Source organism: Centruroides sculpturatus, unplaced genomic scaffold (assembly GCF_000671375.1).
Source record: "Centruroides sculpturatus isolate CEXI.00-Female unplaced genomic scaffold, Cexi_2.0 scaffold270, whole genome shotgun sequence".
NCBI lineage: Eukaryota > Metazoa > Arthropoda > Arachnida > Scorpiones > Buthidae > Centruroides > Centruroides sculpturatus.
Genome location: NW_019384480.1, coordinates 382,646 through 454,734, shown reverse-complemented (window position 1 = coordinate 454,734; position 72,089 = coordinate 382,646). Strand labels below are relative to the sequence as shown.

At 26.7% G+C, this 72,089-nt stretch overlaps 3 protein-coding genes and 2 long non-coding RNA genes across 8 annotated transcripts; 4 read left to right on the top strand and 1 right to left on the bottom strand.

Annotated features, from left to right (window-relative positions):
• The first annotated feature begins 12,137 nt into the window (after positions 1–12,137).
• Positions 12,138–13,168, top strand: LOC111621416. Its single transcript, XR_002756072.1, has 3 exons — positions 12,138–12,236; positions 12,518–12,625; positions 12,809–13,168. It is a non-coding gene; the product is annotated as an uncharacterized LOC111621416 (long non-coding RNA).
• Positions 13,169–13,439: 271 nt separating this feature from the next.
• LOC111621414 (transcription factor Sp5-like) lies at positions 13,440–15,600 on the top strand. The gene is made up of 2 exons (XM_023363535.1): positions 13,440–13,782; positions 14,906–15,600. The coding sequence occupies exon 2, from the start codon at positions 14,907–14,909 to the stop codon at positions 15,549–15,551; it is 645 nt and encodes a 214-aa protein (XP_023219303.1). The 5' UTR covers positions 13,440–13,782; position 14,906; the 3' UTR covers positions 15,552–15,600.
• A 583-nt stretch (positions 15,601–16,183) lies between these two features.
• LOC111621423 (inactive dipeptidyl peptidase 10-like) lies at positions 16,184–54,148 on the top strand. 4 transcript variants are annotated; one of them, XM_023363557.1, is made up of 22 exons: positions 16,184–16,218; positions 30,746–30,847; positions 47,458–47,572; positions 49,330–49,428; positions 49,495–49,589; positions 49,863–49,937; positions 50,011–50,063; positions 50,334–50,427; positions 50,504–50,627; positions 50,704–50,873; positions 50,942–51,042; positions 51,625–51,751; positions 51,830–51,979; positions 52,074–52,153; positions 52,219–52,445; positions 52,514–52,612; positions 52,690–52,765; positions 53,035–53,229; positions 53,290–53,447; positions 53,528–53,665; positions 53,864–53,937; positions 54,008–54,148. In XM_023363557.1, exons 2-22 carry the CDS (start codon positions 30,773–30,775, stop codon positions 54,128–54,130), a joined length of 2,448 nt encoding a protein of 815 aa, XP_023219325.1. In that variant the 5' UTR covers positions 16,184–16,218; positions 30,746–30,772; the 3' UTR covers positions 54,131–54,148. The 4 variants fall into 4 exon arrangements, with proteins under 4 accessions (XP_023219325.1, XP_023219324.1, XP_023219327.1 ...); XM_023363556.1 differs by lacking the exons at positions 16,184–16,218; positions 30,746–30,847 and adding an exon at positions 31,665–31,822; XM_023363559.1 differs by lacking the exons at positions 16,184–16,218; positions 30,746–30,847 and adding an exon at positions 37,513–37,697.
• LOC111621425 lies at positions 49,182–57,762 on the bottom strand. The gene is made up of 3 exons (XR_002756073.1): positions 57,435–57,762; positions 49,367–49,545; positions 49,182–49,270 (listed from the first exon to the last, which is right to left on the bottom strand). It is a non-coding gene; the product is annotated as an uncharacterized LOC111621425 (long non-coding RNA).
• A 570-nt stretch (positions 57,763–58,332) lies between these two features.
• On the top strand, positions 58,333–62,786 carry LOC111621433 (prolyl endopeptidase FAP-like). The gene is made up of 12 exons (XM_023363577.1): positions 58,333–58,466; positions 60,263–60,389; positions 60,468–60,617; positions 60,711–60,790; positions 60,856–61,082; positions 61,151–61,249; positions 61,327–61,402; positions 61,672–61,866; positions 61,927–62,084; positions 62,165–62,302; positions 62,502–62,575; positions 62,646–62,786. The coding sequence occupies exons 1-12, from the start codon at positions 58,333–58,335 to the stop codon at positions 62,766–62,768; spliced, it is 1,581 nt and encodes a 526-aa protein (XP_023219345.1). The 3' UTR covers positions 62,769–62,786.
• Positions 62,787–72,089: the final 9,303 nt, after the last annotated feature.

The following is a 72,089-nucleotide window of genomic DNA, read 5'->3' as shown; positions in this document are numbered from 1 at the left end:
AAAACTATGAATAATAATAAATTTTATGAGATATCAAGACATGTTTGGAAAAATATTATACAGCTGTTGATTATTAAGGAATCTTTAAATATGTGAAGTGCAAATTATACTGTATTTCTGTAAAAGTAAATATAAGGTACAATTAATATTCATAATATTTAACGAATATTTTTAGATGTTTAACAGTATATTTCGATTTTCGTCCGTATTCCATCGAATTATTGGATCATCCGTTCATCACTCAGCTTCCAAAAAATGATTCACACGTAAGTATTGCTAATAAAAACTATTGTTTAAAAATATATTACACTTATAGCTTTACAGTGGAATTTTATTTTTTATATTGTCACTTTTTCTTTTTAAAAATAGAATTCATCTTAGTTTTAAAGTATTTCAATAATACACTATTCTTTATTTTGTCAACTTTTACTTTTCTGGCTATTATGTATACATAACAAGAGAAAGTACTGTAATCGTATTAAATTTGATCCTCAGAGATTTTTGCAAATCTCCATGTTTTGAGACCTCCTTAACCAAAAAATGTCAAAAAACGAAAACAAAAAATTCCATGGATATGTATGTACTGCACAGTACGTTTGTATGTATGTATGTATGTATGTGTGTGTGTGCGTGTGTGTGTGTGTGTGTGTGTTAATGTCTATTTTGTGTAATATCTCAGGATGGTGTAATGATTAAAAATCGAAATTCGGCATGGTAGCTTGTGTGTAAGGGTCGTTGACGCTATTAAATTTTAGTTAAAGGTCAAGGGGCGGAAAGATAGAAAGGAGTTATGTATCATATCTTAAGAGTGATCGGACTTATAGAGATTTTACTCATTATTAGCATTTACAATTTGTTTTTATAAAACTCATCTCTACCCTAAAAATTAAGCGTTTTGCCATTTTATAATAATTGATAGTACAGTATTAAAAGTTTTTTTAATAATAAAATCTCATAATAGATGGTGCCACAAACAATTTTACATATCTTCACGTTAGGGATCTCATCTCATTATTTATTACTAATATTTTTGTTCTATATCTGTATCTATAAAGTGTTTCTAAAGTAATTGGGCCGAGAACCTCAAAATTGCTTAAAACTACGAGAACCTCAAAATTGTATAAACTGTTGGATGCATAATAATTGGTTCCCACTGTGATCCACTGTGTGAAATCAGATGATGAGATGTCTACTGCTGAGGGAGATATGGTCTAGATTTGGTCTACATCTGGTCTAGATTTTCACAAATTTAAATGGAGATGACATCTGGTTTATATTTTCACAAATTCAAATGGATATTTGGGGAGACTGAAGAAATCCCGGACACTTGGTAAAGCCGGATATGAAATATTTTAAAAATATAAGGTTGACAACACTGTTATGTCGCGTCATGATTCTAATCAGCCACATAGTATTGACATGTATTGTTACGCTCGCGAGTTTTCGTCCATGTTTTGTGCAGTTGAAAACTTGTAAAATCAGCCAAAAAATCAACTTGTTTTTGGAAGATTTTTTATTTCAGGAAATGTTTATAATAAGTATCAGAGGAATACCGGACAATGCATAGTTGTGTACTTTTTTTTATATTTTTGGGGGAAAAACAAGTTAGATTTTTCGTCCTATGTCGTATGTAGCCAAAGATTGGATAGCAATTAATATAAAAAGTTCTAAGTTTAAGTGACGGGACTCATAATACAGATTTAAAAAATCCAGCAACGAGTTGTGTAACTTTTCCTACAACATTTACGTGTGGTGCCATCTATTAGGATATTTTCTTTTAAAAACTTTTTATATTTTTAATTATTATAAAATGGCAAAAAGTTTAATTTTGAGGTAGAGTTTTATAAAGAATTGCAAATGCTAATAACGAGTAAAATCTTCATTAAGTCTGACTCTACTCGAGATATGACACGCGACATCCCTACATCGCCCCGTCCCCTCTACCTTTAATTACCAAAATTTAATAGCATCAATCTACCTAATATACAAACATTCCTGCAAAGTTTCAAAAATTTTCAACAAAAATCACAGGAGTTATTAACCTTCAAATTGGATAAACAAAATCGTGCTAGTAGTAACTTAGAATGTGTAGTATTCAGGAAAAAAGTTGACTTTTAAGCAAATTTAATATATTTTTAAATATAGGCTCTATATTTGTATTTTAAAAGATCATTTCAATGAAAAATATTAAAGAAGCACTTTTTACTCATAGTATTTTATATACTCAGTCGATGTTCCTGCTACAATTAAATCATTAAACTTATAAAAAAAAAATAATATTTCAAAGAGTGGTAAAAGGTTTATCATGTCTTAAAAGAATTAATATGAACAGAAGAAATAAACAGGTTTGAAAACGAACCGTTCTAAATGTACGTGAAAAGTTTTAGCAAAATTAAATTTAAAAAAAAAACATATATTTCGAGTAATATGAAAAATTTACTTTGTCGGCATGAGATCAATAATGAAGAACAGCTTTAAAAAATGACTGGAGTTTTTAATTCAATACAAATAGTATGGAAAGTTTTCAAAAGATGCGAAGTAATGAGAGAATCGTGTATTAGAATAAGCAAAAAAAAAAAAAAAAAAAAAAAAAAAAAAAAAAAAAAAAAAAAAAAAAAAAAAAAAAAAAAAAAAAAAAAAAAAAAAAAAAAAAAAAAAAAAAAAAAAAAAAAAAAAAAAAAAAAAAAAAAAAAAAAAAAAAAAAAAAAAAAAAAAAAAAAAAAAAAAAAAAAAAAAAAAAAAAAAAAAAAAAAAAAAAAAAAAAAAAAAAAAAAAAAAAAAAAAAAAAAAAAAAAAAAAAAAAAAAAAAAAAAAAAAAAAAAAAAAAAAAAAAAAAAAAAAAAAAAAAAAAAAAAAAAAAAAAAAAAAAAAAAAAAAAAAAAAAAAAAAAAAAAAAAAAAAAAAAAAAAAAAAAAAAAAAAAAAAAAAAAAAAAAAAAAAAAAAAAAAAAAAAAAAAAAAAAAAAAAAAAAAAAAAAAAAAAAAAAAAAAAAAAAAAAAAAAAAAAAAAAAAAAAAAAAAAAAAAAAAAAAAAAAAAAAAAAAAAAAAAAAAAAAAAAAAAAAAAAAAAAAAAAAAAAAAAAAAAAAAAAAAAAAAAAAAAAAAAAAAAAAAAAAAAAAAAAAAAAAAAAAAAAAAAAAAAAAAAAAAAAAAAAAAAAAAAAAAAAAAAAAAAAAAAAAAAAAAAAAAAAAAAAAAAAAAAAAAAAAAAAAAAAAAAAAAAAAAAAAAAAAAAAAAAAAAAAAAAAAAAAAAAAAAAAAAAAAAAAAAAAAAAAAAAAAAAAAAAAAAAAAAAAAAAAAAAAAAAAAAAAAAAAAAAAAAAAAAAAAAAAAAAAAAAAAAAAAAAAAAAAAAAAAAAAAAAAAAAAAAAAAAAAAAAAAAAAAAAAAAAAAAAAAAAAAAAAAAAAAAAAAAAAAAAAAAAAAAAAAAAAAAAAAAAAAAAAAAAAAAAAAAAAAAAAAAAAAAAAAAAAAAAAAAAAAAAAAAAAAAAAAAAAAAAAAAAAAAAAAAAAAAAAAAAAAAAAAAAAAAAAAAAAAAAAAAAAAAAAAAAAAAAAAAAAAAAAAAAAAAAAAAAAAAAAAAAAAAAAAAAAAAAAAAAAAAAAAAAAAAAAAAAAAAAAAAAAAAAAAAAAAAAAAAAAAAAAAAAAAAAAAAAAAAAAAAAAAAAAAAAAAAAAAAAAAAAAAAAAAAAAAAAAAAAAAAAAAAAAAAAAAAAAAAAAAAAAAAAAAAAAAAAAAAAAAAAAAAAAAAAAAAAAAAAAAAAAAAAAAAAAAAAAAAAAAAAAAAAAAAAAAAAAAAAAAAAAAAAAAAAAAAAAAAAAAAAAAAAAAAAAAAAAAAAAAAAAAAAAAAAAAAAAAAAAAAAAAAAAAAAAAAAAAAAAAAAAAAAAAAAAAAAAAAAAAAAAAAAAAAAAAAAAAAAAAAAAAAAAAAAAAAAAAAAAAAAAAAAAAAAAAAAAAAAAAAAAAAAAAAAAAAAAAAAAAAAAAAAAAAAAAAAAAAAAAAAAAAAAAAAAAAAAAAAAAAAAAAAAAAAAAAAAAAAAAAAAAAAAAAAAAAAAAAAAAAAAAAAAAAAAAAAAAAAAAAAAAAAAAAAAAAAAAAAAAAAAAAAAAAAAAAAAAAAAAAAAAAAAAAAAAAAAAAAAAAAAAAAAAAAAAAAAAAAAAAAAAAAAAAAAAAAAAAAAAAAAAAAAAAAAAAAAAAAAAAAAAAAAAAAAAAAAAAAAAAAAAAAAAAAAAAAAAAAAAAAAAAAAAAAAAAAAAAAAAAAAAAAAAAAAAAAAAAAAAAAAAAAAAAAAAAAAAAAAAAAAAAAAAAAAAAAAAAAAAAAAAAAAAAAAAAAAAAAAAAAAAAAAAAAAAAAAAAAAAAAAAAAAAAAAAAAAAAAAAAAAAAAAAAAAAAAAAAAAAAAAAAAAAAAAAAAAAAAAAAAAAAAAAAAAAAAAAAAAAAAAAAAAAAAAAAAAAAAAAAAAAAAAAAAAAAAAAAAAAAAAAAAAAAAAAAAAAAAAAAAAAAAAAAAAAAAAAAAAAAAAAAAAAAAAAAAAAAAAAAAAAAAAAAAAAAAAAAAAAAAAAAAAAAAAAAAAAAAAAAAAAAAAAAAAAAAAAAAAAAAAAAAAAAAAAAAAAAAAAAAAAAAAAAAAAAAAAAAAAAAAAAAAAAAAAAAAAAAAAAAAAAAAAAAAAAAAAAAAAAAAAAAAAAAAAAAAAAAAAAAAAAAAAAAAAAAAAAAAAAAAAAAAAAAAAAAAAAAAAAAAAAAAAAAAAAAAAAAAAAAAAAAAAAAAAAAAAAAAAAAAAAAAAAAAAAAAAAAAAAAAAAAAAAAAAAAAAAAAAAAAAAAAAAAAAAAAAAAAAAAAAAAAAAAAAAAAAAAAAAAAAAAAAAAAAAAAAAAAAAAAAAAAAAAAAAAAAAAAAAAAAAAAAAAAAAAAAAAAAAAAAAAAAAAAAAAAAAAAAAAAAAAAAAAAAAAAAAAAAAAAAAAAAAAAAAAAAAAAAAAAAAAAAAAAAAAAAAAAAAAAAAAAAAAAAAAAAAAAAAAAAAAAAAAAAAAAAAAAAAAAAAAAAAAAAAAAAAAAAAAAAAAAAAAAAAAAAAAAAAAAAAAAAAAAAAAAAAAAAAAAAAAAAAAAAAAAAAAAAAAAAAAAAAAAAAAAAAAAAAAAAAAAAAAAAAAAAAAAAAAAAAAAAAAAAAAAAAAAAAAAAAAAAAAAAAAAAAAAAAAAAAAAAAAAAAAAAAAAAAAAAAAAAAAAAAAAAAAAAAAAAAAAAAAAAAAAAAAAAAAAAAAAAAAAAAAAAAAAAAAAAAAAAAAAAAAAAAAAAAAAAAAAAAAAAAAAAAAAAAAAAAAAAAAAAAAAAAAAAAAAAAAAAAAAAAAAAAAAAAAAAAAAAAAAAAAAAAAAAAAAAAAAAAAAAAAAAAAAAAAAAAAAAAAAAAAAAAAAAAAAAAAAAAAAAAAAAAAAAAAAAAAAAAAAAAAAAAAAAAAAAAAAAAAAAAAAAAAAAAAAAAAAAAAAAAAAAAAAAAAAAAAAAAAAAAAAAAAAAAAAAAAAAAAAAAAAAAAAAAAAAAAAAAAAAAAAAAAAAAAAAAAAAAAAAAAAAAAAAAAAAAAAAAAAAAAAAAAAAAAAAAAAAAAAAAAAAAAAAAAAAAAAAAAAAAAAAAAAAAAAAAAAAAAAAAAAAAAAAAAAAAAAAAAAAAAAAAAAAAAAAAAAAAAAAAAAAAAAAAAAAAAAAAAAAAAAAAAAAAAAAAAAAAAAAAAAAAAAAAAAAAAAAAAAAAAAAAAAAAAAAAAAAAAAAAAAAAAAAAAAAAAAAAAAAAAAAAAAAAAAAAAAAAAAAAAAAAAAAAAAAAAAAAAAAAAAAAAAAAAAAAAAAAAAAAAAAAAAAAAAAAAAAAAAAAAAAAAAAAAAAAAAAAAAAAAAAAAAAAAAAAAAAAAAAAAAAAAAAAAAAAAAAAAAAAAAAAAAAAAAAAAAAAAAAAAAAAAAAAAAAAAAAAAAAAAAAAAAAAAAAAAAAAAAAAAAAAAAAAAAAAAAAAAAAAAAAAAAAAAAAAAAAAAAAAAAAAAAAAAAAAAAAAAAAAAAAAAAAAAAAAAAAAAAAAAAAAAAAAAAAAAAAAAAAAAAAAAAAAAAAAAAAAAAAAAAAAAAAAAAAAAAAAAAAAAAAAAAAAAAAAAAAAAAAAAAAAAAAAAAAAAAAAAAAAAAAAAAAAAAAAAAAAAAAAAAAAAAAAAAAAAAAAAAAAAAAAAAAAAAAAAAAAAAAAAAAAAAAAAAAAAAAAAAAAAAAAAAAAAAAAAAAAAAAAAAAAAAAAAAAAAAAAAAAAAAAAAAAAAAAAAAAAAAAAAAAAAAAAAAAAAAAAAAAAAAAAAAAAAAAAAAAAAAAAAAAAAAAAAAAAAAAAAAAAAAAAAAAAAAAAAAAAAAAAAAAAAAAAAAAAAAAAAAAAAAAAAAAAAAAAAAAAAAAAAAAAAAAAAAAAAAAAAAAAAAAAAAAAAAAAAAAAAAAAAAAAAAAAAAAAAAAAAAAAAAAAAAAAAAAAAAAAAAAAAAAAAAAAAAAAAAAAAAAAAAAAAAAAAAAAAAAAAAAAAAAAAAAAAAAAAAAAAAAAAAAAAAAAAAAAAAAAAAAAAAAAAAAAAAAAAAAAAAAAAAAAAAAAAAAAAAAAAAAAAAAAAAAAAAAAAAAAAAAAAAAAAAAAAAAAAAAAAAAAAAAAAAAAAAAAAAAAAAAAAAAAAAAAAAAAAAAAAAAAAAAAAAAAAAAAAAAAAAAAAAAAAAAAAAAAAAAAAAAAAAAAAAAAAAAAAAAAAAAAAAAAAAAAAAAAAAAAAAAAAAAAAAAAAAAAAAAAAAAAAAAAAAAAAAAAAAAAAAAAAAAAAAAAAAAAAAAAAAAAAAAAAAAAAAAAAAAAAAAAAAAAAAAAAAAAAAAAAAAAAAAAAAAAAAAAAAAAAAAAAAAAAAAAAAAAAAAAAAAAAAAAAAAAAAAAAAAAAAAAAAAAAAAAAAAAAAAAAAAAAAAAAAAAAAAAAAAAAAAAAAAAAAAAAAAAAAAAAAAAAAAAAAAAAAAAAAAAAAAAAAAAAAAAAAAAAAAAAAAAAAAAAAAAAAAAAAAAAAAAAAAAAAAAAAAAAAAAAAAAAAAAAAAAAAAAAAAAAAAAAAAAAAAAAAAAAAAAAAAAAAAAAAAAAAAAAAAAAAAAAAAAAAAAAAAAAAAAAAAAAAAAAAAAAAAAAAAAAAAAAAAAAAAAAAAAAAAAAAAAAAAAAAAAAAAAAAAAAAAAAAAAAAAAAAAAAAAAAAAAAAAAAAAAAAAAAAAAAAAAAAAAAAAAAAAAAAAAAAAAAAAAAAAAAAAAAAAAAAAAAAAAAAAAAAAAAAAAAAAAAAAAAAAAAAAAAAAAAAAAAAAAAAAAAAAAAAAAAAAAAAAAAAAAAAAAAAAAAAAAAAAAAAAAAAAAAAAAAAAAAAAAAAAAAAAAAAAAAAAAAAAAAAAAAAAAAAAAAAAAAAAAAAAAAAAAAAAAAAAAAAAAAAAAAAAAAAAAAAAAAAAAAAAAAAAAAAAAAAAAAAAAAAAAAAAAAAAAAAAAAAAAAAAAAAAAAAAAAAAAAAAAAAAAAAAAAAAAAAAAAAAAAAAAAAAAAAAAAAAAAAAAAAAAAAAAAAAAAAAAAAAAAAAAAAAAAAAAAAAAAAAAAAAAAAAAAAAAAAAAAAAAAAAAAAAAAAAAAAAAAAAAAAAAAAAAAAAAAAAAAAAAAAAAAAAAAAAAAAAAAAAAAAAAAAAAAAAAAAAAAAAAAAAAAAAAAAAAAAAAAAAAAAAAAAAAAAAAAAAAAAAAAAAAAAAAAAAAAAAAAAAAAAAAAAAAAAAAAAAAAAAAAAAAAAAAAAAAAAAAAAAAAAAAAAAAAAAAAAAAAAAAAAAAAAAAAAAAAAAAAAAAAAAAAAAAAAAAAAAAAAAAAAAAAAAAAAAAAAAAAAAAAAAAAAAAAAAAAAAAAAAAAAAAAAAAAAAAAAAAAAAAAAAAAAAAAAAAAAAAAAAAAAAAAAAAAAAAAAAAAAAAAAAAAAAAAAAAAAAAAAAAAAAAAAAAAAAAAAAAAAAAAAAAAAAAAAAAAAAAAAAAAAAAAAAAAAAAAAAAAAAAAAAAAAAAAAAAAAAAAAAAAAAAAAAAAAAAAAAAAAAAAAAAAAAAAAAAAAAAAAAAAAAAAAAAAAAAAAAAAAAAAAAAAAAAAAAAAAAAAAAAAAAAAAAAAAAAAAAAAAAAAAAAAAAAAAAAAAAAAAAAAAAAAAAAAAAAAAAAAAAAAAAAAAAAAAAAAAAAAAAAAAAAAAAAAAAAAAAAAAAAAAAAAAAAAAAAAAAAAAAAAAAAAAAAAAAAAAAAAAAAAAAAAAAAAAAAAAAAAAAAAAAAAAAAAAAAAAAAAAAAAAAAAAAAAAAAAAAAAAAAAAAAAAAAAAAAAAAAAAAAAAAAAAAAAAAAAAAAAAAAAAAAAAAAAAAAAAAAAAAAAAAAAAAAAAAAAAAAAAAAAAAAAAAAAAAAAAAAAAAAAAAAAAAAAAAAAAAAAAAAAAAAAAAAAAAAAAAAAAAAAAAAAAAAAAAAAAAAAAAAAAAAAAAAAAAAAAAAAAAAAAAAAAAAAAAAAAAAAAAAAAAAAAAAAAAAAAAAAAAAAAAAAAAAAAAAAAAAAAAAAAAAAAAAAAAAAAAAAAAAAAAAAAAAAAAAAAAAAAAAAAAAAAAAAAAAAAAAAAAAAAAAAAAAAAAAAAAAAAAAAAAAAAAAAAAAAAAAAAAAAAAAAAAAAAAAAAAAAAAAAAAAAAAAAAAAAAAAAAAAAAAAAAAAAAAAAAAAAAAAAAAAAAAAAAAAAAAAAAAAAAAAAAAAAAAAAAAAAAAAAAAAAAAAAAAAAAAAAAAAAAAAAAAAAAAAAAAAAAAAAAAAAAAAAAAAAAAAAAAAAAAAAAAAAAAAAAAAAAAAAAAAAAAAAAAAAAAAAAAAAAAAAAAAAAAAAAAAAAAAAAAAAAAAAAAAAAAAAAAAAAAAAAAAAAAAAAAAAAAAAAAAAAAAAAAAAAAAAAAAAAAAAAAAAAAAAAAAAAAAAAAAAAAAAAAAAAAAAAAAAAAAAAAAAAAAAAAAAAAAAAAAAAAAAAAAAAAAAAAAAAAAAAAAAAAAAAAAAAAAAAAAAAAAAAAAAAAAAAAAAAAAAAAAAAAAAAAAAAAAAAAAAAAAAAAAAAAAAAAAAAAAAAAAAAAAAAAAAAAAAAAAAAAAAAAAAAAAAAAAAAAAAAAAAAAAAAAAAAAAAAAAAAAAAAAAAAAAAAAAAAAAAAAAAAAAAAAAAAAAAAAAAAAAAAAAAAAAAAAAAAAAAAAAAAAAAAAAAAAAAAAAAAAAAAAAAAAAAAAAAAAAAAAAAAAAAAAAAAAAAAAAAAAAAAAAAAAAAAAAAAAAAAAAAAAAAAAAAAAAAAAAAAAAAAAAAAAAAAAAAAAAAAAAAAAAAAAAAAAAAAAAAAAAAAAAAAAAAAAAAAAAAAAAAAAAAAAAAAAAAAAAAAAAAAAAAAAAAAAAAAAAAAAAAAAAAAAAAAAAAAAAAAAAAAAAAAAAAAAAAAAAAAAAAAAAAAAAAAAAAAAAAAAAAAAAAAAAAAAAAAAAAAAAAAAAAAAAAAAAAAAAAAAAAAAAAAAAAAAAAAAAAAAAAAAAAAAAAAAAAAAAAAAAAAAAAAAAAAAAAAAAAAAAAAAAAAAAAAAAAAAAAAAAAAAAAAAAAAAAAAAAAAAAAAAAAAAAAAAAAAAAAAAAAAAAAAAAAAAAAAAAAAAAAAAAAAAAAAAAAAAAAAAAAAAAAAAAAAAAAAAAAAAAAAAAAAAAAAAAAAAAAAAAAAAAAAAAAAAAAAAAAAAAAAAAAAAAAAAAAAAAAAAAAAAAAAAAAAAAAAAAAAAAAAAAAAAAAAAAAAAAAAAAAAAAAAAAAAAAAAAAAAAAAAAAAAAAAAAAAAAAAAAAAAAAAAAAAAAAAAAAAAAAAAAAAAAAAAAAAAAAAAAAAAAAAAAAAAAAAAAAAAAAAAAAAAAAAAAAAAAAAAAAAAAAAAAAAAAAAAAAAAAAAAAAAAAAAAAAAAAAAAAAAAAAAAAAAAAAAAAAAAAAAAAAAAAAAAAAAAAAAAAAAAAAAAAAAAAAAAAAAAAAAAAAAAAAAAAAAAAAAAAAAAAAAAAAAAAAAAAAAAAAAAAAAAAAAAAAAAAAAAAAAAAAAAAAAAAAAAAAAAAAAAAAAAAAAAAAAAAAAAAAAAAAAAAAAAAAAAAAAAAAAAAAAAAAAAAAAAAAAAAAAAAAAAAAAAAAAAAAAAAAAAAAAAAAAAAAAAAAAAAAAAAAAAAAAAAAAAAAAAAAAAAAAAAAAAAAAAAAAAAAAAAAAAAAAAAAAAAAAAAAAAAAAAAAAAAAAAAAAAAAAAAAAAAAAAAAAAAAAAAAAAAAAAAAAAAAAAAAAAAAAAAAAAAAAAAAAAAAAAAAAAAAAAAAAAAAAAAAAAAAAAAAAAAAAAAAAAAAAAAAAAAAAAAAAAAAAAAAAAAAAAAAAAAAAAAAAAAAAAAAAAAAAAAAAAAAAAAAAAAAAAAAAAAAAAAAAAAAAAAAAAAAAAAAAAAAAAAAAAAAAAAAAAAAAAAAAAAAAAAAAAAAAAAAAAAAAAAAAAAAAAAAAAAAAAAAAAAAAAAAAAAAAAAAAAAAAAAAAAAAAAAAAAAAAAAAAAAAAAAAAAAAAAAAAAAAAAAAAAAAAAAAAAAAAAAAAAAAAAAAAAAAAAAAAAAAAAAAAAAAAAAAAAAAAAAAAAAAAAAAAAAAAAAAAAAAAAAAAAAAAAAAAAAAAAAAAAAAAAAAAAAAAAAAAAAAAAAAAAAAAAAAAAAAAAAAAAAAAAAAAAAAAAAAAAAAAAAAAAAAAAAAAAAAAAAAAAAAAAAAAAAAAAAAAAAAAAAAAAAAAAAAAAAAAAAAAAAAAAAAAAAAAAAAAAAAAAAAAAAAAAAAAAAAAAAAAAAAAAAAAAAAAAAAAAAAAAAAAAAAAAAAAAAAAAAAAAAAAAAAAAAAAAAAAAAAAAAAAAAAAAAAAAAAAAAAAAAAAAAAAAAAAAAAAAAAAAAAAAAAAAAAAAAAAAAAAAAAAAAAAAAAAAAAAAAAAAAAAAAAAAAAAAAAAAAAAAAAAAAAAAAAAAAAAAAAAAAAAAAAAAAAAAAAAAAAAAAAAAAAAAAAAAAAAAAAAAAAAAAAAAAAAAAAAAAAAAAAAAAAAAAAAAAAAAAAAAAAAAAAAAAAAAAAAAAAAAAAAAAAAAAAAAAAAAAAAAAAAAAAAAAAAAAAAAAAAAAAAAAAAAAAAAAAAAAAAAAAAAAAAAAAAAAAAAAAAAAAAAAAAAAAAAAAAAAAAAAAAAAAAAAAAAAAAAAAAAAAAAAAAAAAAAAAAAAAAAAAAAAAAAAAAAAAAAAAAAAAAAAAAAAAAAAAAAAAAAAAAAAAAAAAAAAAAAAAAAAAAAAAAAAAAAAAAAAAAAAAAAAAAAAAAAAAAAAAAAAAAAAAAAAAAAAAAAAAAAAAAAAAAAAAAAAAAAAAAAAAAAAAAAAAAAAAAAAAAAAAAAAAAAAAAAAAAAAAAAAAAAAAAAAAAAAAAAAAAAAAAAAAAAAAAAAAAAAAAAAAAAAAAAAAAAAAAAAAAAAAAAAAAAAAAAAAAAAAAAAAAAAAAAAAAAAAAAAAAAAAAAAAAAAAAAAAAAAAAAAAAAAAAAAAAAAAAAAAAAAAAAAAAAAAAAAAAAAAAAAAAAAAAAAAAAAAAAAAAAAAAAAAAAAAAAAAAAAAAAAAAAAAAAAAAAAAAAAAAAAAAAAAAAAAAAAAAAAAAAAAAAAAAAAAAAAAAAAAAAAAAAAAAAAAAAAAAAAAAAAAAAAAAAAAAAAAAAAAAAAAAAAAAAAAAAAAAAAAAAAAAAAAAAAAAAAAAAAAAAAAAAAAAAAAAAAAAAAAAAAAAAAAAAAAAAAAAAAAAAAAAAAAAAAAAAAAAAAAAAAAAAAAAAAAAAAAAAAAAAAAAAAAAAAAAAAAAAAAAAAAAAAAAAAAAAAAAAAAAAAAAAAAAAAAAAAAAAAAAAAAAAAAAAAAAAAAAAAAAAAAAAAAAAAAAAAAAAAAAAAAAAAAAAAAAAAAAAAAAAAANTAGTTTTCTAAACTAATCTATTATAAAGAAAATATACATTAGAGCACTTGGATATAGTTGCTTAATTTTTTCAGATGAACAAAATTTCTAGATTCCATTACAGACCAACTATTACAGAAGAATTATTAGAAATACCAGAAGATTGGGATGCAGCTATTCACAAAATAATTAAGAGGTAAATACTATGAAGTTGTTGTTTTTTTAATGTAAAGATTCTTTGCACTCAGTTTTATTTAACAAACTTTTCTAAAGTAAATTTTATTAATTGATTTATAAATTATACAGTATATTATATTTTTGTTCTGAATTATTATTATTATTTAATCGAAATTATAAACTTCATCCTTTTTAAAATATAAAGTTATTTGTAAATGTTTAATTACATTTGGCGATTAAGAAAGTCTAGTTAAAGTTAATTAAATAAATAATTTATAAGTGTATATATAATTGTTTTAGAGAACCGGAATTAGATTCGAAATTTATAAATAAATCATATGATAAAGGAAGTGATGAAAAAAGCCAAATTACTAGAAATGATAGTAATTCATCTGTTAATAAATGCAGGTAAATATAGTTCTGTAAATATAATCTTATTCTTCGAGGATTTCGAACACCCTTAAGCATAACAGGTCATCAAATTAAGTATCGAGTAATTACTTTCTCGTTTAATTTCTGTTAGATTCAAATAATTAACTTTATAAATACTGATAGGAATTAAAAAGAAAAAATATTTTATCTTATTTATAGTGATGATGAAAGTAGAAAAATAGAAGGATTCGTGAATGTTGACAAGCCCATTAAAAAAGTTTCCATTTTGGAGGAGTTTGAACTTGTGCCAGGCTTATTTGTTTCTGCTGAAAGCGTAGAGCTGTAATATAAAATGTTTTAAATGTAACTCTAACATTTAAGTAGTCTATTATATGCAGTATATAAATTTTAATTACTGTTAAAACTTCTGTAAAGTATCATTTTCGAGAACAATAAATCTTCTTAAGTTGAAAGCAGCGTTTTAAATAAAATCATTCACAAAACCAATCCTTTATTTAAGCATGTTCTTTCTTTTAACAAGTGAAAAGACACGAAAATCCGTTAAGAATTGAACAAAGAATCGAAAAACACCCCGAAGGATTCGTTGATCGAGTTCGATAGGGGAAAAGAAACTTGCAACTTTGAAGTGGTCCGCAGTAGGCACACCTGCAGTTAATTCGAACTGGATACTATCCAGTCAATAATTATAGTTCGAGGGTGTGACTGTAGCCTTCGGAAAATCCACATGGTTGACCTTTGTCACCGAGGTCATATTTCTGTCTCGGGGTATATCCTTCTACGTTGACAACCGCTCCCTGCTTCGTGTTAAGTTTGGTAGGAGAAAAACAAATAAAACTCGCGAATATATTAATTTTATTACCGCAACTAAATATTTTAAACTACTCAAAAAACAGCTTAGTGTTATTTAGTCGGTTGTATAAATCTGTCAACGACACCTCGGGCCGTGATTATTTCTCCTTGCTGCTTGTTCTCGGCAGGACACCCCCCATAATATAAGTCATTATGTTTGTCAATACATAAGCCTCCAGTAACATGTTAGTGAAACTCGCTCAGAAATGGGGTGCGGCGACCTCAAAAGACTTCTCTAGCGTAGCCTTATTGGTCAGCGGGTACCACAAACGATGAAGCACAAAACATCTGTAAGCTTTCCTATTTGGATTTCGAACAAGAAGGTATGTTTTCACGTTCGAATTTTACTTGTTTTTCATTTTTACTAGACTTTTAGAACACAGATTCGAGCATTTTATAGTTATATTTAATATTATTATTATTCTGTCAACCTTGATCTTCTTGCTAATTAAATGGCAATTATATTAATTTTAAATCTTAATTAATTTAATTATTTTAATGAAGTATTTCATTAAAATAAGTTTCATATTTTATCTCATCATAATATAATTATTATACTTATTTAAACAGTGTTGAATATAAAGCTATATTAATGACCCTTTAGTAAAGAAGATTTTTATTACGTTTTTATAAGTTTAAATAGTAATTTTCTTAGTGTTTTTATTTTATTTTTCTGCTTTCAAATCGAAAACTATGACAAATCGATTAAACGTCCAAAAATAAATTTTCGTGCTTCCTTTTTGTCGTCTAAAAACTTATAGATTAGAGTCGAAGATGAGATTATATTGAATTAGTAGAAGTTTAAGCTGAAACAATAATAAATTTCTATAAATATATTTATGCTCGACATACATTTATTCGTATTGTAGAGAATTTTTTAATTCTTAACATAAAATTCTTATATATCATATCTTTAAAAATTCCTAATTTCCATATTTTTGTTTTCTCATTATTTTTCTTCTAGAATCCTTTAATTACTCTTAAATTCAAATGTAAAAATCATTGAGATTAAGCTATATTTATATATTTTTATTTTATAATTCTGAAATCATTTATTCAAATTCGGCTTAAATAGAATAGGCACGCATAGAAAACATAAAGAAGACGTGTTTGAATTGTGTTCATTGTTAACTTGCAAATTCAATCCATATTCAAGTATATATAACATCAAACAAATAGAAATATATTGATTAAGACTTATCTATTAAGGAAAAAAAATTACAAAAATAATAATTTTGTAACCTTATAAACAGTAATAATTATTAAGTAAATATAATCATTAATTTGTAATTTTTAATTATAACATTGGTCTATATATAAGTATTTAGTTTTACTTGCATTCTATAAATTATTAGTAAAAATAAATCTATGGTGTTTAATTAATATTTTGTATATTTTAACGCTTCATTAAAGTGTTAATTATTATTTTAATTTAATTTTTTCTAGAATGACACCGAGTTTGAGAAATTATTATATGGATACGATTCCATCTCTGAATCCAGAAAAATCGGTTCTGTCGACAATACCCTGGAGACCTCCGATGCTTACTTTACCTTATATTCATTCTAATATGAATACGGATCTGACTACGACCCACACTGATCTGACTCCAATAATTCCGGTAACTTACAATTCTAGTTTGCCAACCGATTGCTGGAGCCAAAGATTTCTTCCTCAGACTCCTTTTAGCTGTAACATTCCGATGCAAAAGCCTGAAATAACCTCATCCGTTATATCCACTCGACGTTGCAGAAAGTGCGTGTGTCCTAACTGTCAGAATCCCGAAGGCAACAATAACGGAAATGGCAAAAAGCAACATCGTTGTCACTTTCCGAATTGTGAAAAAGTATACGGAAAGACCTCTCATCTAAAGGCCCATCTTCGATGGCATTTAGGTGAAAGACCTTTCGCGTGTAGTTGGTTGCATTGTCAGAAGAATTTCACCCGTTCTGATGAGTTGCAACGTCACATGAGGACGCACACCGGTGATAAACGTTACGCGTGCAATCAATGCACCAAGCGATTTACCAGATCTGATCATTTAAATAAACATATGAAGACCCATTCTACAGCATCTAAGAACATATTGTAAATTGTACTTGCTCTTAGTCTGTATATAATGAATTTTTCAATTAAATATTGAAACTTTAAGTAAAAAAGTGTCTTTTTTTCTCTTTCTCTTTTAAATTATCTCGATTTAATTAAAAACCCTTTCTCGTCATCGATTATTTAAGTAAATTTTTTAAAGTTTTGCTTCCAAACTCCTAAGGGCATAGGAATAGTATAATAGAGAGATTTATAATCTCGAATTGTAAGAGGATTAACTTTCTGTTATAGATCTTTTACAAAGCATAAACTAGTTTCTATATTTAAATTTTTGTTACAACGTCATAGGAAATTTAGTTAATGCATAAACTAGATTTAATTATTATCGTAAGACATCTTCAAATGAATGGAATAAGTAGAGTAGTAATTGCGCTATCTTCTAACGTTTTCACATTGCTCTTTTGTTGTTAATTAGATAGATGAATCTAATTTATTCCAAACACCTCGATAATCTTAGTTGGCGAATTAATTAAGACATCTTGTCACCCGGACAGTTTTATTTTATCCGTAACACGTGGCCTGCACATGCGTCAGGTATTACTGACAACTGTTGCTATGGTGATGGAGAATGAAGGGTATGAACGTGAGCTGCTGTCTTTTGACAGAAAGACAGTAAAACGACAACAAACTGACTCCTGTGCAAAGTCGGTAAGGTAAGTGGTCATCATTTTCAAATGTCTGTCTGTATTGTTCATTTCCATAATCGGTCTGTTAGCATGAAGAGAAAGTAGTAATGGATTGCGGGTTAGTGGCTCCACAAAGGTGAACTCTTTCTTTATCCTGTTTTTTTTATACCATTTTAAACGTGCTTATTGTCCAAAATACGAACGAGATATGATAAATGCGACATTATTCGAAGGTCGAAGGTTGTTTAACTTCTCTTTCCGAGTGCCTTTGATCTGTCTTATTAGCTACTACAACCGATTAGTGAAATGACGTGCAATTTTGTTTACGTCTGTTAAAACCTGTCTTAGATTTATATTAATTAATTTCGAATCTATACGTTATATTTATTGATAAATATACAGAAATTTGCAACTTCTCTCAATAAATTTAATCTGCAATCTTTTATTTTTAGAAAATTTCTATCGAGTTTAATTACACGGTTCATTGGTATATAAATAAAATTATTTGTATTATTTTCTTAGCAAATACCGAATCTATTAATTTTGAAAATAAGAGATAAAAGAACTGAACTGTTTTGTATTAAATTCAAAATGATGATTAGATTTTGTTTAAAAAGTTTTTGAATAAATGTGAAAAAAAAAATCCAATTTATAAATGAAAAATTTGTTATTTTATTTTTTAAAAAAATGCATTTAAATCTAAATATTATAAATAAATTGGGAAAAAATTATTTGTAATTAATATATTAATACAAGTCATGAATATTTAAAATTGCAATTTTGGGATGAAAATATTTCAAACTTTGAATCAAATCAACATTATTCATTATTAAAGATTAAATTAAATTTAAAAAAAATGTTATCTTTTACAGCTCTTAATGAATTAAATATAAGGAAAAAAATATATATTTGCATTTTGATGATTTAAATATTCTGTAAAAACACTTATTTAAATGATGTGCCTCGTTGTTAATTTATATTTATTTTTAAATTAGATTTATAAAGTATTGCGAGTTACTAAAACAATTACTTTCTGACTAAGTTGTTGTAATAAAACAAAGATATAAGAAAATCTTTTTTCTAAGTGACCTGTCGATGTCGATAATGTCTAATATATATCAAAAGGATATATAATACAACTCTATACGGTTGATGTTGCCTCACGTAAGAATGTCAGAATTTTGAGATCGTTTAATATTACTAATATATAAAGTTATAAATTATTTATATAATTCTTTTAATTATGAATATAAATAATACAATTTAAAATATTTTAGTTAATGAAAGTGATCTTCAATAAGTTATTTTAACAATATACAGAATTTGTTTTACTTTTGCTTTACCTAATTTACTAATGAAACTCAATTATTGGATAAACAATATTAATTAATTTTCTTGTAAGATGTTTCTTAATTATCCATTATAAAACTTAAGGGTGATAGATTGTTAAAACTAACGACCCACAAGTAGAAAAGAGTGATATTTGGATGCCATGTTTGATTCTAATTGATATTAGTAGTCATGACACTTGTAGTAGACTGGCAATATCGTCACAATGTATATTAATCACGTGTGTGCGGTTCTTTATGCATGCTTTACTTAGTAACTTATATATTTTCAGGTATTGCTAAGGGTTAAGTAATTATTTCCTAAGAAATGTTATAAAGTTAGTATTATTGCTAATAATTATAATAATATTCTTAATGGGAACAAAACAAAATAATTTATAAATTTATTAATTTCTATTTTATAATTAAAGAACAAGTTTTTAAAATTCAAAAGTAGAAAAAAACAACCGAATTTTTATGATTGAATATAAAAGTAAAACATATATGTTTACAAATAAATTATATATGAAAATGTAATTTAAGTATACTGTATTTTAAATTTTAATTTTTACAAATAAATATAAAGAACAAAATCTAAATTAATCAATTATAGTAAAAGGAGCGAATTCGGACATTTCACATAAAATAATGTATAATAACCACATTTATTGCTATAAACATGCTAGTTTGTTTCCGTAAACAGTTTAGACTTTATACTTTCATTGTCTGGTAGTACAGAGTTCAGTGACATTAACGTACAGAAAAAAAATTAAATCTTCAACGCATTAAATTGTCCGGAATAGCCTCATCACAGGGGGTGAAGTAGGACATGGTAGAAATTAGCTTTTGTCCTATTATTCAACTACAGTCCATATTCGTCAGCATTAAAGATTCATTCAGGATGTCACCATTAGCTTTGTTTTATCCAGCATTGTCCTGGAAGGTTTTCGGGACAATGAAGAATGTGTTTATTGTTCTTTGATCAGGCTTTTAGCACCAAACTTTAGCAAATCCTGTGTTTTTCTAAGAGAAAAACCTTGGTTTGTTTCATTTAGAAAACGAAACAAACCAAGAAGACCTTTTAAGCTTGATTGTATTATTAAATGGATATGGGGTGTTCATGGTGACGAACTGGTAAACTAAATTGCATATATCATGTCTAGTCAAAATTGTTTGCCTACTCACACGTCTGATTGGGGAATTTGCAGTTACTTATTACGGACATTGAATGGCCGAGCAACATCACTAATAGGATGCGTTTACTTTTTGCTAGCTTCCAACTCGCCGAGCTGACACCTAGCTCAGCCTGACGTCATACTAGCACGCTCGTAAAAGTATACAGTAATGGACGCCGCCATCTTTGAACAAACTCCAAGCTCGTTGTAAATTCTTCGAGCACGCCGAGCGCGCTAGGAATGCTAGCAATGACGTCACGGGTGCGAAAAGTAAACGCCGTGCTCATTGGTAGCTAACAAAAATTATACAGGCTGAGTGCGCTAGGGGCGAGATCGGAGCTAAAAGTATACGCACCCATAGATAACTTACTTTTATTGAGAGCTATGGCATTGTACAGGTCTTCAGACCATGTTTGAACACGCTTTCTTTTCAAACTGCGTATCACATTTTAAAACAGAAAAGGCAATACCAGAAATCTTACCAACACATCTTTTGTAACACGCTTTCTCACATACACTTGATACAATGAAAAAAGAACCCAACCGATCTATAAATGCCGCCGCCATGCGACCTTAGCGCACGCTCGTGCGAATACAAAAATACAATGCTCGGCATGGAATATTTACTTAGTACTGTACTTCTTGCACTTCGTGAAAGACATAAAATTCCAAACATTAGACTGTCCAGATTCGGATATCGAATTCTATACGAAAATTTCAATATACGAGTAATATTGTATCTTAATACAGCATTCAGCTAAGAAAAGAAAATAAGTAAGAAACAGCTAATCACAATACATAGGAGAGACTGAAGCAATACCGGACACCGGGTAATGCCGGATATGAAATATTATAAAAATTGCGTATTCTGAAACCGTGTCATTTTTCTTGTTTGTGTGTTCGGGCAACAAGATATTCCCGAATAAAGATTGATGTCAGAAATGCCCAGTGTCTATCTATGTACCTAGTTGTGACAGTAAAAACATATTATAAAAAGTAAAAGTTGGCAGCACTGTCACGCTGCGTCATGATTCCTATCAGCCACGTAGTATAGAGCGTACACTTTTCAAAACCGAATACGTGGCGTCAGTTTCAGGCTTATGAATACGTAGCTTCCTGTTTCGTCTGTCGTATTGTTTTTACGTTGTTTAAAATTACTGTTTTTTTACTTACTTTGATATTATCGAAATGCAGGTTTAATTGTTGTGTGCCTGTCAATAATAAAAAATGTCCATGTTTGAAATTCACAGGTTTTATGAAGTGTCACTTCGTATATAAGTACAATGACTTTTATTTGATAAAAACGATATGTTGTACACTTACTTGTTAGTGTTTTTCACAGTTAAGCTATGTATTTATTATGTGTGTAGTCAAATCTATGTCTAAAAATCAAAAAGTTCATGTCAAAATTCTAGTTAAACATATTGACTATTGACAGTATTTTGTATTTTGTATTTTTTGTTTTTTGGTCATTTACTACTCTTGCCTATTACTAATTCAATCTTAATATCAAGCAAATTTTATAATGAATTTTTACTGCGTTTCTTAATTATTTTTTAAAAAATAATTATGTATTATTTATTAATTATGTTACGCCTTGCCTGCATTCAGGTATCGGACGACAAGAGCAAGATCAAAAACAAAAGCAAACAACTAAAAGCGTTAGTATAATACTTTAAGCTTGTGTACCTTTCTAGGGTTCTATCTTTGTTCTTGTAGTACCAGGCGCGTCGTTACCAGGGAGAGTCTAGTGGAATAAGAAACAACACATTATGTTTATTACAAAATAACGTTTCACGTCTTCAAGAAAACCTTCGATTGCCTACAACAAATCTAATTGCATCCGAGAAGGATGCAATGTCGCGAATGTATTTGCAACTTTATCAATATCAATATACAATATAAACTTCGTCAATATACTTACAACTCCGCTGCGTTTTTGCTATCCAGTTCTTTCATACAAATATGTCGCCTTCTAGAAGCTCGTGACTGGGCGGGTTATCACAATTCACGTCAATGAATCCTATTAGGAATGCAGTCTCAATTTTTTTAAATTTATTAAAAATTTAATTTTCATCAAATAGCTTGAAAGTATGGTATTAATACATTATCTTAAAAATTACATAATAATGTAAAAAATTTTAATATTATATATACATATGTATTGGGAACCCTCTAACCTATGCCTGTGTCACTATTCATCGAGTTATAAATCAACGTTTTATACAATAAAAACAAAATTCAAGCTTAAGAATATAGTATTTTTTTATCATTATGCAGTATAAATATCAATCTGACGAGTGATCCCAACTTTGTGTTGTATAATAACCCTACACGGCTGAAAGAGGAGTCTACAGACCCATTAGATCCCCACTGACGACACGCATGTCTTGGCCCCTAATTCTTTCAATTTCTTTATTAATTCAGCAACTGTTAGCCTATATTCTTTAAATTCATGCTTTTATAAGCGGATCAGAACTTCGCTCAGTTTTCACTATTTTATACACTACCGAAAGTTATGACGAGATTAAAGTATACATCAAGCTGGCACTAGCGTCGCGAATGACGAGATTAAACCATGCACGTCACATTGACATTTGTTCTTACACCGGAGCATTTTCGTTCATATTTTGTGCTGCTGAAAAATTCATTGTTTTTGAAAATTTTTATTATTTCAGGAAAGTTTTATTACAAGTATCACATGAAGTGTTTAGATATTCTCATAAATATGGATAATAATATGTTTTGTGCTATTTATTTACCACACATCGAAATTTAGATAGGATAACGTTTCTCTTTTCATAGTCGATTAGAATTAAATATGGCGATTTGGGACAACCGTGGACAACCTTAAACTGCCCGGAATTGCCTTGGAGGTTCACTTTTGATCAGGATCTGTTCATGATCATGACAACCTAATATTGTAGTGATTTAATATTCGAGATGCTCATTTTTCTTTTTTCATAAATTAGAATCTATGTTATTTCAATTTCTAATGAATATGTGTAAATAAATTTTATTTTATTTCTTTCTTTCCTTTGTCAGATTTTTGCCACTGTCTAGCTAACTCGTCGTTGATCCTAGTACTGTCTGTTATTGCCCCGCTCTACAGAGGAAAGCCGGACATTGCATAGTTATATAGTTTTTTATTTTTGGGGAAAAAAGTAAGTTAGATTTTTTAATGTCCTATACTATATGGCAGCCAACAGATTGAAGTATCAACTGATACAAAAAGTCCTAGGTTTTCTCTAACGAAATGCATGATACAGAGAATCTTATGTCCGCGATTCTCTCAGTCTCTCCTACATATACGAAGATCATATATAAACTTTACTTTTTTATAAATACCTTTATATTATTATATTACATATATATCACATAAAAATTAAATAATCGACAGGTAAACTTTTTCGGATTACACGTCTGTATAGTGTAATTGTAAAATTTGCAAAATTTTCTAAGAGATGACTTGAAAAACAACATACCAATGAAAGAAAAAAATTCTGCTTCTGATGGCGACCAAAACGTGACTATAGACTTATGATGACATTTGTTACCTGGCCACAACAATTGTACATTCACAATTCCATTCTGTTTCGAGATACCTAAGTGAGCGTGATTGCACTCTGAGCATCATTGCCCAACGTTCCTCTATATAGAAAACGTGCTACAACTCTTCTATGCACTGTATTTCTGTGCTGTGATTCTTATTACATTTATAATATAAATAAAACAAATAAGTTTTTATTATAATCGTATATAATTATTTTATTATCCGAAATTAGAATATTTTTAAACTTTTGTTCGTTATCATAACAACAAGATAACGTTCGGTAATTCCACATTTAATAATATAAATTTTTCGGTTAATAATTACGATAATAATCAACTTGCCATTTTGTAGAAGGTAATCTTCAATAATAAATTTAAATTACTTATTAAAAATATAGTTGTAAAATGCACCGTTTCAGATTTATTGTGGTGCATTTTATGCTTCCATTACATTGTTAAACAATACATTATGAATTTCGAAGTAAATAATTTATTCTAATAAAATAACTTTAACTTTAATTAATGGTCAAATATGCTAATTTAAAAACAGATATTCGTATAAACCTATTAGTTCTAATTTATTCAGTGTTATTAACATGGACAAGCACATGCTTGCATTAATGATGACTCGAATAAGAGACGTTCAAAACGGTAATTTTATCAATCGATTCTATTTAATGTCAATATTATTAGATTGAGATGTTTGGCATGTGAAATTTCGCATTAGTTACAATTGGGATATTGCTAAAATTTGATGTTTGAAATACAATAAAATCTGTATAAAACGGAAATCTGCCTAAAAAGATGAATTCTTCGAAACGAAACGTTTTTTTCCTATGCTAAATTTTACTAAAGGTCGGGAACCCATCCAACGAAGGAAACAAAAGAGGATTTTGATACTAAGAACGTAACGTAACCTGGATAAAGAGGAAAATTAACATTTCATTCGTAGATAAATAAGTACAATCGCCTCCAAGTATAACTACCATTGTAGAGCATGACGAACTATACCTGTATCCTGAAGCTGGGTGAAGAAACGAAGGTCACATGGCATAGGAATATGCAGCCAGACGGTCTTTAATGATAATCCTTGTTAAAATTAACCAGAATCGAGTACTTTTCGAATCGACAACTCTCAATAATAGAATGAATTTCTGAGAAACGAGTTTTCCAGAATAAACACCGAATGCAAAGTAAAAGAAATGGTAACACAGTGCTGTAAATTTGCCTTATACAAACTAACTAGTATCAAGTATTCGGGAACAAGTTTATTAATATAATTGTTGATTTCAAAGATTGCAGTATATTATAAAATTTGTCGAGAAGTAATATGACATAATAACTTAGTCTCTGTATTAATGTAATGTAGTGTCGGCAGAGCGAGACACTAGTTTATGATACTAAAATTGGCTGCTCTTTGTCCTGTGAGCTCGTAAAGGTCGCATCAGAGAAGTATTCGAATATCCAGCACAAAGAGAAGTTTTCCAATCGAATACTTCTCGATTCTTGCATTCGAATATTCCCATATTCACTTGGAATCGCTTTGAATTAAACATAGTAATAAATTTTTTAAATATATTTAAACAGTAAAAGAGAAAATAAAGTATATAAACCTGTTCAAAACGGAAATATTCGGCACTGTGCGATTCCGCTTTACACAGGTTTCACTGTATTTAAAAGTTAAATACAACTTGTATTTAACTTACTATACAATAATTTACTTTACTAATAATATTTATTAAGCTTACGTCTCCCTATTGTATGCAACTATCAATATTTCAAAAATTGTTAATTACTATTCTTTGTATTTGTAAATTGACGAATTTGTTTTATTAATTACATTATTATTGTTTTTATTAACGTAAATGTTTCCGTAATTATTTCAAATATTGATATATAACTTCTAAAAGTACGAATTGCTAATAAATGGAAAATATAAAAGCATATAGTAAGAAAAGACACATTTTAAATGTAATTTTGTATTTAAAAAGAATAAAAATAGAACTTACAGTTTTTTGTTCAGTCATGTGTGAAGGTAGTTTTATCTCTTTCGAAAACTAAATAAATATACTTACATAAAAGAACTCTGTTAATACTTTCTTCAATTTTACTTCTCCAACAAATGCGATATCTCGAAGAAAGCTTTAAAAGAAAGTTATAAAGTTGAAATTTTCAAAAAAAATATATATATATATATATATTTTTAAATATTAAAATTCGTCCACGTAACACATTGCCAAAAATCAGATTTATCTGTTCTTTCTTTGTTCTGTGCAACTTTCGAATTGGATTAGGTTGGAATTTCTTTGATGGCAACGACATTCAAGGGCTTTATGGCCAACTTCAACTTTCCCTGGATCTTCAGTAACAAAGATCTATGCTCGGTATTATCGAAGCATTTGCGAGAAGAAAGGAGAACAGTGCGCCATAATATACCCTAAGATAAATTACGACGATTCGGAATAGATTCGATTCTCAAGTCCTCGTGGAGATAGGCTGAGGCAGGATCACCATTTCTGCATAAAACGTTAGCAGTTTCTTAAATAATCACGTGTTAGAAGAGCATAGCATATTGAAACACAATTGATCATTTAAAAAAAGAAAAAAAGAAAGAAAATTAACGCTTCTCGTTCGCATTATATGGAAATGGGGATCTGGGATAAGATTTTTCACATAGGCTTCTGGCCGACTTTCATATTATTAAACTTTCGATCTGCCTAATACAGTATATAAATTTGACATTAGCCTGAAAATTAGCTAGTCAAATTATTACTTAAAATAGATTGTTAAAATATTTTATCGTATTTTATATATTGTTTAATTAAATAATAACGTAAAAGAATAATAGACTGTACTTGTATTATGTTTGGCTTCGATAATATTTCAAACAAGAATACATTAATTTACATAAAGTTAATTAAATTGCCATTTTTTAATACTTAAAGTTAGAAATATAAACTACAGAGACTAAAACAAGTTTATTGATATTAAAAGAATAAAAATACAATAAATTATGTCTTTAATGATTTGGCTAATAATAATATGAGACATGTATCTTTTCGTCATTCTTTCTTATTCTTCGAATTTAAATCGTTTTAGAATATCTCAAAAGATGTATTTCAGTTACGATTTTTATGATTAAAATGTATCATTATATTGTTGGTTTCCTAGTTTTCAATATAAACTAGCGTTTATATTGAAAAGGAAACCAGCGTTTCAATGAAATTCGATTCATCTCGCATGACTATGGTGGCAAGAAATTTTCTGTCTCTATAGAAAACCCACGTTTGAATATGATTCATTTCGTTCTCGGAGTTTTCTATCCCATTTTGTACTTATACAAATTCCATTGCAATTCAGATTCTCTCGTAATGAGCAAAACTATCGTCGATATAACTTGAGAACGCTCAAATTTTCAATCAAAATCACATCCAATTATTTAACATTTAAATGCTTCATTTTATTTAAGATGATAACATCTGTCAAATCGTGTATATCTCAGATAAAAATTCAATCTAGTCGATCCGTAAATTGGATTTCTCTTTGAAAGGCATTCTATTTGCTGCCCAGCACAAGATATGATTTTTTGAATTCATTTCATTATGTTTTTTCTTTTTTTCTTTGTTGAAGTCAGTTCCATTTTTAACTTGACGCATGATATTTCTAGTCAAATAAACTCGTGGCAGAATTCACACAAGTCAATGAAAGTTTTTATTTAATTGTTCCTCTTAAATCACCAATCAGATTTAAAATACGGATTTAATAATATAAAGCATTTGAGATCAACTTCTGAATTTAAACTTCTACGGTTAGATAATGTTAATTAAATTATTGTTCGGAAGTTAAACAAGGAGCACTTCTTATATTCTACTCTATTTTATAATTTGTCCATTTTGTCATGTTACTGACCTTTTCCATGTCAAACTGTAATGCAATATTGCATTACAGTTTGATATGGAATTAATATTTATCTATTTTATTCGTTTTTATTGCTGATAATTTTGAGATTATTAAGTGAGTTGTAGCATACCGTTTTTTTAATAGTGAAAATTGAATCCTAATTCTGAATTTTTCTTGATATAGGTTTCTGTTTTCATTTCTTATCCATGGAGTCTAGCTATCCGAAATGGAAAAATATAATCTAATGACCCTTCAAAAGATTGTTTTCTTAGAATAGAGAAGATTAATGAACGGTGCAATATGTCTAATTACATTTTCAATATTTCTGTGAGCTGTTAATCCTTGCTTAATTATGATAAGTTTTAGATCTTATCGTGACATTTAACATTTATCTATCAATGTGATATTTAATATAATATTTTATGATAACTGTTATTATGTAAGAATGTAAAAATATTTAAAAGAATTATAAAAAATGAAATATAGACACATGGAATATTGAACTAAGCTATCGAATCTCCTTTCTCTTTGAAGAATTGGATTCGAATTTAGATCTTCATGATTTTCAATCAATTAAATTTAAAGTATAATACTGTTATTTATGAAATTTAAATAAATATTTATTGACAGGACTATGTCTTTTTTTTATAAAATCGTACTGCCTGCTGTGTTACCAGCTTAGAGGTATGAAAGAGTACATGTCAAGAGTTGCAATTTGGCACAGAGTATTAGGTGCCAAAATCATGCGCGCATAAAAAAAACTAGACTTGTAGGTAGTCAGGGGACCGAGAACCGAGTCAAAATAAAATACAAAATGGCGACTTTCTCTACAAACAGGCAAACCGAAGTCAGGTTACCACCTGTACCACCACACAGAGTACCACCCACAGTCGTTCTAAGAAGTGGACTCTGACCCTAAGACTGAACACGTAGTATTTTCTTTGTTAAATAAAATCTGTAATCTAATTTTGTAAATTTGGAAGTGCTTCAAATATGACATTAAAACAGGGTTTTATGTCGTTACAAGTAGGTTTTTTAACATTATCTAGTATAGTAAAATCGTGGGACCGATAAAAATTAGACGTTATATTAGGGTTGTCGTTAGATCCGATGACGTTATAATCGGGTTAAACTGTATATTGTTTGTGTAAAATAAAAAAATAATTTCGGAGGATACAATAGCCACGATTATTTTTTCAAAAAGGAAATTTTCGTTACGCATCGACAAAAATTCAATCTGAACCGACACGCAACGGAGAGAAATTTCGAAATTGGATAGGTTAATTTCATCGAAAATGCATCGCTTAGTAGTGAGTCTCCGAGACATAGTCTTGTCACAAATACGGTTTTGCCGTTTTACTTGTTTATTTTTGAATTAATAATCTCAATTTTCGTTATTTTTGTATGATTTTTTAAAAAAATAATTTGAAATTCTTTGTGTTGCAAAGTAAATATTTCTCCCCAAAAAACCATAACATGGAATAGTAATTATGCAATATCGTCATTTCTACTAACGTTAACCTATCATCGGATGACAGACATGGAAAAAAAATTGCTTACTTATCACTCTGAGAGAAAATAACCCTCAAAATTTAAGTGAAATTTGAAAATTTTGATGAATTTTTCTTGAAATTCCTGAAATTACTCCTTCACGATCCATCTGAATCCATAATAAGCATAAAGTAAAAGGTCTTCTAGTCGGCAGATGGTCCGATCTGATTTTCATAAATTATCATGAGTTTTGCAAACTGGGGCGTCATTTCTTATCCTTCACTTATACTGATCGATCCCATTGACCGTCAGACGATTCATAATGGGCAAAACTGTGCCCGGCCACGTGACCTTAATATTTTAGTGCCTCCGTTGAAAACACAATCAATAAAGATCCCATTGCTTACAATGGCGAAACGTGTAAAATTAAATAGAAGTAACCGCTTATTTTTTAATTCTGTCACACTTAAACATTTATCTAAATAGTAAAAGAGTTCGTAACAGATATAACTTTTTTATAGAAAAAAGAAATTTAAACTGTTATTCCATAATATTTCGGTCATCCGTTATCTATTTGATAAATCATTGTGGGCTTTTTAAAGATACATTACTCTATAAGGTATTTAATATATAATCTTATTAATGAAATATGCTTTACTCAAACTGAAATGTGATTACGGGACAAATCATCTTCAGTAATAAAATTTCATGTTTGTGACGTTTTTACCAACATTGCTCGTGGAGTGACGTTATTTAACTTGACACTTTCATAGAAAGCAATTTTTGATGTATCAATAAATTATGAAGTCATTCTCGAGTTATTTCTTCTTTTCAAAATAACTTTTTCGTCCTAAATTTTCAATATTAATATTGTTTTCTATTAAAATATAAATTACAGTGGATAAATGATACGCTCTTAATTCAAAATATCGATGTAGCATCAAATGTAACTTGGCATCTCTGGAATGTTAAAAGCAGAATCTTGAATTTCTCAAGAAAGTAAATACGGGTTAAACCTCGATGTAGAGCCAATATTTGTCCACCTTCAACGTTGGTATTAAAACGAAGGACTCAAGCAATGAGTCTGAAAGTCGCGTGATTTGGTGATAACAATGCTCTTTAAATTGAAAACACAAAGGCCAAAGCATTCTCTATTTGCTATTTAAGTTGAAGATCCGTTTGTATTTATTGGCGTTCTGTTAGTGTGGCACTATAAGGAGGTTTGACTGTGTTCAAAAAGCTTGCAATATGGTTTCGACGCAGGAAGATCAAATCAGATTTATAAATTGCGTTGTAGTGCAATTTATGTGTCGTATTGTTTCCCCAATATAAGATAAATATTAAACGTTATAATAATATTTAACTATTATCAAATTAGATCGTGGGGCTTCGTGTTAGAATACGTAATATTTAATAATTACTATTATGAATTTGCACATAGTTTATCACATTTCTCCTTATTATATAAGATAAAATATGAATGATTGTAAACAGACAATTCGGAATAACGTCATACCGTATTTAAGGTTACGCTTTAAATGTATGCAAATTGTTATATTCAGTTATTAGTTATTAATTCTCGTAGTATTAAATCTGATTACCGTGTCAATCACGTACTGTCAAACAGAGATTAGCCACAAAGAAGCCATTCACTGACATTACATTTAATAATTTGATTAAAGTTGCATTGTTCAGTTTTGATAATTTACTTTATACTATTTAAAGGTAATCTATTTATTGAATTTAATTAAAATCAACATTACGGTAATAATATACGCGTTAGAAAGTTAAAATGAAATAACCCATTTTTGAATTACAATATGATATGAGTTTAGTTATTTTAATTAGCAACAGATGTCACTAAATGTAATTTATTCCACTTTTTCTGTAGCTTTCTCATCTGAAAACTATAAGTAAATTGTAAACAATTAAGTCATTAAACAGTGTATATATACATGCTTGCTATAGTAGTTTAACGTTATATGTATACAGTTACAATAAATTTGAAAATTCATTATCAAATTTGAAGGAAGCGTCATCAAAGTAAGTTTATAATTTCGACTTTTTCATCGAATTAATTAATTTTAATGCAGTTCGTTCGTTCCCATGTCGTGTATTCACCCAAATTAATTTTGGCGAAGAGAAAGTAACTTTTAACGCAGCTATAACGCTTTCTATCTGTTCATTTAATCAAGGATAACACTCATTTAGTATTGTGATTAACCCAAAACTTCACCAGAAACGTTTTTAATAACGAGACAAATACAGTAGTGTGGACACGTTTTTTTCTATACAGAAACAAGGCAAGTCAGGAGATGCCTTTGTCCAGTTAGAGCTAATTAAATAATACCCGGAGGAGGAACACGCGTGTACTGTATATTGGATTAATTCCAATATTTAGAAGGTCTACTCAAGTTCAAATTCGTTTAAACGTAGGAAGTTCCTTTATAAGATTTTATAGGCAGAAAGGATTCGATTCGAAAATCGATAATTACGGCGAAGTTAATAAACAACCAATTCAAGAATTGAAAATTGTGTTAACGAAAAATAAATGGCGTAATAATACTGATATAAACCTTCTGTACATCACTTTTCTGGTGGCTCTCTCGAGCAGACAAACCACTCTCTGTAAGTTTCGGATATTTCGGATCGATAATATTGTATACAACAGAAAAAAAAATCAAATACTAAAAGCATCATAAATTTCATCTTAAGTTAGATGTTTATAACTTAAACTTTAAAAAAATAACGTGAAAATATATAAAATTCTTACGTATATTTCTAATAATTGGTAATGTCAATCTATCAATTGTATTAAACAGGTGTTACGCTGCCAGCTTAATTCGGCAGATGATTTTTTGTTTTCTTTTTTTTTATTCACACGACTCCGGGGCAAAAATCTTTAATTTTGATAGAAACTTCGGAAAATATTTTTCCACTTTTTCTTCTGATATTCGATAAACAGAAAAGATTTTTTTTTTAAAATAGCTCCCGTTCGATTTTTGTATAAGTATGGAATTAAAATACTAAATAGATGATGCATTAATCTTATGTAGAATATAATTTTGTTTGTTTTTTTTTTTGCTTTTTTTCCTTCATGAATTTTAGATTGAAAAATGCAATTTTCTTCGAGGAATGGGAGAAGATATCCAAAAGGATAAATCAATCAGTCAGAGTGAAATGGATGCCCTTCTATTAGGAAGAACAAAAGTAAGTTGTAAATATACAAATCGAACATTTAATTTAGTGAAAAAAAACGATAAAAAATAAAGAATCAAAGACGATTCAATTTTTCAATTTTAACACGAATTTCTGGCTTTAATTTTAATCTACAGTCAGCGCCTTTCAAATGTACGAATCGTCAGAAGTTGTAATAATTAATCTGTCAACGTACAGATCTTCGAACGTGCCCGCTTGTCTCTATAAATGTTCGAGTCGAACTTATTAATCGATAAGGAGCTTGGCTCATATTTCCGAAATAAATAAATATACTAACGCAGCAATAAAGTTTAGTTTTAATTGATTTTAACGAGAAAATGATATATAAGTCGACTATTTTTCACAGATTAATTAATATATACCACAGTTATTTTTTAAAAATTGTTGCTGCGGTAGTATATTTCGATGAAGGCGTCGTTACGGCGCCACGTTTAGTTACGAAAAGCGAAGATTTACCGGAAACTCAATTAACCGTATTAGTTTGGGAATTAGAGCCGGGGAAGCTATTACTAAAGTCATTTTCCCTTATAAATATTTAAATTTCGATGGGGAAGAACAAGACTGTAAAGTTTCTGGAAGGTGGAATAAGTTTAATTTTTAATTTTTCCTTCTTCGTATTGCATTAGTGACAAGGATAATGCCGTTGTATACGAGTTTTTTTTTAAGGATTGGATGACGTTCCTGCTACTGATTTCAATAAGTTTCGATAGGGAAAGTTTTGCCATGGATAAAAACAAAAGTATTGCTGCGATGTGAGTGGACGAAACGGCAGTCGATGTGTGTGGTACCACGTGGTCTGTCGTGCGTCATAACAGAGACAGTCGGGCTCGATGTAACACAGTCAGAACCATCAACATGAACTACTCTAGTGGTGCCACTAGTGTGCCCAGTAGGGGAAGAAGTGGCAACTGGCGCGACGACAACGAAAAAAAGAAAGTGGACCCTACCTTTAGCGAACAGTTAGCTGTAAGTAGTTATTTTTCTGGTAACTTTGCGTCGAATTCGTTCTCCCGTTCTTACACTACGGAGACTTTATCCGGACTTCCCCACTTTGTAATTTCTTTGCTGTTTCGGGTTCGTATTCGAGGATTTAAACTCATTTTAAATCTGTTTATTTACGAATTTGTTGGTTGGTTATCATCGGTTGCCTTAAAAAGCCAATTTAAATGATGGATAGCGTTAGCAAGGTAATTTGGCTATATATAAACTGTTTGCAATTAAATTATGAGGCTATGAAAATGTTTATGCCGCTGTACATCTATTTTTAGAGTTTGTTTCCAGTGCTTCCGATTTTGTAACGTTCTCATAGTTTTTAAGATCAGAAAATTTGAAATTTCATTATAAATTTCGATTTTTTTAATGAAATTTAAGTGTAATTAATGGTAAAGTATATCTTTTAAAATTTTATATTAAAAGTTCTTTAAAATCTTTGGAGAAATTTAAAAGATACTTTGCCTTTATAAAATTTCTGTACAGATCAGTTAATGTTTAGAAATAAATTTAGTAATTGAATTTAACAAAAATAAAAGTGATAAATAATTCTGTGACGTTGCTTCTTAATGCTATTTTTTTCTGTTTTTATCTAACAAATCTCGATAAATTCTCGATTAAAAAACAAAAAAAAAAGTAAAGTGTAGCTTCACAATCTCGTGTTAAATTCCGTTTGACATTGACGATAAGTGTTGGGAGCACGTAAGACTTTTATTTTTACTCTCATCGCTTCTTAAAAGTTATTAAAGCTCCAATCACGTGATAAATTAACACTTGGACAAATTCCGCCATATTATTTGGAAAATTTCATTGATGTAAAAGAAAAAAAGAGCTGCATCGCTAGGGTATCATCTCCAGGGATTTGGTGGAAGGCATACAGAGGCTAACGTATTTGGCATCCCCCTACCATTCTATTATTGTTCGCTTCTCTTTTGAATTATTCATGGACCCATCGCTATATATTGATAGAAGGACATGTTTGTTGGAAATTAATGTGTCATTCCGATTGGATAAATAGAGTGGATGCGGTACCCGGGTGCATTAAATCCACCCCTTCTGTGTACTATCAGTTAGAGAGTTTGAGTCTGTTAATGATTTATCTGTTGTCTTTTTTCCCTGTTCTGGGAAAATTGGATTATTAATAACACCGGCTTAACTTTTGTCAACTTTGTTTTGCCGAGATAATCGCTAATACAATTAGCGGCCGCCACTTTCACACGTGTGTTAAACGCACGTGCAAATATGCCGACCACAAATAGAATTTCGCGTATTAAATCTCGAAAGAGATTCGAAATCGTTTTTCGAATAAATATAACGATGCTTTTCATTACGTGTATGATATTCGTCAACGTAGAATTAAATATAGAAAGCTGTATAAGTCCTTCGCTCGACACTACTCGCACGATACGATGCTAAAATGTTTCCGTTCCAAGTTATATTAAAAATTTTAATGGCAAAATTAAGTGAAACCGAGGAGTTTGCATGTTTATTATCTTAAAAAAACATTATAGAATATTTATTCGTATTCTAAAAAGCGATCAAATATCGGAATCGATAGAATTGAAAGGAAAGTGAGGAAACGAAAATTACCTAAAAGCTGAGCTCAGCCATATTTCTCGAAAAATATGCTGAGGTAAGAAGAGGATAAAGAAACGAAAAAGTACTTTCGCTCTAATTGTTAAAGAAAAAACGCGAAAGATTTGATTAAATCTTCAATCTTTCGGAAACATCAGCACAAATCGTCCACCGATTATTGATTTATTTAAAGTTGAGAAGTTGGAAAGCTTCAACTTTCGTCCATCGCTTCTTCCCGTCACTAATTACAGATTCCATTTGTTTCGCCGCGTAAGATAATTTGTTTAATCCTCTTACATATGTAACAGTTTAAAAAAAAGAAGAAAACCTAAGCAAGATATTGAATTAAAGATCAGTTGCAATGATAACAAATTCTTCATTCCTCTAAATATCAAACTGGGTTAAATTAACTTTAATGTCCATTTTTCAACCTTTTATATGAGATTTTATCTGAAAATAGAAAACTTTTATGCAGTTTAATCATTAAAAATAATAGTAAAATGTTAATATATAAAGATCTATGAATATTATATATAATTTGTAACGTAGCGTAAAGGGCTTTAACAGTTATAACTGGATTAAAGGAGTTCCCAACATTACGAAAGGATTACGTGAAGTCGTAATAGGATTTGTAGGACTTTCGATATTAATAATTGAAATTTGGAAAAGAATTTTCTGTAGTATTTTTTACGTAAATTGTATAAACATAGGCGATGTACTGTACAGTACATCCTATTTTTGGTGCTAGGATTTCGGGGAACAAGGTCATTTTTTGTATTGTACAAAGCCTATTTATGTGGTTAATTTAATCTATTCAAATATTAAAATTTCGTGGAGACATTTGACGTATGATATATAATATCGAAATATATTTATTAAATTGAAAAATAAGTTTACCGTTTAAATAATAATGCAATAAATTTCTAAAATGCTTTTTTTTTTCTTAACCGGAGTAATTTGAATTGTAAAAAATCTGCAAGCTTTTTTTTATCACAAATATGCGATATTAAAATTTTGAAATATGATAGATATTACTCTTGTCCCAACAGAGTTGACAAAGAAGGATATTTCTCGATGGGACATGTGATAAATTATGTCTTTATGAAAATCATAATGTTTGGGGGGAGTCATAAGTCACATTCTGCTGATATGGATAAAGCGCGTTTGGGAGTTTAAAAGCAAATTTTAACCCCAAAATTTCCGAAATTTGACATAAAAGGGAGAGATTCCAAGACGAAATAATTCTATTATCATTTTCATTTGCATTTTCGGAGTTTGTTAGTTTAAAAAAAAAGTTAAGTTTTCTAGTTTGAAAGTATAAAAAATAAATGATTCGAATTATCCACAATTCAGTTTGGTTTCGGCGATAAAGAAAAATTGGAGGGGGAAAAAACAAAATAAACCTACATATTGGCATTTTATCAAGTGTTTACTTGGCATAAAACAAGCTCAATATCATAATTAATTTCTTATTTTTCGAGGAATTTATTTTATAAACAATTAAATAAAGTAACAAATGTGAGAAAAGAGAGCGTCGAAAACAAACACTGTTTAGATAAAGTAACTTTATTTCCAGGAAACAAGTCGGATGTAGTGAGAAATTCTGGTTATCTGCCAACGATATGTCTGAATCGTCAGCAAAAGGTAGAATTGTATTAAAGGAAAGACGTCATTGATGTCCAGATTATGACATTGGCCCAGATTGTCGCCAGAGTGGCTTATATCTCATCACTTAAACATTCCTTGTTGCGCCATTTATCGCTACACAAATCGGATTTCTTTTCTAATAAATTAAAGAAAAAAAAACTTAGTTCGTTCTTATGTCTGAACTTAACAATTATCCACTTAAAAAATAATAATAAATATATCATAGTATCGACGGAAAAATTTCTACGGTATAGATTTGTATTCCTCTAAACGCGATTTACGGCATTTGGGTTAAGATTCCTAAACGTGTAAGAATGAAGGCGTATCCGTATTAAATTAAAACGAACTCCGACCTTTTGTATACCTCCGGGATCATGCTTGTCACGTGACTAATTCATAAATTCCATAATAAATGCCACACCCAGAATACACGAGATCGGAGGGGGGTTGCAACGATCATTTGTTTAATAAGAACACTAAAACTTTAACATATGTAATCTTTACAAGAAAAGTAAAATGTATATTAGCAAATCTGTTGTCTGCAGAGAAGATAATAAATATTACTCTCCTAGATAGAGGCATAGTCTTTTGTACTCTGTAAAGTTTAACGTGTATATATATACACACACGTATATATATAAATAGATTAATCTATCTTAAAAGCCTTTAGAGGACTAAAAAAATTACGATTTGTCATTCTCAATTTACGATTATCGTGCGTAAACACCTGGCAAGTCAAGTTTCTAGTTTTATTTTTAATTTTCCGACTATATCAAGAGAAGTGCCATAAATATTTTTAGCCTCACCACGTCTCAAAATATGAGAAGTTACGTATCTTAAATAATTTTGACAGCTTCAGGAACGTATTAAATACACTCCTAAGATGATATTTATTCATTGGAATATAACAATATTTGAATAATTATTAATTTGCCTACAGTAAACCAATAGAAAGTCTAGACTACAGATGTAAGAGACTGATTGAGTGGACTTGAGAAATGATTTTTTTTTTAAATAAAAATATAAATTTTGGAGACCCTCAAATTTTACAAGAGTTTAAAAATTTGGAAGGGAGCCAAATAATTGTTTATATAAGAAGATAATTTATTTAAGTTTTATTGTAATTATGTTTGTGTTTGCTTGAATATGAAAAGAAAAATGTAAAAAATGGATATTTTCCTCTTAGATAAGAGCATTTATTTTCTTATCTGATAAGACTACTGACTTTAAAATATAAACATCTTATAATAAGATCTTTGGAGAGTTGCATTATTATTATTATTATTTTCAACTTATTTTTTTTTCTTTTAAAAAACTGTGTATTATTTCAGCTTATATCTTCTTATTTATAAGTCTTTAAAGCTAAATAAATTTGTGAATGTAACGAAAATACACGTTAATCTACTTAAACTTAAGTAATATATTCATTATCTCTTTCAAAATATAATTAAAACTACGAAAAATTATTTTAATTAATAATAACGATATAAAACGCATTTTAAAGCTATAAAATAAATTTAAAAAGTAATAAATAATAATTTATCTTTTATTAATTTAAAAGTTTTTAACATTTAACGTGGCGCCATCTGTTAAGTTAATTGTACACTAAACTTATCCTCCCTTTTTCATTTTATGAAAATTAATTTTCTTATTTTTATTTCCATGTTTATTTTAAAAACGTAATGTGTATAATCTTAATTTAATTTAAATTGTTTTGAAATGTACTTTAAAGATAAACGTGGTTAAAAAAAATCTTTCTGTTTAACTTTATTCGAAGATATACTTGAGATTTTCTTCGGTGACTGTGTGAGAAAATTGTCTCGTGGGATAAGGAGAATAACACGACTTTTAGAATACTGAAAAGAAGTTTTTGAATTTCCTGCGACATCTGTCAACAAAAAAAGCTTCTTTTGTCCGTAGATGTTACTGTAAATATTTAATGCAACCAGTAAGATTTTTCCTTCAACATTTATTCATACGCGAAATTTATTTTTTTTTTTTATTTATATTTATACAAGCCGATCATTTATAATTAATAATTCACAATTAAATTAAATTAATCGTAATAAGACGACTCTCTCGCTTTTTTATATTCGTATAAACAATAGCATTATGACGCGCCTCAGTTCAATATTTGAAGCATTCTGCGTATTAAATAATTAAAATTAAAGCTTAAAACTTAAAAATTAAGATAAATAATTCCTTTATAAGTCGGCAGAACTGCAACAGATGGCGCTATCTACTCTGGGATTTTTTTTAAGTACAAATTTAAATAATTACACGAAAATACTCGTTTAGTAGCACGAATGATTGAAAAGTACAATGCGTAATTAATTACGTATTAAGCATTTTAATATCTCTAGTGGCATTAAGTATAGCAGAAATAATTGAATATTTAGTCATTAGATGGCGTTATATTCGATACATTAACAATAGTAGTGTTTGTACAGTACAAGTTATCGCTTTACTACATAGCAACGGCATATAGTATAATGTATGTCGTACACAAGACAGAAATAAACATCCACCAGTTGTCGCTAACAGGCAAAGCTTGTAAGGCAGAATTACTAGAGAGGATGACGAACAATATACAATAATGGGCGATCAACAATACATGTACGACGATGAGGTAATTCTAATTAATAATACTTAACGATAATGAAGTCAATGTATCCCCTGTAAAGCGCTCTTTCCCGTAGATACAGATAGTCTTGCAGTGAAGCAACAGAGTCTTTCTCGCTTATTAATCATCTTCGTCATCGAATTATCGACAAATTTCGGTTCTCGAAAACGCTTCAATCAGCATTATTTACGGATAACAACCGATTTAATGGCTTTTTAATGTCTTAAGATTAAAAAAAATAATAATAATAATAAAAACTACGCCGTTCGTTCAAGTTACGTAAAAATGAATTATAAATGAGGATTTAAAACGGCACATGCCAGTTCCCATGCTATTACAGAAAGAAGTATTCTACTGGATTCCATCCAGCTACGGTTTGAAACAATTGTCCTACTCCAAACATAACCAAACAATCGCTTATCTCGGAATCTAATCACGTGATGTAATGGAGTTTATCACAGGTTCCCCCCCCTCTTTTTTTTATCAAAAGAATTGAAGATGGCATATTTCCACCCCCGTCTTTTAGAAGCGTGCAACAGATGCAAGAACATTGCGTATTTAATATTATATTAAGTATTATTCGAAATAAGAAAAGAGACCTTCGATAGAAGACCTTAACTCAATTTACTGATTCTATTCGTAGGTTGGATGTTGTTCATGAATTTATTTAAGGAAAAGAAACGCGATAAGAATGTACAAATTGCATTGTTGTTTACATCCCTTCTTCAATTTTATTTTGTAATTATTATCCGGATATCAAAATCTTTTTTCAAGTGGGTAAAAGAGAAATTTTACTTAAACAAATGTAATTATCAAAAGCTATATTGATAATTTTAATGGTTTTGTAAACATACGAAAAAATCTATTTTTATTAAAATGACAATACAGAATAATTGAATATTTTTATTTTCGAATTTAATAAATGATATTCTTCTATATAAATAATATTATTATTATTATTTTTTTTTTTCGTTTCTTTTTAAATACATGTTAATATATGCGAATTTATTTACTATTTTTGAATATTTTTGTAATTTATTACAACGTTACATTATATATTTATGTGTTTACAATTCGTCAAGGTTCGATACAAATCGCATTAAATTATTCTCTTCGAAGTAGTAAACAAAATAGCTTTTAAAGCTATAATTTTCTGAAAATTACAGTCGAAATCAAAAATTAATAAATTAATTTTTCTCAATACTTGAACTTACCTGCAATGAATAATGAGTATCGACTGTTACTATAGATGAGTAACAGTTACTATAGTTACGGGCTGTTACTATAATTAATTGTGGAGTGGAATGAATTCTGATTTTCAGTTTTCATTCATCGTCGGTTTAAGAAAATTTTTATTTATTTATTCTAATTTTTTTTTCTATGTTAAAAAAAATTAAAATCGAATTTTTTCATCCTCTTTCTTTTAAATTTAGTTTTCTGTCCTAATTTTGGACTTAATTTATGAACAATTACGTTTGCTTTCGATGGACAGACAAACGTACGCGCATTATTATATCGGTATTAAGGAGTGGAAGAAAAGGAATACAAATATCTTAAGTCTTTATTTTAGTCGATTGCTTAAACTTCTTTTTTTTATTACTATTATTATTTTGGAACGTCAGACTAATAAAATTAATATAAATGTACTTGATTTATTTCAAATTTAGGATAATTTAGTAGGAATTATATTAGTTTAATCACATTAGAAGTGAATATATGAAACTTAATTAAATTTTCTATATAAGAAAAAAAAGTATATCGAAATTAATCTTTTCATAAATCTGAAAATTTTCCGTAGATATTAGCATTTAAAAAAAAATCTCAATTCTTCTCTCTCGCCCAACTTTTTAATTAACGTTTTACTTAAGTGACTTGTTATCTGAGTATTTTTTTTTTCTGTTAATGATCATCCACATCATTCAAAGGGTTCTTGAATAAATGTAACTGTATCACTCCCCTCTTCTCCTTCCATTCTTAAACGTTCTCAACGCTTTCTATAAACAGATGTTACTACAAAAGCCATAAATTGCAGACATTTATCGCTCTTTCCTAATTTTTTTTTTCATTTTAAGTTAAAATACTAATAAATAAATATCTTAATTTTGAATTTTTAAAATAAAATCTTCATTTTTTCGCCTTTCGGAGTCGTGTTTACCAACTTTACGACGTAACTCTTCTTTTGTAAGTGGAGAAGTATTAATATAATAATTACGTATATATTGAATATAATTAAGATCTCTTAACTGACCTTTAATGTATCAAATCGCATAAATAATATATTTATTAGTAAATTTTCTTAGTAATAATACTTCTTCTTAAGTTATCCGAAGAGCCTCGTGGGTACTATTGCCATATAGTGATCTTCACATAAATACTTCTAAGCGAGCTCTTTATTCTTAAACTAGGCAATTTGTTGGGATAGAGTGCTTAAACAATGTCTTCCCTCTTGCCGGGATAAAATTTAATAGTCCCTGTGTTGATGCCATTCACTAGATAAGTGCTCGAGGGACGTTTTACTTTAAAACTGTTTCAACTTAGAATTTTCCAAGACTTTTGCCACAGATGATTTCCTGTCGTTAATTAAAATTCAGCTATTTCCCACCTCGACTAATTGCTTTAATATTCTCTTAAAATTCAATATTTTCTCGAATTTTATACGCTAATTAAAGTTATAATTGATCAAAATAAAAATTTCTGGCATCCTTGTTTCGTCACAGAAGAAAAATTAAATTATTCTTCGTCTTCCTATTTAAGAAGCATCTTTTAAAGAAAATATGTAAAGAATTTATAACTTTTTCTTTGTATAATCTAAAAGATGTCGTAATATTTTTATTTATTTAAAAAAAAAACCATGTATAAGATAAATGGTTTCATTGAAATTCGACTTTTAAAAAATGCATAAAAGAATTTTTTTTATTTTATTTTTCAAATTTTAATAGATAAATATTTTTAAATTCTCTTTGCATAACTGGAAACAATTGAGAGCAAATGAACTAAAATATTGTATAAATTAAATTTCTTATATTTTTGGTGTTTTAATTAATTAATTAATTCATTTCTTTATATATTTTAATGACAATGAATGGATTAAAATTAATTTCTTAAGTTTATTTTCCACTCTAATTATTATTAAATTTAAATATTTACTCAAGTTTCGTACGATTATTTAATAGAAAATGAAAACATTTTTCCATCTTCTCATATTTTTCTATCGTTTAACATTAGAAAATTCGATTTCTATATATACATATATATATATAATTTTTTCTATTTTTAATTTTTAATTTAAGTAGAAAAAGAGAGAGAGAGAGAGACATTAATTATTATTATAAAAAGTAAATGTTTGAGAAGGAAAATTCAAACGTGCTTTTTTCTATATCCNAAATATATATTAAAAATAATTTTATAAAGTTTTAATAAATTTACTGTCTTATCCTCTGTTACATAAATTAGCGAAGAGTTCTTAAATTTAATATTTAACAATATTCTTTAAGACGTTTCATAAATTCAAAAATATTTAATAAAAAAAATAGGATATTTTGTTTTATTGATAAATTACTATTTTTCAGTTATTATTTATTCATAAAGAAAACATCTCTGTGGACGAATTTCGGCACGTTATTGAGATGTAAATATTTAAAATAAAATCTGCTGTTTATAATTTGTATAGTTTGACAAATAATCGATTTTTTCTTTTATTTTTCCTCCCCCTTTAAAAAATAGTGTACAATATGTTGGGCATAGAAAACAGATCATTGATTTATAAACTTGTATCAACGTTTCCGTCGGTTAACAGCATTATTCCTATAGTAACATTGAAAGAATCGATCATAGAAAATAATTTTTTCCTTGAACTCGTTTCCTTTTTCTTTCCAAACATATTTTAAAATTAAATATTCAATCGGGAGGAGAAAAGGATGCTGAAAGGAAACCATTAACAGGAATCAAATCGGCTTTAAACGTAACAAAATTTGAATACGTTATAATATTACGTTATTATATGGAATGGGTAATCAACACCGTTACGGTTCAATAATGGACTTTTGTTGCAATAGTCCTATTAAAGCCGTGTAATAGGATAAAAGTCGCTTTAGTGTAAAACTACACGAAGTAATTAGGTCGAGCATGATTAAGTCTTTTGTTATGACGTAACGATTTCGGTCATGCCACATTTCGATTTAGAGTGATGAGGTCTGACGTAACCCGCTGATTATGACGTGTATCCGCTTTAATTCTATCTCCCTCTTAGATATAATAACCCTGTATACTGTGCCCCGTCCACCCCTAAATGATGATTGATCCGGATTTTAATTGGTAACGTTTGCCAATTTGTTACGTTTTCCATCGGATTTTAATGAGATTTACTCCTGTAAAATTATAAATAGTGTTATAAACGCGATAAATATACGCATCGATTTGGCGTAACCATCGACTTTATGGATACGAACGAGGAAAAAATATATAATTTGGTTGTAAAATACATTAGCAAGAAAATATTTATTTAAAAAAATATATATTTACAGCTGATTTTTCTAATATAGTATTAACGAAAAGAATAGATTGGAGCGTAGATAATTAATTGAACAAACAAGTGTATATACAAAGTACATATTTTATAACTAAACGAGCTACGCCATTGATTTTGGTGCTAGACTGTAGCTACAAACTTTTATAACGAACTTGACAAGAATGATCGATGGTAACAAAGCAGAGATTTAAAATTTTTATGCAAATTTCCAAATACAGGCTTATGTATGTGTGTCAAACGCTCTTGCTCTTCCGCATCCCGGATGACGACTTTCTATTATAAATAATTGAATAAATTAACGGTTACAGAAGTTGGTAAAATTAACTTTTACATTAAGATCCTTAAGAGGCTATTCTTTACTTTACATTCATCTCGATAAATCAATAATGAAGCGATGAATGAGTAAAGGCGAAGAAAGATGATGTATCTTTTTATTTTTAAGTCGAAATTTGATTTTATCAGGAAAATCGCCGATTGAATAACAGGAGATGAGCTATGAAATTTGGTGCTGTGTACAGATGAAGATTTACACATGGTGCTATCGACCATTTCTGCTTGATGAGTGCAATCCGAACAATATCATTCCATCTGGTATATTTTTTCTATCATCCTACGACTCTATTGATACTTTCATAAGCTGGATAACCTCATCTTGTTGTTCTATACGTTTACAAACCATTAAAATTCTCTCAGGTATCGTCGGCTTACGCATATTTTACCGAGAACAACTCATTAAATTTTTACCTGCGACGTATTTGGTGACGTCAGAGTTTAAAGGCAGAAATCGATTCGGGCTTTTTGGTAATTTCTGGTGTAATTATGGTAATTCATTGTAGTTATGAAGTATGGGCCACTCGATTTGTTTCTAATTGACTTAATTGAAATTGCTACAACACGAAGTGGAATTATTCTTAGGTCTGAAAGTAAATTTAAACGTGTGTAATCGAAGAGAACGTCTGTGGAATCGAGTAATATAAATCATCATTATCGTGTCGTATGAAATAATTATGAAATAATACAGACTTAGTCGCAGAACAATTATAAGTGGAAATTGGCAGACATCATTTATACAGGGGTAGGTAGAAGTATGTGTACCTGTGTACAGGTAAACTCGCAGGTCAATGAACAAACACCAACACGCTGATGGAATCGTAATTATTTACTCTTCTTTTATCCTGTTTGCAGTATTTTATGTCATATAATATATTAGAGAAGCTCTCCGCATACAGAGTTTGCTAAAAGGGTTTTTGTTATGCAACTTCTGATGTAAACAAGTAAACAATTTCTTTGCTTACCGGCTTTGAAAATTGTTTAGTATTTACCTTACTATTTAAAGCGAAAACAGCGAAGTCCGGGGATATAAATCCCCGAATATTTAGAATTTTTAAAAGAGATTTTTCTCTATTAAATTTAATAAATTATACTTTATTACACCCTCAGGATTGGGTCAATTCTCCAAAGTAATATCGAATGAATAGGAAACTGCTGGAATTCTCTGGAGATTTTTCAACCAGGTACATGTTTCTAGCGGTATAAACTAACAAGTAAGAGAAAAAGGTAAAGCAGAAGAATTTATGAAAGTTCATTACCAGAAACGAAAAGTAATTTCCCACTCGTAACCTGTTAAGAAGGAGAAATCTTCACGTATGGCAATTATTTGTTTTACTAAATGAAAACAAGTTGTAAAGTGAGTTAAGCGCGTAACGGAGTCACGTACAACTCGGCTTTACTTTAAGAAGAGGAAATTAAGGAAGCGTAATTAGAAGAAACGTAATTGAATCAATAAAATAGCCGCATCTCCGTCCTTCATTTCTCGACATGACACGGTCGGAGACGGTGCCATTTGTAATAAATTAGCTAATAAGCATTTAAGTGAGGACGGTGTACAATTTATAATTTCTAAAATTGATATAGCATGAGAATGTCGCTACAGTCTGTGCAGTTTCGATCGATAGTTGCTCCGCCGTCTTCAACTTCTCCCGTTCTGTTACTTGTACACGTCACCAAGTGGATAGTGCAGAGAATCTGTAGAGGGAGAGAGAGGTCGACAAGCGAATTGCTATGTCGTCCTATTGTCCACCGGTTCCACCTTTATATATATAAACTCTCTATTGATGGCAACCGATAGAAAGACTTCCACCGTTAACAATCCTGAGAAAAAACAAGAGATGTCGGTGAGTTAATTTCCCTCCTTTCTCCTCTCTTTATCTCGTTTTTTCATAAAAGATTTTTTAGCTTTATGAAAGGAATTCAAAAAAATAATCTACGTCGACGGTCCTCGACCTTGGTTCCTACATTCTAGTCCGTTGCTCTTACTGTTCTACTTGGGTGATTGCCAAAATGCATTAATATTGTTTAGTAGCTCGGATATATTTTATTTTATTTTTTTCCAAAGATTCTAGTATATAAAATGGAAAATATTGTAAAATAATAATAAACGTAGAAAAAGGAATAAACGATTTTAAAGTAAATTAATTAGGTTTTAGAATTGATAAAATGTGATTTTATTAAGTATTGAGAGGGAATTTTTTCATTTAAATCTTGCTTGTTTAATGTAAAATTTCTCGAGTATTTTTCAATTTATTGAAGTAGAGATGCCTTCGAATCCGTGCACATTCTTCCAATGTGTTGCAGCTGTAACAAGTAATCTGACCGTAAAACTTCTTTTTAATATGTTATTTTACTCGTTTAAACGTTGAAATATCTCACTTTAATTCTCTCTTTTATATAAATTCAAAATTAAATTTTAATTAACAAGATTTTCACTCGATTTTCCTTCAATTTTTCTTAATATAAAACTTCCCAGATCTTGTTTATATACAATTATAAAAGTTGTATAGCTGAATTTAATATTTATCTCAAAAATAATATTTTAAATTATCCAAAAACATAAATCTTTAGTTAAAAAGAGAATAAAATGTATTTAAAGTATAAAATATTAATTTAAAAAATATATATTATATGTTAGTTGATAAATATTCTCAAATATCTTCCAATTGAAACATTATATCTCTCTTTTCTATTTACAAATGATAGAAAAAGACTTTTGTATTATTAGAAATAATAAATTTTATGTTTAAACTTTACATGAATGATTAAATGGAATAGATCTTTAAAATAAAATAAGAAATTCTTTCTTGTAAATATTCGTACCTAAGTGTATGTATTGCGTTATAAATAAACAACCCGAAGCAACTCAATATTTAAACTACAAAATTCTAAAAGTTTGAAAGATTCTTTGCGGGGGGCAAATGTAAAAAATGGTATTTTCCAACCATCCATTGTGAGTATTTTTTATAAAAATGGACAGAAAACATTCCAAAGGGATTTTAAACTCGATATCCCCTAACCATATTCTGATACGCTGTCATAAAAATAGAAAAAAAATATTAAAAAAAAGAGTGGTAAAAAGGGAGAATTCGCTTTGACTATCACGTGATATCTCTAGAGAATTACCTGAGAGAAGCATCCTTTAGAATTCACTTTTTTGCTTAGCTATACACTTTAATTTCTTATTATTCAGGCTCAGATTGCATTTTCTCGATGATAAGTTCTTGCAGAATTTATTTATTTTTTCTACTAAATTTATCCCCGAAGAATCAGAAAAAGCGTGAGAAAGAATTCAATTTTGATCTCTTAGAATAAAACAATTTTTCTTTTTTTTTTTTTTCTTTATGGATTTGTTATTTAAATGATTTTTCAATGTTACTAATGCAGTTGGAGAGGATATATGTTGCAATTATAACCAAAGTGGAGGAAAGGGAAGACAATTAACTGAGTTTTCTTCATTTTCTGCATCATTAGTGGATAGGATCGACTTGTTTAAAGGCTTTAGGCAATCGTTGGTAGAACTGAAGCTAGTAAAATCTCATATAAATGAATTTGTATAATTTTCTCAGTCATTTTAAAAGTATAAAAGTTTTATATTTTAAATTTAATTTAGCTCGTTTATTTACTAAAAAAAAATTAATGTCACAGATGAAATTTACAATCCGGAGATTTCCTACACGTAAGAAATGCTATCTGCTTAACTTTAATTGGAAAATGGAAGAGATAGATCCTCTCCTTTTTTTTTTTACTGTAGAAGCTAAACAATATCCTGAAAGTTAAATTATCAATTTTACTTGATAAAAATCAGGAAATTAATGAATAAAATTTTACTTCATGAAAGAATAGTTGTAAAAAGGAAGTTTTGATCTGTCAACTTCTAATAATAAATGATTCTATTCTAAAACAGCCAACACTCTTGTTTTCATCATTAAGAATCTTTTGATGTTACTTTCTAATTGAAAATCCCTAAAAATATATTATAATGTAATTATTTATTCAGAAAGTTAATTTATTTCATATTTTTTTCTTTTTTTTTAAACATCACTCTTTAATTATTTTCTATTTATCTTTTATAAGTGGACAGGTATAATCAGGTAGGAGTGAATATAATTATTTTTCTTAGTTTCGTGCAACAGACATTAATTGTTTGTTCGAAATTAATAATAAAACTTCTAAGAAAAAATTTTATTTCTTCTTTCATATTTAAATTATTGTTATTTTTATTATTTTGAAATATTAAAAATTAATTTATAAATAGGTATTAAGAAAATTATTGCGGCGTAACAACAAATTAGTTGGAGGAATTAGTTTATTGCAAATATAACAAAGTTTAGATTGAAAAATTTAATATACAGAGAGGAAAAAATATATATATATTTATATATAATTAAATGAATTCTTTTAAAGGAATAAAGGGAAAAAACTTTGCAGAAATGTAAATTTTAATACAATTTTGTTGGAAATTTCAATATTTTTTAGTAGAAAATATTCTTAAATGATTTTTCCTCTTCTCTCTTTAATGGACTCAGATGAGAGTGTGTATTGCCACATCAATTCTATTTAGTGAACCTTTTGCATCTTTGTTTATGTGATTTGCTCGAATAAATATTGGATATAAAATCTAAATAATAAAAATTTCATATTTCGTTTTGTAAATCATATTTTTCCTCCTCTCCCTCTCCATCTCTCCTTATCAGTTTAAATTAATTTCACCGCAAGGATGCTTTTCGCATTGTTTATCAGCTTAGAACAGGTAACATATTGTCATGTAATTAGCTATAACACACCCTCGGTTTGCTTTATAACACGCGTTTAAATTTAATTTGTGGATATATCTTTAAGTGGATTGTAAATCTATGATTAAAATTTTCTTATCTATTTTATTTATTACTCTTTTTCTTTTTATAGGAACTAGTATCTGCCGATCCAGATCAGCGTAACTGGAGAGGAATCTGCATTGCTTTACTTGTTATTGCAATAGTTTGTTCGCTTATTGTAACAGCAATCTTCTTACTTACACCAGGTACTATTCATATACACTACGATATTATAAGAATTCCATTTTAAAAATAAAAATCTAGAGATTTTCATAATTAAATTTAGAAAAAGATTTTTTCCTGTAATGCTGACTTCTCTGCCGAAGTTGGTTGCTTAAAGGGAAAGTTGTATAACAGGAGTTGCTAATAATCAATTATATTTTCTTACTTGTTAGAAGTAAACAAGATTTTTTTTTAGAATTTAAGAAAGGAATAGAGTTTATTTTAATAATTTAACTCGTGTAATGATTGAAACAACATTCTACATAAACTTTTACAAGTAGAAATGTATATATTAATAAACTGAAAGGCTTTGTAGAGCCGGAATAGAATACGAAGCTTAATTTATAATTAATATTTTATGAAATTATTCGAATTAAATGGTTCGTTATACTTCATCCAATGAGTTTAATCAGCAAATATTCTCTAATTAAATTATTTTATCCGAATTTTAAATATTGTCGATTTAAAATTGCCTTATTTATGTTAAATTATTCCCATCCTCTCTGTAATTGTTATTGCTGTACGTAAAATGAGTATCCGCTATTAATTAATTTATAACATTTTCCGCAATTATATATATGAAACTTGGAAGATAAACCTAGCTCTTTCAACCATCTAAACTTGACTAAACTCATCAACGTTTACATTCAATCAACTTGCATTATGGAAAATTAAATATAACTTATTTGTTATTTACTCATACAATTTTTATTCCTTCTCCGGTTTATCTTTTTACCATTAGAATTTTAACTGTAGATTAATTAATGAAGTAAGAAGATTGGAAATCGTCGCTAGAAATTTAAACAATTAAAAAAAAAGCATACTAAAATAAAATATTCGGAATAATTGCGATGATGTTTGGAACTAATCAAGGGTGTATTTCTGTTCAATTTGTAGAAGGAAAATCTTTTCTTATTGAGTGAATTCTTTTCTTCAACGGAGAATCATCCGTGAGAACTTCGTCCCAACGATAAAATCGCAATATTCCCGGAAGAACTGTTAAATAGGAAGAAATACTTAAATATTCGAAGAAGGAAAACAGAAAAAAATAATAATAAAATAAAGAAAAACTACTGTAATTGCTTGTCTTTATTCGGAAAAAGAAAATTTTATCTTTATCAGAATCTCGTGCTGATGCTTTTTCTTAAAGGAAACTATTTTAAAATAAAAAAAGAGGGAGAAGAAAAAGCTTTTCTTACATTTATATCAACACAATTTTTTTTTTTTTTTGCTTATTTAAATTTAAAATGTTCCCCGTCCCCATTGGATTTATGTTAACAAAACTTTTAATCTTACTTCTCGTTAAAAAAGGGAATATTCTTCTCTCTTTCCCCTTCTCTTTTTATCTTTTTTCTCTTTTTATTTTCTTTTTCTTCTTTCCTCGAAGATAATCATTTGATATAATATAATGCCTTACATTGGCTTAACGAATAATAAATATTTATAAACGAAAAATGTTTTATTCTTAATAAATACCTTAATTTTTTATGTCATTAACGATGATTAATTATTTTTAATCGAATAAAAATTCTCTTAGTACTTAGCATGACAAAAATCAACAAACATGAATATTTTATGGATATGGATAAAAGCCAAGAGTGTTATCTTCTCCTTTTATTGACTCTGTCAACAAGATATAGAGACGAATGACGTCTATCTATTCTTGTTTTGTCTCATCATATCTGACATATTTATATAAATAGAAAACATACAGGTAATTATCTTCCTTATTTAATTCCAGGAATTGAGAATACTCGAGTTAAAAATCCTCGTTTTACCTTAGAAGAGATCATCAGTGGAGATTTAGAGCCAAGATACTTCAATGGAACATGGATTTCTGGTAAGAGCTGCATCAATTAAATTTTATTTTTTTCTCTTTTATACTTTAAGTTTGAAAATCTTCCAGGTGAAGAGCTGGTATTTCGGGATTTTTATGGTAATCTTGTGGTTTATAATGCTGAAAAGAGAGATAAGACAATTTTGATGCCTAATCCTACTTTTGTAAGTTTTATTTTTTAAATTTCTTATTAAATATTTTTATACATAACCAAACGATAGACTTAAATATATCTTATATAGACGAAGATAAAATAGAAAACTTTGACGAATGCTTTAAATAGATTTGTTGCACCCAATATTTTATATCCCATTTGATGTAACTCATATCACATTATTTGCAATTTGTCGTATATCTATAAGGGTAAAAATCCTGACATCCTCTTATCTAGATAAATCTGATAGTTGCTTCCTTTTTTTCCTTTTTTTCCTTTACAGAAACGGCTCAACGCCTTCCACTACAAAATCTCCAGCGATAAGAAATACATTATCCTTACTCCTCAATTTACCAAGGTTAGTAGCTGTTATTTTTCATAGGATAAAATAAAAATTTTTTGGTTATAAAACACGCTAAATATCTTTACAGGTTTATAAATATTCCTACACGGCCAACTATATCATTTATGATCTCATCAACCAGTGAGTATTCCGAATTCTCTTCCCAATACTCGTAGTCTATTCACCGAGAACATGTGATGGAGTTGCTAAGCAACGCATCACATTTTCCCAATCTCTCCCATCTCGGTCCATACATCTTAGAAACATGGTGTCATGGAAAAACTAACCGACCATCTGAGTTTCTAGAAGCATTAAATCTCCTAGAAAAGAAGCATTTTCTAACATTAAAGAAGGAAGAATTAAAACGTCAAACGGTGAGGGACATTAACTCTGCGCTATTTATATTTACAGAACCGAATACAGATTCCCTAACAACGGAAACAATTCTGCCTTTCTTAACGAAAAATTGCAATTCGTCTCTTGGGGTCCAAAAGGAAATCAATTCGTAAGCCATTGTATTTTATGTATAATTTATACACGCACAGTTAATTAATTAGATAAGAATTGTCTATTTTTTCCAGATATATGTACAAAATAATAATATTTTTTACTTGCAAAAAATAAAACAAAGCAAACCGTGGCAGATAACGAATACCGAAAGCGATGGACTTGTATATAATGGAATTCCCGATTGGTTGTACGAACGTAAGTTATCTTTGCCTTAAAATTCTTGCCTTAAAATTCTTTCCTTAGCGTAATATTTATCATTTTATTTAAATAGACGAGATCTTTCATAGCAATAATGCCCTTTGGTGGTCAAAGGACGGGACCAAATTATGTTACGCTACTTTCAACGATACTCTCATAAAGCCTTTCGAGTATACGCTGTATGGATCCTTCGAAAATATAAATAATATCTATCCCAGTTTAGCGGGAATCCGTTATCCCAAGGTGAGAGTTACGTCAGTCGTTAATTGTTTCGTCACACCGAGTTTTATATCGGAAATTAATCGTTTTAGGCGGGCACAAAAATTCCCAAAGTTACGCTCTTCGTAGCTCTTTTACGAAAGGAAAAATTCGTTACCAAACAAATAACACCTCCAAAAGAATATTCCAATATGTAAGTGTTTTATTTTTATATTAAAAAGTATATATATATATTTATATTTATATGTAATTTTACATATTTGACAATTTACACAAAATATTCGCATTGGAATAAGGAAGTTGGCTGCACAACAATACTTCGAATTCTATTTTTATGTGGATTTTCGACTTTTCAAATTTCAAATTCTTCTATTCTCTTTTGTTTTCTTCCATTTTTTCTTTTCATATTAAAAGGAAGAAGAATCAAAAGAGTCTCTCTCTCTCTCTCTCTCTCTCACCTTTCTTCTCCCTTTTTTTCTGTTACAATCATATTTCTTTATATATATTTTTTTTATATTTATATATTAATATTTTATATAGACCTTTTCATAGTTCAATAAATCCAATACTTTTATAAATATAAAATAAAGCGATTTAATTTATAATCGATCACACGATTAATTAGTGACATTCTTTCAACTTAGTGTATAATTTTTATACTGGATTCTCGTATATTTTTATCATTATGGCCGAAGATAAGAAATTCGTTTGAATGTAAAATAAACTCTTATCAAAGAAATAATTTATTTTTACTTATTTATTTATTTTTCCACAGAGAATATTACGTTACATCAGTGAAATGGATAGACAACGAGAGTCTCTCGATCAATTGGTTAGCAAGATGGCAAAATACTTCTATAATCAGCATCTGCAGCGAGAAAAGTAACTGGTCTTGCAAAAAAGTAAGGATCTTCCTGCTTTTTTCTATTACCTGAAATTTAATTTTTGTAATGTGTTTCGAGTTTCTATTCCCTTTTCAGATATTGCAAGTTGACAGTTCCGGTGAAGGATGGGTGGAAACGAACGAAGCCCCTTTATTTACTAGCGATAAGAGGCACTACTTCCTTCGACATCCAGTGGCAGACGGAGAAGCCGGAGATTTCTGGCACGTGGCAAAAATTAACGTAGAAGTGGGTACTCTAGAAACGTAGAAAACAGACCGGAGAATGTCGAAAAAGTGAATTTTTTTTTTCTTTCTTTTTCTTTCAATTTATTAAATTTTAGAACGGAAGAAAGGATTTTTTGACACACGGAAAATTCGACGTCACTAGAATAGCGGCGTATGACGAAGAGAATAACACTGTGTAAGATACTTTACTGGCTTGAAAGCTGCTTTGGATTTCTACTCATTATCGACTTTTCAATGTAGATATATTGTCACCACATTGCTAAATAAACCGGGAGAGCGTCATTTAGTACGTGTTAGAGAGGACGAAAGCGCAGGATGGAAAGAAGAGTGCTTAACCTGCAATCTAGACAAGCAATGTTTGTATAACGACGTCGAATTCAGTCCTAATGGTAAATATTATATATTACAATGTCTGGGCCCCGATTTACCCAAGACGGAGATCAGACAAACTTACGATAATTTTTTAGGTAAGATCATACTCTTTTGAATAGCGTAAAGTATTGAGTGAGACGTTAAAGAGAGTATCTTTTGACAGTTAAGGTTTTGGATAGAAACGACAATTTTAGGGATATTTTAAAGAAAAGGGCATTTCCTCAAATAAGAACCTTTCAAGTCCCGCTCAAGGATGATTATAGTGAGTTCTGTGCCTATTTTTCTTAAATAAATATAGAAATTTGGATACACGTTTGTTGGATAATCTTTTTTATGCAGATGCTAACGTCAGAATGTTTTTGCCTCCGGGTCTACGTGATGACGAAATTATTAAATATCCCCTGATAATAAATATGTAAGTTTATTAAAATAAATTTCCTTTTTTAACCGAAAAATATATCATATTTTAATATATAACCCAATAACATGCAAACCCTACATATAAAGAAAATCTATCATAAATCTCTTTTTTATATCCCTAAGAGAATTCCCTATCAATAAATATACAGGAAGTTTTTCATTAGTTTTTAACGAAAAACTGCATTTATTACGTTGAAAAAAAACAAGAGAAATTGAATAAAATTCGTGTGTTTAAATATTAAAAACGGGAAATAAATTTGTCAGAGACGGAAGTCCTGGAAGCCAGACCGTTTCCGAAAAATTTCAACTGCATTGGGGCATTTACCTCGCTAGCAAAAAAAATTTCCTCTACGTCTGGATTGATGGAAGAGGAAGCGGTTTCCAAGGAAACAAAAGATTACACCAAGTATACGGACAGCTCGGAATTGTAGAAGTCGAAGATTACATAACCGTGACCAGGTAGGTGACATCATCTTTCTTCTCCTTCACACCAATTGCTCACTTCTAACAAATTTTCAGGTACTTGAAAGATCATCTTCCTTTCGTTAACGGGGACAACATCGTTATTTGGGGTTGGGGCTACGGCGGTTACGCTAGCGCTCTGGCTCTTATCAAAGAAGAAACTGTTTTCGACTGTGCCATCTCCGTGGCACCCGTTACCAATTGGGTTTATCACGGTAAGGATCGCGTCAAATATCTCTACTCCAGCCTCATCTGTCCTATGTTAACTACTTTATAAGTAAATGTCGCTTTGCAGATGCATTCTACGCGGAAAGATACATGAAAATGCCGAAATCTCCCGGAAATCTTATTGGATACGAAAAGACTGACATTTCCAGAAAGGCGCATCTGTTTAAAGGAAAAAAGTTCCTCTTAATTCACGGCACGGCCGATGGTATGCTCAAATTCCTTTCTTTTTTCGTCTTTCTATTCGAAAATTGTAAATGCGATAGTTACGCAACCGATAACCTAAATATCAATCACAATACACGTCAACAAAGAAAAAAAAAAGTCGATTCTACACTGGCGCCATCTGATTTCTTTAAATGTTACTAATATAAAACCTTATTTATTTATTTATTTTTAAATTTAGAATTCATTCATCTGCAACATTCCATGATGTTAATGAAAGCGTTATCTAGGGAAGGAGTAACTTTCCGTTCGCAGGTAATATACTAAAAGTCAATAAATTATTTATATATCTTTCCGTTTTCTTATACTATTTTTCTCCCTCTAGTTGTATCCAGATGAAAACCACGATTTGAAAAACGTTAGAAAGCATTTCTATTGGACTATGGAAGAATTTTTACAGCAGTGTTTTCATATCGACAGCAGCGTTAGCAGCAAAAGTAACAGGTAGTGAAGAGATAAAAAAAAACAATAAAATGTTCCTCGCTGTGGTTGGTGTCGCCATCTACCGACAAAAATTGGAAGTTTTTGTAGAAGAAAACCACACCGTTTTCTGGCGAGATGTGTGACCGAAAACTTACTTTACCAACCCACTCACACTTTATGCATTTTTCCATTATTATTATTTATCTCACACAAATCTTACTAATCTATAACGGCAATAGTGATTGGTCACGTAAGAGGGTAAAAGACGTTATACATTTTGTGTATATATTTATATACATACATACATACATATATATATATATAATTACGCAAATTCTTTTCCTCTTATCTTTTTTCCTAACTATTGTTTACAGCACAATCTTTTTTCTATTCGTCCTTTTAAAATGTCGGGCACATTTAGATCATCAAAAGCACTCGAAAAGTGCGTTAAAAAACCTTAAGATGACAAAAAAGTAAAAACTTCGTAGCACATAATAAATATAAAAGGAACGATCGAGAAACTTTTTAACCTTAAAGAAGAAGAAAAAACTGCTCAAAATAAATAAACAAAAGATCTCCTTTAAAAATTTCACAGAATATTAAAAGTGAAGTTGAATACGGAATTTATTTGAAGAATTTTTTTAATATGCGTGTTTGAAATATTCTGGAAAAAATTAATAAAAATTACATGTTTTATTAATGTCTTTGAGATGATTCATTTTGAAAATTTTACGTTAAAAAAAAATATATAGGCTATAGGCCTATATATATAAGTTATCGGATTGTGATGATTCGTGTGATAGTCTTAAATGACAAAAATTTGGAATTGTCCGGATGCATTATATAGAAATGAAAGTGCTTCGTCGACAATTCAATTGTCCGTAAATAGGATTTGTAGACATTAATCTAGAAAATCTTTAAAAGCTTTCGAGAGAAAAGCATTCTGGTGAGAATATTGATGAGAGAAATCCGGAATGTCAAGGAAAGAAACGTGTGGAAGATGATATAAGTCCCTCCCTACAAAGGTCGAAACGCTAGTGCTTAGTGTAAGAAAAAAAGAAATTGTAATGGGACATAGAACAGAGAAAAATAGGAACGAGAGGCGGAGAAAATTGAGGATAGTAAGGTAAATATGATGAAGAGTTAGATCTGTTTCTCGTGCAGATGTACTTAAGAAAGCTGTGAATCCCGTAATGTATCGGGGACATAGGAGGAAGGAATCAAAATTCCATCAGCTATACAAAACCATTAAGTCTCGGCTACGACGACCAAATAATAGATGCCGAACAAATCTTAATATTAATTAAGAAAACAGGAGGATATTCCGAAGATATGCCGTTACAAACTTATTACAAAGGCAGAAACGGGGAGACCGTCAAACCGAACTCAGATCCGGGTGTAACCAATCATTTTGTAGCGGCATGGATATAATTTTCAGAGACAAGGATTACCTATACCCAGAAGGTTGGGTCAAATGACAACTTCTCCCCTTTACCGCCCCGACTGTCCACCTTATAATAGTTTAGTCTGTTATTAGAGTTAGGCCAGAAAGGAAATCGTGCACACATTTCCTTATCTTGGTGTTTCGCCTGTCATTTCATCTCTGGTCGTTAGAAAGTCGTACGCAGTTATTTCTAATAAACTGTCATTTCGGTATAACTCCTATTATATAGGATCGAGGTGATGTTAGTTTTACCGTGATATTTTCACCACCGTCGGGAATGTTAATATGAATTCGTGATCCAAAGAAAAAAAAATTTGGGAGGAAAAAAAAATTCTGGTCGTAATGGCAACACTTAAAACTTTAACCAATGAAATAATTTGATATATAAATGCGTCAAATTTGAAATATTTAAAAATTCGTTCATGCTGCCATCTCTTATCCGAATTTGTAATTAATTATAACAATTTTCTTATCGATAGATGGCACTACTCGTTTGAAAGCCACTCTATACCGATTATACTGGAAATTTACGATTACACATTGACGACAATGAATTCTTATTTATAAAAAAACTACGATATAATATTGCATTTTTATTTCTATTTATAATAATAATAATTTACGTTCGAATATAATTTGGCCACCCAATGCATTCTGTTTACGGCATAGAGCGGTAAACACGAGAGGCTGTCAGGGGACGAAAAGAAGAAAGCCATCCCACACAGCAAGTTTTGGAAGAGGAATAAGCCTGCTAATTACGCTAATTTTCCTAGTTTTGAACTCGCATCCCTCAACTGGCACAAACAGTGACACGTAACCTTTATTTAAGGCCCGGTGAAGTTAACCACAAGTTAGAAAAGGAGCATACAGGAAGGCCCGTAAACGCTTTCCCACTAATAGAGTTCGGTACCTGTGTTATGACTCCCCAAGTAGTGAAGTCGGTCTTCTTTGTGGACTGACCGCACGTCTCCTGTAATGACAGGATCCGGTCAAAAACGTTTCATTGACAAGCCATGGCGCCTGGGTCATGATTAACTGTAATTCCGACCTAACTCCCCATTTTCCAGGAAGTATGGATTTTGATACTATAAACAGCGTCACTGACGGATAAAAGAGATGCTAATCCCACAAATTATAAAGCTTTCCTTCCTAAAGAAATAGACGAACCGATCGGGATAAATACGTTTCGTAACGCATTCGAGTTCCTGTAGATTGCAAGTCAAGCATTAAAATCACGTATTCGAGTTGGATAAAAAGCAAACAAACATGAAGAGCAACGTTGATTTTGTTAAGTCGAGCATTTCTAGCGATGTATTCCCTATGGAGAAACTCGGAAATTTATAATCCGTGACCTGTAAAAGGGATTTAGAAACATCGTATTTGGGAGGTCTTCAAATGTCTACATTTAAGTTCTTCACTTAACACGTTCTCCTATCGGGCGACTTCTATTATTATTACACGATTTAGCGGGCTTCAATTAATATTTAGGCTTTATATATAGAGAGCGTCACGCACAATATGATACAGATAGAAATAAAGAAGGAAAAAGAAAAAGATCATTATTTCTACCACGTTGGAAGTTTTGACAAGCAGAATAATATTTCCAGTTATTAATCTTAGAGTAGAGTCGATTATTCACCGAGCTGTCACTACTCGGACCACGTGATACTTTACTTTAGCCTTTTGTTATTTATTTATACAAAGGAGCTACATAATGCAGATAGAACTTAATCCAAGAATGGATTTAATAATGGGTTTATTGTTGTCTGTTCTCTGCATTGCTTGATGGAGTCACGAATAATCCTTAAACGAGTTTTTAAAATATAAATTTTTACACCATAAATTATCTTCATGTGCATAAATTTACTTATTTCTTAACGCTTACTTGAAAATAACCATTCACTCTATAACAGCATATTCTGTATTACGAGTTGAAAAAAGTCAAGGATCCAACAGAATTTGACTACAAAACCCAGTTTTTCAAATTCGCCAGTGATGAATGCATGTGTACAATGGATACACAAGACACTTGCCTATCGAATTACTAGAGAAAACAGTGGTACAATTTAAGGCCTGCCATTTCATAGCTTCGGATTGTTGATAGATCCTCGGTTTTTATTATTTTATTGTTGTGTAAACAGTTAATCAATTTCTATGTTTGCGCTTCATCAACGTATATAAATTATTCTTATGTTACTTTTGGGTTATGAAAAGTGAGCTTTAATGATGGTATAATAAGAAAATATTCCGAAAAATTCGTTATGTGGCAAAATATATTATGAATTTTGCTTAATATCTAATTCTGAACTTCCGAAGAAAGACATTTTATAAATTTCTTTTTTTGTTTTAGACATTTTAAAAGACAAAGCACTATTTAAATTTCTATTTTGTTTTATACAACTCTACATTTCATTAAGTAATAAAAAATGTATGAAATTTTTTAAAGAGTTCGACTACTTCGTCCATTAGAATGCTTACGAACGAATATAAATTTTTTCATTACTAAAATTTAAATGCTTTAATCTACGCTTATTAAATCGATGCTAAAATGGCCGACACTAAAATATCCCTGTGCAGAAAAAAATTGGAATGTAAATAATTAGACGAGAAAGAGTCCTATTGGTGTAATTTCGGCGCTTGACGTCACGTTTCGTAGAATCGAGCGTGACGTCGGAGGTATTATCGAAACGAGCGCCGACACCGCAGAATTCCTCGCCAATCAAATCACCTTTGGTCTCCAGGTAGCAGCGAAGGAATGCCACGACACAGGTGATTGGACCCGGATGTGGAACTACACGCCCTATTACAGAGAAGTGGGCGTATACGCTCTTCCTCCGACACGGGGTGTAAACCCCGCCCACTCACCTGTCCCGAAGAGCCCTTGGGGCCTGTCTTTGATGTCAACTTCTAACAAAAGGTGACAGAAGGAGTTGTTTGTGTTTCATGTGTTCAACATCTGTTTATATTGAACAATTTTGTAGGCGACACGCGCATCTATCATAGAATTAACACGATCTTCCTCTGTGACATAACAATAGAGTTTTTGCAACATTGTAAATAAATGACGCTTTTTATAGACTATATTTTTTTTCAAACGTTATAACGCGTCGATGTTTTTAAAAAATATTTGTTTATTTAAGATATTAAATTAACTTTAAATATACAAAAGTCACAAAGAATATTTCCCTTTCATTCTTGTTTTTTTCTTAAACACGATTATGAATGAAATTCTCTCTTGTTATTGATTCATTAAAACGCTTTATTCTTTGTCTGTTTATACAGTTTTAAAGCTTAAAACTTTTAAAATAAAATAAAAAAAAAACCAAGAAAATAATAATAATAATACCTTCAAATATCATTAAAACAGTTAAATGGAATATTTGCGTATTTCAAGTAATTTTGTAATTTAGTGGAAGGAAGGAAAAAAACACGATGGTTGATGCCACGCAATTTTCCTATCTTTGTAATGATTTTTTTAATTTAAAAATCAAAACTATTGGTTATTTTTGTGCCGTTAGGACGGGTTTAATAACATTTAATGAAGATTAATCATTTTTATAATCATTTTATTAATTACTAACCGTGAATGATACGTGACGTTTTGGGGCGTCGCGCAAAATCATCAAACTAATAGCACGAGTATCAGATCCACGTTTCTAACTGGAATTACTTGTACTTATTTATTCCATATTTTATATACATCAGCTACCTTTTTATCATAACGGTTGCCCGATTCATTTTATTAAATAAGTCTTCCCTTCCATGTCAAATTTCTACGCGTAAAACTTTGTTTTATTAAAAGATCCTACGGTCAGATTAACATCATTAACGTTTTATTTTTATAAACGGATCCTTGGGCTATGTAATTTGCATAGAATTTATATCTTATAAAAGACATTTTTATAACATGCTTGTTAATTTTAAGTTATTAATGGTCCATAAATTACACATATAGACTCAATAACTCGATAGATATTCGTGTACTAAAATAACATAAAATAATTTTTAACTATCCTAATTAATAATATGAATGTTTTTACTCGATTTAGAAATAATAATAAGCCTTTATTCTTATCTGAAAATCGCTTAATTAGGAAAAATAATTGAGTATATTCTGTAGGGAGTTCGAACTTCTCACTAATGCTGATTTTATGCTTAATTCTTTTATAATGAATATTTTGCCTAATTTAAAGCTATAAGTATAAAGAGATATTCATTTTATATAAGCAAAAATCGATACTCGAATAAAGAAATTTCATTAAAAATAAGAAAATTGTAAGAAATATTCATTCATAATCTAGTAAATTAATGCGGAAAATATAGTATTCTTTTAGAGTAAAGCGAGCGAGTTTATATGCCATAATATCATCTATATATAAAATATTTATTTATACAATATAAAAACTTAGTTTACGAGTTGCACACACTCAAAAACCCATGTATATCAGGCANTATTTATATATTAATATTTTATATAGACCTTTTCATAGTTCAATAAATCCAATACTTTTATAAATATAAAATAAAGCGATTTAATTTATAATCGATCACACGATTAATTAGTGACATTCTTTCAACTTAGTGTATAATTTTTATACTGGATTCTCGTATATTTTTATCATTATGGCCGAAGATAAGAAATTCATTTGAATGTAAAATAAACTCTTATCAAAGAAATAATTTATTTTTACTTATTTATTTATTTTTCCACAGAGAATATTACGTTACATCAGTGAAATGGATAGACAACGAGAGTCTCTCGATCAATTGGTTAGCAAGATGGCAAAATACTTCTATAATCAGCATCTGCAGCGAGAAAAGTAACTGGTCTTGCAAAAAAGTAAGGATCTTCCTGCTTTTTTCTATTACCTGAAATTTAATTTTTGTAATGTGTTTCGAGTTTCTATTCCCTTTTCAGATATTGCAAGTTGACAGTTCCGGTGAAGGATGGGTGGAAACGAACGAAGCCCCTTTATTTACTAGCGATAAGAGGCACTACTTCCTTCGACATCCAGTGGCAGACGGAGAAGCCGGAGATTTCTGGCACGTGGCAAAAATTAACGTAGAAGTGGGTACTCTAGAAACGTAGAAAACAGACCGGAGAATGTCGAAAAAGTGAATTTTTTTTTCTTTCTTTTTCTTTCAATTTATTAAATTTTAGAACGGAAGAAAGGATTTTTTGACACACGGAAAATTCGACGTCACTAGAATAGCGGCGTATGACGAAGAGAATAACACTGTGTAAGATACTTTACTGGCTTGAAAGCTGCTTTGGATTTCTACTCATTATCGACTTTTCAATGTAGATATATTGTCACCACATTGCTAAATAAACCGGGAGAGCGTCATTTAGTACGTGTTAGAGAGGACGAAAGCGCAGGATGGAAAGAAGAGTGCTTAACCTGCAATCTAGACAAGCAATGTTTGTATAACGACGTCGAATTCAGTCCTAATGGTAAATATTATATATTACAATGTCTGGGCCCCGATTTACCCAAGACGGAGATCAGACAAACTTACGATAATTTTTTAGGTAAGATCATACTCTTTTGAATAGCGTAAAGTATTGAGTGAGACGTTAAAGAGAGTATCTTTTGACAGTTAAGGTTTTGGATAGAAACGACAATTTTAGGGATATTTTAAAGAAAAGGGCATTTCCTCAAATAAGAACCTTTCAAGTCCCGCTCAAGGATGATTATAGTGAGTTCTGTGCCTATTTTTCTTAAATAAATATAGAAATTTGGATACACGTTTGTTGGATAATCTTTTTTATGCAGATGCTAACGTCAGAATGTTTTTGCCTCCGGGTCTACGTGATGACGAAATTATTAAATATCCCCTGATAATAAATATGTAAGTTTATTAAAATAAATTTCCTTTTTTAACCGAAAAATATATCATATTTTAATATATAACCCAATAACATGCAAACCCTACATATAAAGAAAATCTATCATAAATCTCTTTTTTATATCCCTAAGAGAATTCCCTATCAATAAATATACAGGAAGTTTTTCATTAGTTTTTAACGAAAAACTGCATTTATTACGTTGAAAAAAAACAAGAGAAATTGAATAAAATTCGTGTGTTTAAATATTAAAAACGGGAAATAAATTTGTCAGAGACGGAAGTCCTGGAAGCCAGACCGTTTCCGAAAAATTTCAACTGCATTGGGGCATTTACCTCGCTAGCAAAAAAAATTTCCTCTACGTCTGGATTGATGGAAGAGGAAGCGGTTTCCAAGGAAACAAAAGATTACACCAAGTATACGGACAGCTCGGAATTGTAGAAGTCGAAGATTACATAACCGTGACCAGGTAGGTGACATCATCTTTCTTCTCCTTCACACCAATTGCTCACTTCTAACAAATTTTCAGGTACTTGAAAGATCATCTTCCTTTCGTTAACGGGGACAACATCGTTATTTGGGGTTGGGGCTACGGCGGTTACGCTAGCGCTCTGGCTCTTATCAAAGAAGAAACTGTTTTCGACTGTGCCATCTCCGTGGCACCCGTTACCAATTGGGTTTATCACGGTAAGGATCGCGTCAAATATCTCTACTCCAGCCTCATCTGTCCTATGTTAACTACTTTATAAGTAAATGTCGCTTTGCAGATGCATTCTACGCGGAAAGATACATGAAAATGCCGAAATCTCCCGGAAATCTTATTGGATACGAAAAGACTGACATTTCCAGAAAGGCGCATCTGTTTAAAGGAAAAAAGTTCCTCTTAATTCACGGCACGGCCGATGGTATGCTCAAATTCCTTTCTTTTTTCGTCTTTCTATTCGAAAATTGTAAATGCGATAGTTACGCAACCGATAACCTAAATATCAATCACAATACACGTCAACAAAAGAAAAAAAAAGGTCGATTCTACACTGGCGCCATCTGATTTCTTTAAATGTTACTAATATAAAACCTTATTTATTTATTTATTTTTAAATTTAGAATTCATTCATCTGCAACATTCCATGATGTTAATGAAAGCGTTATCTAGGGAAGGAGTAACTTTCCGTTCGCAGGTAATATACTAAAAGTCAATAAATTATTTATATATCTTTCCGTTTTCTTATACTATTTTTCTCCCTCTAGTTGTATCCAGATGAAAACCACGATTTGAAAAACGTTAGAAAGCATTTCTATTGGACTATGGAAGAATTTTTACAGCAGTGTTTTCATATCGACAGCAGCGTTAGCAGCAAAAGTAACAGGTAGTGAAGAGATAAAAAAAAACAATAAAATGTTCCTCGCTGTGGTTGGTGTCGCCATCTACCGACAAAAATTGGAAGTTTTTGTAGAAGAAAACCACACCGTTTTCTGGCGAGATGTGTGACCGAAAACTTACTTTACCAACCCACTCACACTTTATGCATTTTTCCATTATTATTATTTATCTCACACAAATCTTACTAATCTATAACGGCAATAGTGATTGGTCACGTAAGAGGGTAAAAGACGTTATACATTTTGTGTATATATTTATATACATACATACATATATATATATATATATATAATTACGCAAATTCTTTTCCTCTTATCTTTTTTCCTAACTATTGTTTACAGCACAATCTTTTTTCTATTCGTCCTTTTAAAATGTCGGGCACATTTAGATCATCAAAAGCACTCGAAAAGTGCGTTAAAAAACCTTAAGATGACAAAAAAGTAAAAACTTCGTAGCACATAATAAATATAAAAGGAACGATCGAGAAACTTTTTAACCTTAAAGAAGAAGAAAAAACTGCTCAAAATAAATAAACAAAAGATCTCCTTTAAAAATTTCACAGAATATTAAAAGTGAAGTTGAATACGGAATTTATTTGAAGAATTTTTTTAATATGCGTGTTTGAAATATTCTGGAAAAAATTAATAAAAATTACATGTTTTATTAATGTCTTTGAGATGATTCATTTTGAAAATTTTACGTTAAAAAAAAATATATAGGCTATAGGCCTATATATATAAGTTATCGGATTGTGATGATTCGTGTGATAAGTCTTAAATGACAAAAATTTGGAATTGTCCGGATGCATTATATAGAAATGAAAGTGCTTCGTCGACAATTCAATTGTCCGTAAATAGGATTTGTAGACATTAATCTAGAAAATCTTTAAAAGCTTTCGAGAGAAAAGCATTCTGGTGAGAATATTGATGAGAGAAATCCGGAATGTCAAGGAAAGAAACGTGTGGAAGATGATATAAGTCCCTCCCTACAAAGGTCGAAACGCTAGTGCTTAGTGTAAGAAAAAAAGAAATTGTAATGGGACATAGAACAGAGAAAAATAGGAACGAGAGGCGGAGAAAATTGAGGATAGTAAGGTAAATATGATGAAGAGTTAGATCTGTTTCTCGTGCAGATGTACTTAAGAAAGCTGTGAATCCCGTAATGTATCGGGGACATAGGAGGAAGGAATCAAAATTCCATCAGCTATACAAAACCATTAAGTCTCGGCTACGACGACCAAATAATAGATGCCGAACAAATCTTAATATTAATTAAGAAAACAGGAGGATATTCCGAAGATATGCCGTTACAAACTTATTACAAAGGCAGAAACGGGGAGACCGTCAAACCGAACTCAGATCCGGGTGTAACCAATCATTTTGTAGCGGCATGGATATAATTTTCAGAGACAAGGATTACCTATACCCAGAAGGTTGGGTCAAATGACAACTTCTCCCCTTTACCGCCCCGACTGTCCACCTTATAATAGTTTAGTCTGTTATTAGAGTTAGGCCAGAAAGGAAATCGTGCACACATTTCCTTATCTTGGTGTTTCGCCTGTCATTTCATCTCTGGTCGTTAGAAAGTCGTACGCAGTTATTTCTAATAAACTGTCATTTCGGTATAACTCCTATTATATAGGATCGAGGTGATGTTAGTTTTACCGTGATATTTTCACCACCGTCGGGAATGTTAATATGAATTCGTGATTCAAAGAAAAAAAATTTGGGAGGAGAAAAAAAATTCTGGTCGTAATGGCAACACTTAAAACTTTAACCAATGAAATAATTTGATATATAAATGCGTCAAATTTGAAATATTTAAAAATTCGTTCATGCTGCCATCTCTTATCCGAATTTGTAATTAATTATAACAATTTTCTTATCGATAGATGGCACTACTCGTTTGAAAGCCACTCTATACCGATTATACTGGAAATTTACGATTACACATTGACGACAATGAATTCTTATTTATAAAAAAACTACGATATAACATTGCATTTTTATTTCTATTAATAATAATAATAATTTACGTTGGAGTATAATTTGGCCACCCAATGCATTCTGTTTACGGCATAGAGCGGTAAACACGAGAGGCTGTCAGGGGACGAAAAGAAGAAAGCCATCCCACACAACAAGTTTTGGAAGAGGAATAAGCCTGCTAATTACGCTAATTTTCCTAGTTTTGAACTCGCATCCCTCAACTGGCACAAACAGTGACACGTAACCTTTATTTAAGGCCCGGTGAAGTTAACCACAAGTTAGAAAAGGAGCATACAGGAAGGCCCGTAAACGCTTTCCCACTAATAGAGTTCGGTACCTGTGTTATGACTCCCCAAGTAGTGAAGTCGGTCTTCTTTGTGGACTGACCGCACGTCTCCTGTAATGACAGGATCCGGTCAAAAACGTTTCATTGACAAGCCATGGCGCCTGGGTCATGATTAACTGTAATTCCGACCTAACTCCCCATTTTCCAGGAAGTATGGATTTTGATACTATAAACAGCGTCACTGACGGATAAAAGAGATGCTAATCCCACAAATTATAAAGCTTTCCTTCCTAAAGAAATAGACGAACCGATCGGGATAAATACGTTTCGTAACGCATTCGAGTTCCTGTAGATTGCAAGTCAAGCATTAAAATCACGTATTCGAGTTGGATAAAAAGCAAACAAACATGAAGAGCAACGTTGATTTTGTTAAGTCGAGCATTTCTAGCGATGTATTCCCTATGGAGAAACTCGGAAATTTATAATCCGTGACCTGTAAAAGGGATTTAGAAACATCGTATTTGGGAGGTCTTCAAATGTCTACATTTAAGTTCTTCACTTAACACGTTCTCCTATCGGGCGACTTCTATTATTATTACACGATTTAGCGGGCTTCAATTAATATTTAGGCTTTATATATAGAGAGCGTCACGCACAATATGATACAGATAGAAATAAAGAAGGAAAAAGAAAAAGATCATTATTTCTACCACGTTGGAAGTTTTGACAAGCAGAATAATATTTCCAGTTATTAATCTTAGAGTAGAGTCGATTATTCACCGAGCTGTCACTACTCGGACCACGTGATACTTTACTTTAGCCTTTTGTTATTTATTTATACAAAGGAGCTACATAATGCAGATAGAACTTAATCCAAGAATGGATTTAATAATGGGTTTATTGTTGTCTGTTCTCTGCATTGCTTGATGGAGTCACGAATAATCCTTAAACGAGTTTTTAAAATATAAATTTTTACACCATAAATTATCTTCATGTGCATAAATTTACTTATTTCTTAACGCTTACTTGAAAATAACCATTCACTCTATAACAGCATATTCTGTATTACGAGTTGAAAAAAGTCAAGGATCCAACAGAATTTGACTACAAAACCCAGTTTTTCAAATTCGCCAGTGATGAATGCATGTGTACAATGGATACACAAGACACTTGCCTATCGAATTACTAGAGAAAACAGTGGTACAATTTAAGGCCTGCCATTTCATAGCTTCGGATTGTTGATAGATCCTCGGTTTTTATTATTTTATTGTTGTGTAAACAGTTAATCAATTTCTATGTTTGCGCTTCATCAACGTATATAAATTATTCTTATGTTACTTTTGGGTTATGAAAAGTGAGCTTTAATGATGGTATAATAAGAAAATATTCCGAAAAATTCGTTATGTGGCAAAATATATTATGAATTTTGCTTAATATCTAATTCTGAACTTCCGAAGAAAGACATTTTATAAATTTCTTTTTTTGTTTTAGACATTTTAAAAGACAAAGCACTATTTAAATTTCTATTTTGTTTTATACAACTCTACATTTCATTAAGTAATAAAAAATGTATGAAATTTTTTAAAGAGTTCGACTACTTCGTCCATTAGAATGCTTACGAACGAATATAAATTTTTTCATTACTAAAATTTAAATGCTTTAATCTACGCTTATTAAATCGATGCTAAAATGGCCGACACTAAAATATCCCTGTGCAGAAAAAAATTGGAATGTAAATAATTAGACGAGAAAGAGTCCTATTGGTGTAATTTCGGCGCTTGACGTCACGTTTCGTAGAATCGAGCGTGACGTCGGAGGTATTATCGAAACGAGCGCCGACACCGCAGAATTCCTCGCCAATCAAATCACCTTTGGTCTCCAGGTAGCAGCGAAGGAATGCCACGACACAGGTGATTGGACCCGGATGTGGAACTACACGCCCTATTACAGAGAAGTGGGCGTATACGCTCTTCCTCCGACACGGGGTGTAAACCCCGCCCACTCACCTGTCCCGAAGAGCCCTTGGGGCCTGTCTTTGATGTCAACTTCTAACAAAAGGTGACAGAAGGAGTTGTTTGTGTTTCATGTGTTCAACATCTGTTTATATTGAACAATTTTGTAGGCGACACGCGCATCTATCATAGAATTAACACGATCTTCCTCTGTGACATAACAATAGAGTTTTTGCAACATTGTAAATAAATGACGCTTTTTATAGACTATATTTTTTTTCAAACGTTATAACGCGTCGATGTTTTTAAAAAATATTTGTTTATTTAAGATATTAAATTAACTTTAAATATACAAAAGTCACAAAGAATATTTCCCTTTCATTCTTGTTTTTTTCTTAAACACGATTATGAATGAAATTCTCTCTTGTTATTGATTCATTAAAACGCTTTATTCTTTGTCTGTTTATACAGTTTTAAAGCTTAAAACTTTTAAAATAAAATAAAAAAAAAACCAAGAAAATAATAATAATAATACCTTCAAATATCATTAAAACAGTTAAATGGAATATTTGCGTATTTCAAGTAATTTTGTAATTTAGTGGAAGGAAGGAAAAAAACACGATGGTTGATGCCACGCAATTTTCCTATCTTTGTAATGATTTTTTTAATTTAAAAATCAAAACTATTGGTTATTTTTGTGCCGTTAGGACGGGTTTAATAACATTTAATGAAGATTAATCATTTTTATAATCATTTTATTAATTACTAACCGTGAATGATACGTGACGTTTTGGGGCGTCGCGCAAAATCATCAAACTAATAGCACGAGTATCAGATCCACGTTTCTAACTGGAATTACTTGTACTTATTTATTCCATATTTTATATACATCAGCTACCTTTTTATCATAACGGTTGCCCGATTCATTTTATTAAATAAGTCTTCCCTTCCATGTCAAATTTCTACGCGTAAAACTTTGTTTTATTAAAAGATCCTACGGTCAGATTAACATCATTAACGTTTTATTTTTATAAACGGATCCTTGGGCTATGTAATTTGCATAGAATTTATATCTTATAAAAGACATTTTTATAACATGCTTGTTAATTTTAAGTTATTAATGGTCCATAAATTACACATATAGACTCAATAACTCGATAGATATTCGTGTACTAAAATAACATAAAATAATTTTTAACTATCCTAATTAATAATATGAATGTTTTTACTCGATTTAGAAATAATAATAAGCCTTTATTCTTATCTGAAAATCGCTTAATTAGGAAAAATAATTGAGTATATTCTGTAGGGAGTTCGAACTTCTCACTAATGCTGATTTTATGCTTAATTCTTTTATAATGAATATTTTGCCTAATTTAAAGCTATAAGTATAAAGAGATATTCATTTTATATAAGCAAAAATCGATACTCGAATAAAGAAATTTCATTAAAAATAAGAAAATTGTAAGAAATATTCATTCATAATCTAGTAAATTAATGCGGAAAATATAGTATTCTTTTAGAGTAAAGCGCGAGTTTATATGCCATAATATCATCTATATATAAAATATTTATTTATACAATATAAAAACTTAGTTTACGAGTTGCACACACTCAAAAACCCATGTATATCAGGCAGCAGGGTTTAGGTAATTAGAAAAGTTCACAATTCTATTAGATATCCGGTGATGGCGTGTCGCACGACACATATGTAAATGCCTACCTGCTAGGCATAGCCTAACACCGTTTTAACCCGAGGTTCCTCTTGGCCTTCTCTACCAAAAGAAATGGAGGTAGTACAGTCATATCTATTATTTTTTTTTTTTTTATATAATTTCGCCTACTATTTAGGCAGGTGTCGCTTATGCCCCAGCAAACACACACATACAGACTGGTGTCATTGTCTGCAGCATCTGGCCCAGCGGCATGATCTTTGTCTGTAATTATGGCCCACTATCTGTGGACATCTCAGGAAGTCCTAACTTGTGCCCGGGGGCCTTCCAAACTTAACAGTCGTCCCGAGTGGGCATACTCTTTTTAAGTCTGTAAAATACACTGCGCATGCTTACCGTTTTAATAATTCACGCCCGAGACCGTATACTTGACAGAAGATTTGGGAGGAAAGGATTAGTGCACAGGTGGGTTTGTAATAGTTTGTTTACTTAGAATGCTAGAGCTAGACCACCTGTGAGAAGCATCTCGAAAGATAGGCCTGGACATTAGTTAGGGCCTTTTAAACCGCGTATTTTACTCGTAGATACCTACTTTTACTTGATATTAGGGCCATCTAGAAAATAATCTCACGATCTATCCCCTCAAGTAGGCCTTAAAAAAACTAATCAACACAGAATTGGCATAAAAACTAAACCTATAGGCAATAATATATTTCCATATGATATCGCACGATAATCTAAATCCATTCTAGAGACAATTTTAGTTTAGATATAAACCGTCGATTATCAATTAATCAGATAAGAGGGATAAGTTTATAGATTTAAACAATTAAATTGCTATCAATAACTCGAGTTTTTCCGGTTAAACATTAACATAGATTGGATGTGGAGTTATAAATAAATATGATAAATGTCGGATTTTAAATGCAAATCTTTAACACCTATTTGGGAGGGAGGAGGCGTCGGATATGGGAAGAGGCGCTGTTTCTCTTTCCATTTTTGGCCATTTTTCTGTTTTAATCAAGCTGAAAGCCTCCAATTCCATTCGTGAATAAGTAATGATGGTTTGTACTTCTCTGGAATAAAAGTAATTACGTAATATGGACAGTTAAACGTCAAAATGCCATTTGTGGCTAATGCCTATATTTAGAAAAAGTGGGTGAAACCCATAAGTTCCATTCCTAACAACTTTCTGCTGCGGAATTATTTTATAAATTCTTTTGCAGAAATGCATTCGTTTAGCTCGGAATGTTTTTAAAATTCCAACATTTATATAAAAATAAAAATAAAAATGAGCAATAAACTGTGAAAAATTTTGCTAAAAATATGCCTGAATATTAAAGTTGATTGCGTATTTTTTTTTCTGTTGATCCGCTATTCGGTTAAGTATCAAAAAGTTGCACTTAGTCATTTTTAGAAACTCCTTTGTTGAAAAAGTTTCCGAGTACAATTGTTTCCGTTAGTCAGGCAGTAAATAAGTGCTGTAAATTCCTGAAGCGAACACCTGGATCCTCTCGTACTTAGAATTAGAAAGGTAAAAATCTCTAAATTGTTTTACAAGAATTCTTCGAAGAATTCTTTTTTATAAACTCTAATTAGATGATTAAAAAAAAAAAAGAAAAGAAAAAGAATCGTTTTGGTCGGTGTAGATGATGATTCGCTTGAAATTCCATGGAGAGAGAGCCTCATATGCAAAACTAGCTCAGAGGAAAGCGTTCTAAAAGGGGGGGTAATTATGGTGATTAGCATGGCCCTTGCCCGTGGGTCGAATCGCGTTATGGTCGACTTTCAATTTGCTATTCTCCTCTAACCTTAGACCTTCTAAATATCTGTTCGACTAAATAGACTTCAATAAGTTACGGACCTTACATCGAAAATCGGCGCCCTTTCCAGGCCCTTGTAAAGCCAGTTAACTTCGGGTTAGGGCCCCGTGGGGATTGTTTAAAACGTTTTGAGGCCACGCTCTCCTCTAACGTTCTTCCCATTAGCATGCGGGACACATTCGTTATATTTAGAGGCCTAAAGCGTCAAGAGTGACGTCAGCATTTGGAAGAACAATCGAAAAGGACATCTGCTATTATTAACGAATACTCTAGAAGAAAAGACATCTGCTATGTCCTTTTATTCTCGGTTTTGCCGTTTACGTTTTGGATGCGGTTTTCTCTCCTTTTATTGTTTTAACTCGACGTAATCTCTCTTTGAATCTCGTATGTGTCAAAAGCTACTACACGCTTAACACACTATTTGTTACTGTTGTAACATGTACTACAACATAAACAAATTTAGTTATTATGTGTATAATTTATTGGCGACGTTGCGTGATTTGAGGGAATAACAAAAATTGAATTGTCTCAAATGAGATGATATCACGTATACTTCACTTTCCTCAACTTTTTTTCCTTTTATAATTCTTTGCTGAACTTCTTTGACCGTAAATGATTGATGAATGGGTAAGGATGCTGCAAGAAATCGCTGATTAATCTGGATCAAAGATCGGATATTTATGTTTTTCAAAGAGAATAAATCAAATGTATCCTTTGAAATTAAACAAATGAATATTACTCCATTCCACGCACCGTTACTTATTTTTCATCATAGAAAATTTATTAATATTTATTATCTGATATAATTTTGGAATACGAAAAAATTTTTGTGATGCTTGCCTTCGGAAATCTCGGATGTGTTTGTGTGTTTTTATATCTTTATTTACTATCCAGACCAATAATTTGCATTGTTTTACAGACCAGTGATTTACAAATTCTAAAGAGCCCTTCTATTTATTATCAATCATACGTGTTGGCATTTATCATAAAAATATGTCACGTATAAATTCTCAGAAAGGCATAACAAAAGTATCACGAATAATTCAGATTTAAACATACACTCGGTATGCACGATGTGTTTAAAATGTAGATCTAGAGAATTACATAGAAATTTGGATTCTGGATAAGAAAAGCAAAATGTGTTAAATGTTATTCGTACTCTTGAGATTAGGCTCATTTGACTTTTTGACATGAAAAGATGAAGAGACCGATCACAATGGAGACACGCAAGATGGACATCAGAGAGAAACTTCTCCCGACTGTGTTAGCCTGCGGTGACAAAAGTCGAAGGTTGTAAAATTATCATGAAGAAGAAACTATGCAGATTGTCTGCCTGGCCTGGAGTGTTGGCCTCTCTTGAAAAAGAAGAGACAACTGGCCCGAAGCTGGCCCAACTTAGTTTATGGTCTTAAATTTATTCTGCTTACTTAGGGGTAATTAATGTCATCCAGTGTCACTTTGTCCCCGGGACATTCCAAGAGAAGTGAAGCAGTCACATATCATTACTTGTCTACATCGTGTTTTTCGGTGTAATAAAACTCTTCTATATTTTTTTTTCTAGAAATGTTACCGAAGAAGTAAAAAACTTTAGA

Bases quoted from the DNA above. Each gene is read 5' to 3' on its own strand.
- LOC111621433 (XM_023363577.1), top strand. From the start codon at position 58,333: ATGTGGAACTACACGCCCTATTACAGAGAAGTGGGCGTATACGCTCTT. The intron at 61,867-61,926 runs GTAGGTGACATC...ACAAATTTTCAG, and splicing joins GATTACATAACCGTGACCAG to GTACTTGAAAGATCATCTTC. The intron at 62,303-62,501 runs GTATGCTCAAAT...TTTTAAATTTAG, and splicing joins AATTCACGGCACGGCCGATG to AATTCATTCATCTGCAACAT.
- LOC111621414 (XM_023363535.1), top strand. From the start codon at position 14,907: ATGACACCGAGTTTGAGAAATTATTATATGGATACGATTCCATCTCTG.
- LOC111621423 (XM_023363556.1), top strand. From the start codon at position 31,712: ATGAACTACTCTAGTGGTGCCACTAGTGTGCCCAGTAGGGGAAGAAGT. The intron at 52,613-52,689 runs GTGAGTTCTGTG...TTTTTTATGCAG, and splicing joins CCCGCTCAAGGATGATTATA to ATGCTAACGTCAGAATGTTT. The intron at 53,666-53,863 runs GTATGCTCAAAT...TTTTAAATTTAG, and splicing joins AATTCACGGCACGGCCGATG to AATTCATTCATCTGCAACAT.